Below are 72,089 nucleotides of genomic sequence, written 5' to 3'. Positions count from 1 at the left end.
GGAGCAGCCTGGGATAGTGGAAGGCGTCCCTGCCCATGGCAGGGGTGGCACCAGGTGATCTTTAAGGTCCCTTCCAGCCCAAACCATTCCAGGATTCATGGAGGCACTCCCTGCTGACTCCACAGGGCTCTTCCTAAATCAACCCAGCCATACAGAAGGAGAACTGGAAACCCAATCAGGCCTAACCCCAAAATCCAATCAAATTACTTGAGCCTAACTCAGAAGCTGACAAGTGGCAAGAATGAAATGAAAATTATAGTCCAATTTTTGTTTTGTGTGGTTTTTTTTTTTGGAGAGCTATTTGCAGTTCAGGTGCTGATGCAAATGAGTCAGGATTCCTTTTGTCCCCCCCCCCCCCCGGAATGCACTGCACTGAATACCTACTGAAAGGCACATTTTAAATAATACAAGAGGCAGGAGGAGGTTTGGAGGTTTGGCCATCACTAATGCAAAGCAACCCAGCACCACCTCTCATTGTTTTGGTGGTATTTGCATGACGGGAAAAAAAAGCCCTGTAAGCACAGAGTTGATGTGAGTGATTGCTGAGCACATTTTAATAATTAATTCCACAAATAAGTGAAGTCTATTTTAATTTCACCTTAGACAGCATTGCTGTCTCAGTGAAGGAAACTGCCAACTCTTCTGTTACTGTACCCAACACCGACACTTTGGAAACATTACAGAAACAGCAGGAATGTAATGAAAAATATATACAGTGCTGAAACTTCTGAGCTACCCAAAGTGCTCCTCAAGATCCTGCAGATAATCTTTAGGGAATAATCCAAACAGCTCTGTTGTATAAAGTTACATTAAATGACTGAACATCATGCTGTGATTGAAAAGTCATGCCCAAAAATGCTGATCAGTTTGATTGGACACAGATTTGGTTCCAGTGCCTTGAAAGGCCTGTAAAGAACAGCTCAGTAAAGAAAAATAGGATGACTAAAGCCAGCAAAGTGATCACACTTGCATGTTTCAAACAGCAATGTAATGGAATTATTTATCTGTGAAGGAACTGCCAAGAGGATCGGGGGAAAAAAGAGTTTGGAAACCTCTGTTTTCCTTCTGCTCAGATAAAGCTGTTTTGTCCTGTATTTTGACTTCTCAGAAGTTCGATAAAGGCCTTTGGCATCATGGCTAAAACCACAACACTGCTTTGCAAAGCCCTAAGTGTCCACATTTTGGTCAAGAAGAATTTCATGCCCACAGGGCAGCTGAGGGGGACAAGTGAATGTTTCTACATTTTCCCAGCTTCTTCCTAAAAAGAGTTTGAAACTCATAATTTCCAGACATAGGCTGTTTTCTCATTTGGAGGGGTATGATTTTTTTTTTACCTCCTTTCTTCCAAAGCAAATGGATTTCATGTTGGGAATTGCACATATCTGGGGGAGAAGCTTCTTCACCAGTGCAAGTCCTACTTCCGGAGGGGAGGGAATCCACTTTTGGAAGAAATTAAAGCATTTTCACCAGTATGATTGAAATGTTATTTTTCTGGTACCTGAGAATTCATGGCCCTATTCCAGTTGCAAAAGAAGAATCTCTGTGGACATGCCACCCATGAGCTTTTCTTATGAGAGAAAAGCTGCATTTCTTTACAATATCTTTGCATTTTGAGCCAAAAGGATTTAGAAACTGATTTATTATTATTGTGTCAGGTACAGATCTTATTCCTGCCACTCTGAAATGTTACATTTTAAATACTCAGATTGTACTGGGGACTCTTGTCCTTTTTCTGAGATAAGACCTTTGGCATTTCTCTGAGATCAAGCCACACAAGCAGAAGACGTTATAAATGTGTTACTGAGCTGTTCCAGCCTAAAATATATTCTGCAAATACATCTCCTTGTTCTGTAAATAAGGTTACTGCACATAATCCCACAGGTTCCAGCATTATATGTACATAATAAAGCTGCAGATCTTATTCAGTTTCCACGTATTTTGCGAGGAGAGCTATGGCATATTCTCAAGGGCCAAATATTTCATTCAAAGGCAAGGAGATATTATCATACTCTGAATAGATATAGTAGTTAGTTTGTACAGCATCTCATAAAAGGGTAATTTGCAGACTTGAAGGAAAAAAAGGAGCTGCTTTAAGGAACACAGGGAATATTTATGTAGCTACACAAATTACTTGGTTGAGTATTATTCTAGAGACTTATTTTAGAGACTGAAATTACTCCTTACAATGGAACTTTTTCCACTATTATTATTATCTCTTGCACTTAAAGATATTAAATCCTTGCCTTGAAGTTTGGTTCTTGAACAGGCAATTATGATTAAAGCACTTCATCTTCTTGGCCCCTTAATTCATCACAGCAACTAGCGAAATTCCACACAAAGTCTGGAATAAACAGAGCTGGCCCAGGCAAGCTCAGTGCAGCACAGCAAATCCAACCACAGGGTGAGCACATCCTTGTTTTCCTTCCAGTGACAACATTCCTGCTGCTTAAATATTCATTCTTTGATCTCAAGCAAAACCTGATTCATCTGCTATTTGCAAGATAATCTGGAAAATGAAGTGATTTTCCCATTTTTCAAACCAATTGTGAAAATAAATTTAATCATTAATGTGAAGGAAACAAGTTTTCCTCACTCTTAGTTCAAATTGCTCAGGGTGGTGTTTTCATTCCTTCTCTGATTCCCTGTCTCTCAGAAGAGCACAGAACATGTTATCCCAAAGGTTAGAACATTGGAAAACTTGAATTGGAGCTCAGTGAATACAAGATTGAAATGCTGCTGCTCGCACAGGGAGGCAGAGGGGCTGTAGGACTCGGTATTAATATGTTCTCTTTAATAATCAAGTTAATGAAGACCATTGCTCCAGACAAGGAGTGCCTATCACAGTTGTATCTTATCTATCTTCCATACATTTAGTCAATATACAATGATGCTGAACATATCTGGGCAAACATAGCTAATTCTTTACCCTGAAAGCTAATCAATAATATTTCCTTTAGCAGGTCTCAGTTAACTCTTGGAAACAAGGGGTTGGCAACACCTAACTGGTGCTTCCCCCATGTCCAACATCTGGGGGTTCTAAATCCATTTTAAAATTGTTGCTGAGCCTTGTGGTGACACCTCTGTATCATGCAAAAACTCAAGAGTTATTCTGAAGATATTATTGGAAAGATTTTTTTCTCTGCATGAGGCATTTTAGAAGATTGGGATGACCCAAAATGGTTTTTGATCAGCCTCCAGCATCTCAAGACCCAGGAGGCAGCAGGATCAGTCCAGCCAGGACTGCAGCAAAGAAAATGCCCAAAATGTTCAGCCTCCAGGGCAGGCAGGAAGAGACTGTCCAAAAACACCCCAAATTTTCATGGGAGAGAGGATTGGGAATCTGCGTCCCGGGCTGCAAAGCCTCTCTGAACATAGAGATGAAGCACCCCCAAAAATGAGGTGGTGTCATTGTTTTCTCTGTGCCACAGCACCCGTGGGATGCTGGAGAACACAACCTGGGGAAGTGGCTGGACTGAAACCCAGCAAACTAAAGCTGCCTTCACACTTTCCCCCTCACTGCTGATGTGATGGCACAAACAGGAATTCAGGACAGACCAGGATTTCAACTGAAATTCTTCTGTGAAGGACATGAAACAATCCCATCAATTGATAATGACTGGAGCACGACCATGAAATAATGACCACCTCCTAGGGAAAACAGGGATGACAGAAGTAACAACTAGTAGAGAATGAAATAGAAGGAATATATTCATGGATAAACGAGAGCTGCGGCTGGAGCCTTTGAGCTGAGCTCACGTCCCTGGGCATGCTTTGATCACCAGCATCCCAGCTCTGGGAGTCTTTGCTCTGTCTCTTTTTAATGCCACGTTTCTTTCTCAGCTTTTTCCTCACTGAGGGAGATCATGAGTTTTTGGTCAATGATCCTTTCAGCACAGCAGAGAGCCCCAGCTCATCCCAGCAAGCAGCAGAGGACCCGTGGCAGGACATGCTGGTGGTGGCCAGGACACGGACAATCCTCCACTCCTGTTCCCCAGTTTATTGCTCCAAAATGTACCAGTTCCACAGGCAATGACACAGAGATGCTGCAGGACTGACATTCCTTAGAGATCACTTCCTGAGGATCAATACACCCTGTGAAATAATTATATTTTATTCGTTTTTCTGGGTTGTAATTCTCCATAAGGATAAATAGAACCCCAGACAAACAAAACTAACAAAAATGGGTTGCATGATCAAAGTTCCATATAAAGTTCCTGATAATTTCCTCCCAAGTCACTCAAGTGGAAACCAGAGCTCCTAAATAAAATTACAGCTCCGTGGAAGTCACAGCCATTTGCCTACCAAGGTATTTTAGCACAAACACCATTGAAAGACAACCTGACAACACTCAAAATACAGACATATTACAGTAATGGAGACTTCACTAGAAACCCTATACAAAGTGCTTTCCATATGTTTCACAAAAAGTGGGATGTGTCCTCACTGATCCTGGGTTTGCTCAGTTGTGGAAATCACATTTGCAAATATTAAAAGTGTTAAAGGTATATTTTATCTTTTTTAGGACTTGGAAACTGAGGAAAATCTGTCAGCTGAGCAGTGAATAATTCTTTTGTCCACAGTAACCCAAAGTAACCATTATTTGACAAAGCACTCTCCCAAAAATAAGCCTGAATGTTGCTGGTCTCATTGGGAAATGCTGCATTTGCAAAGGCACTGACTTTTGGCAGTGGTTTCTCTAGTGATAAGAACACAGAAACACTCATTAAAAATCCAAGCAAACAAACCAACCACTGTTAGATAATTAAAAGAATGCTTGTTTTCTTAATTTTAACACTAAAGAGCTACAGAGCACACTAAGAAAAGCATTAAAATAAGATTTGTAGGGTGGTGAGTACTCAGAAAAAGAAAAAAGGTGTTTGTTAATGGATTTGGATTAAAAAGTGATGTTATCCTGCCAGTTGTATCCCACTGAGTTGGATCCTGTGGATTAAAAGTTAACTTAGAAATCTTACTCAGCTCCACCCAAATCAACAGAATTCAATTTACTCTCTGGTGGAATATTGATAATCAGACTCATCAACTTGAAATGAGCAGAAATTGGTTTACCAGGAAGGAGGAGGAGCCAAACCAGACTCCCAAATAGGTGCTAATCCTGGGAATCCTCCTCAGAGAAATTTTATATGTGAAAGAACCCAACAAATCTTATAATAATCCTACTGTGTATAAAGTGAGGAAGCTTCAAAGGACTATTTCCCTGGAGAGGGGGAAAACTGGAATTTCGAAGGGAGGGAAAGAAAGAGTCAGAGGTGAGTCTGACAAAGTGAATTTTTGGGAACAAATATATTCTAGAAGCTGCAGCAAATGCAAGCCCAGCACAGCAGGGGAGAGAGGAAATCGTTTGGCAAAGTCTTCAGGAGCCACTCCCACTTTCAGGCATCCACATTCCAACCTGATTGTCTGCTGCTCCCAGGGACTTCCACCTCACAAAGTGGTTTTTCCTCCTAGCTAGGTCTAGGAAATAAATATTGGCCTAGTTTGTGGGAAATAGCAATATCAAATTTCACCTGCCGAGGAATGAAATGAAAGGCTAAAAACAACCTGGGGGGGAACAGGAAAATGGAGTGGGAAAGTTGTACTGCAAACATTGTAACCTGGAATTTTCCCCTAGTGAATGATTTGATGGACTTCATTTAGATTTCATCTGCCAAAAGATGGATTTAAATTCCAAACAGAAGTTGTCATTAAAACCCTGAAAAGCAGCTCTTCACTTAAGTACAAAGTCAAATTACACTTCAAAATGATAGGGTTTTATCAGGGAAATTGGCCAAAAGCATCTTTATTCCCACACCGCCATTTTATTTCCACATCTCCTTAACTCCTGATGTTTCCCACTTTCCTGGTGAGAAATCAGGGTGGGAGTACCCAGGACCTAAGTGCTCTGCAGTCTCCAGAAGCCCTTCCACACTCAGCTCCCACAGAACTCTCGGATTTTAATGTTCCCTTTTTCATAAAGGCAGTGGCAGTTTCTTTTGAAACACAAATAATTTACAAATCCAACATTAACGTGCAAATTGCATTGGTAATGCACAACCCAAGTCCCCAAAGTCCAACAGCATTTTCATTCAGAAGATCCAACAACCAATTAAAGGGGAAAAGCAGGGAGATGTTGTTGTTGCTAGTTTTGTCAATTAAATAAGAAATGAATCTGGAAAAATATAGAGACAATACAAGATTTTGATGGCTGTTTAAAATCAGGAAGCTTCTGCGATTTTGAAGAGAGTTAAATAAAACCTTTCCTCTGTGGCTTGAGCAGACTCCACTTTTATATGGTGGATTGCAAAGTCTTCCATCATTCTGGTGAATTTTCCCTGAATTCCCTCAATTTCCAAGTGTCCTCATGAACTGCAGACACGAAACCAGGCCAGCAGCATCCCCACGTGGAGACCTCCGTGGCAGTGAGAGATTCTCCCCAGCCCTGCTCAGTATTCTCCTGCTGCTGCTCGGGATAAGATCTCCTCTGCTGCCTGTACCAGCTCCGTTCATTATTCCTGGATAGATGACCTTACATTTGGTGCTATCAAACACTTATTGATTGAACGCTCATCTGACAGCCTCGTAATTACTCAGGGCAGCCCATTTACCCTCTTTAAATAATGGCAGCACACGAGCTTTCTTTCAGCCTATTGAAACTTCCCCTGCAAGCCAGGACTTATTAAAAATAAACATTAACGATCCGAAGAGTAGCTCTTAAAAATTTTAGGTGCCAGTTAGCCAGACTCGCTGATTTAAAGGAGTCTGATGAGAGAAGCTGCTGTTTAACTGCCTCTTAATCACTGCTGGGAGATAAATTATTCCCTCCTGTGAGGAGGCAGCAGCATCACCCTCCTCCCTCCAAGGGAGAGGACAGAGGCAGCAGCAGCCCTGGATCCTCCTGAAAATGGTCTGGTGCAACTGTCCAGCTTCTGCTCACTCCTATCACTTTTAAAGGACATTAAGAACTAGGTTTAAACTCGCTGGTCATGCTCTTTTTTCATGCTCTTTCTTCTCAGTCTTACCCAGCTCCTCACTTCCATTCCCTGCCATGTGCTCCTGATCACCCCACTTGCCATTTACGGAGTATTTTGCCAGGGACAGGAGAGGGGTGGAGGACTTAGGGGAGCTGGATAGTTTTCCTCAATGGGGAGCTGGATAGTTTTCCTCATTGGGGAACTGGATCTTTTGGAGAACAGCAAACAAATTGTGATTTTTTTTTTTCCCCATTAGCATAAACCAGGCACAATCAAACCGAGCAGCCACTAATTTTCTGTGCATTGATCAATGACTTTCTTGCTGTGGAGATGGGATCTAATCTAGAGCTCCTTCCTGCTGGATGTGATGCACCTTGAATTAGGAAAATTTCAGGAAACACTCAGAATCTGCCATCAGCTGCTGCAGACCTTCTGTGTTAGCTTCCCAGAGAAAAGGACCCAGAAATTCCTCTCCCAGTCCCTCCCTAAGCCCAGCTCCTTCCACCCTGCAAAACCAGAGTGAAGAACATCCTGTGGGGTTTATTTCCCAGCAGCCATGGCCCCATCCTGTATTCCAGCTGTTAGAAGCTGACCTGGAATGCTGATGGCTCATTTGTATTAATTGCCTGGGACTGACAAGGGCACTGCAGGCTGCTCCCAGTGCCATTTCCCTGTTCCTGCTTCCAAAAGGGCACAAAGAGCCACTAATTGTTATATTCAGCACTCTCTCTCTTTCCTGCAAGCAATACCAATTTAATTAAATTTAGATGGTTTTAAGTCACCAGCTACAACTCCTCTCATCTGTTTATACAGGTCACTAGAATTGATGAATCTCCATTTCATTGCTGACATCTTCTTTTAAGTGGTCCCTTATTCCCCTCCTGATCTTTTAAAGCTGTTTTCTACCCTTCCTGCCCAGCTGAGACTGGTTGAAATAGAGGTTCTCTCTTTCCCTAGGAGGCAGGGCAGCAATCCATAAACCCCGAATCCCACTGTGTGCCATCACTGCCAGGGGATTTTCCTTAACACTTTGAGCATGAAGTGTCTTTGAAGAGAAAATTTGAATATTTCCCCTTTTTTACCCATTTAAATCCACTAGAGCCATTCACAGCTAAAACCAAAGCCTGGCACTGCTGGTGATGCCCCAGCATGGCAAAAACTCAAACAACAGCAGAGAATTCTGCTGCTTTGAGCCCCAAACCAGACAGAATAGACCCATGGGCAGCTGTGCCTTCCTGGGCCACCAAGAGCCCTCTGGTTCCAGGCCTCCAGCACCAACGTTAAAGCTCATCCTGTTCTCTCTGATTTTCCCAGGGCAGCCAGGACCACACACTTTTACAATTCAGAAGCCTGAAAATCAGAGTAAAGGAGCTTAAAAGCTGCTCCAGGTCTGTGCCTTCCCAGCAGCTGTACCCTGTGTTAGCTCAGCTCTCTGCCCAAACGCTCAGTCCTCGTCCCAGGCTCCCATCCCTTCTGAACCTGCCTTTTCTTTGCCTCTGGGAGCAGAGTTCCTGCAGCCCTCCCATCTGCACTGCTCCCAGCACCGGCCCTTCAAAGCAGAGCAGGCTGGCTTTGAAGGCTGGAAGGAATAAAAACGAAACAATTTTCAACTGCACCAGCCTGAAGGAGGGAGGAAGAAGCTGAGTGGCTCAAGTCCATCCCCAAAGCCTGAGCTCAGGGAGCCGCTGGTGGTTGCTGTGCTGCCAAAGGCTCCAGCCTTGGACAGTGAGGGATTGCCTGGGCTGCTCTGGAAGTGGAGGGTGGCCTTGAAGGTTCCACACACTGAGGAAGCTCCTTGCACAGCTGGGGCTGCCCCTGGATCCCTGGCAGTGCCCAAGGCCAGGTTGGACACTGGGGCTTGGAGCAGCCTGGGACAGTGGAAGGTGTCCCTGCCCATGGCAGGCTGGGAATGAGATGAGCTTTAAGGTCCCTTCCAACCCAAACCATTCTGGGATTGCACTGCCACCACCTGAGACCTCAGTATCTCCTTCTGTCTTGCAATTAACAGGAACAACATTTTCTTGGGTTGTTTTGACATATTTTTCATAGGATTATATGTTGGGTTTGTTTTGTTTTGTTTTTTTCCCTGGCATGAGGGAGAAAATACCAGCAGCACATAAATCACCTTTATCTGAAGGTTTTAAAGTGTTTTTGCAAAGGAAAGGGTCTCTGGCCCCTTTTTCCTCACCTGTGCAGGGAGATTGCCTTCAGAGTGCCCCATTAGCTCTGGAGATGTGTTTGATATGGAGCAGACTGATTATCCCACTGCTCCATGTGTGCTCAGTCAGAGACAGAACTCAAAGCAGCCAAAAGGCAAATCTGGCCCAGTTTCTCCTCTTTCCCTCTGGGGAGAATTCAATCAAGAATTGATTAATGCTTGAATTCTCATCAAGAATTAATAAGTTCCTGATGTGGTGAAAATGAATAGTCTCAGGGAAGCAGCTAAGCTTGTTGTTCTGTACAGAGGAAAAGAAAAAAATTCCATATATTTGGCAACTCTGATGCAGTGGTGAAGTTACAGAGAGGGGGAATTCTCAATTCCCTGACTCCCTATGATATTTTAATAATGTGATGAATGGATTGACTGAAGGCCAGCTCTCAGAGATGCCTTGGGCTGCTTCCACCTCTTCTCTCAAGCTTAGGTGCAATTCTTACACTCCACACAAACTCAGGATAGGTCCAGGCACATCCCTTCACAGCCTCAGTAGGGATCAAGTCCCAGCAAACTGGGAACACTGGGACCTTCCAAGTGTCTTAAATTTCGTACCTTTCAGGAGCTTTTGCGTTTTACTGGGATGTTTTCTGCTCTGGGATTGAGGGATTTATTTAAAGCCCCTACTCTTGCTGCTCACCCTGCATTTGAAAAGGGATCCTCCAGCCTCAGGTGGGTGAAATTTCCATGTCAGACCTCCTGTCACAGTGGCCTCCCCCCCAAGCTACCTTGGTGGAGGCCCAGTCCCACCAGTACAGGCAGGAGGAGAATACAGACCAACATCCACCTGCCTCAGTATCCAGAAGTGAAGCCATGAGGATACAGAAACTCCAGTGAAATCCCTCCCTTAGCTCATGCACAAGGTGCTGGGCATTGTTAGGAGAGAGGACTTTGGGATACAAGCCCAGGAGAGGAGGCACAGGTAGGTGCTGAAGTTTAGCATTAAAACACAGCTTATTTATGAACAAACTGATGCCGAGCCCTTGCAGCTGAGCACTGCACTCAGGAGCTTTAGCTGCTCTGAACTTCCTAAATTCTCAAGCAGCAGAAGTTCTGAGATTAAAAAAACCTCAATAGATGCTGAAATCCAGTTAAAGCTCAAGAACTGGAGGCAGGAGAGCTGGAGCAGCTGTTACTGAGGTGCAGGGATGCTGTCATGAGTCCAGGAGGGAGCAGCAGGCACAGGGAAATAATCCTCACAGGTGATTTCTTACAGTCAGGATGGCCTCAGATCCTTCCAGAGGACACAGCCAAGGTTAGCAAAGTGATTTTCATGAAGAGACACAGGAACAAGCAAAATCCCTTGCAATTATCTCCACACTTTTCCTGGAAGAGCCACTCTGCCCATGGCAGCATCTGCCCCTTCCCCTGGTGGAACCACAGCAACCCTCCTCTGCTCCAGCTGGAGAGGAACAGAAAGGATTTGGGATAATAAACAGCAAGCTGGAATGCCAGGCGAATGCCGAAATATGAAATTCCAGACTGCATTTGTTTATGTTTGCTCTTATGGAAAGAGTTATCCCTATGATGGTGACCATCAGGAATGAAAAATCCAAGTGTGACTCTCCTTGACATCCCCAACTGCACTGCTCCCACCACAGCCTGGAGGGATGGGATTGCACAGCTTAACTGAGGGGCACCTCACCATGAGGATTAAAACTAAGGTAGAACTGAGTAAAATCTCATTGCAAGGCAAGAATTAAACTCCAGATCACATCTGTCTCGTGCAGGGGAAGGGTTTTTTCTGTTTAATCCTATTTTGCTGCTCGTCTTAGGGTGGGAACCAGAAAAGAGGTTTGTTTTATTTCATACATTTTCTTCTATCCCTGTACAGACATTCATTTGTATGTGCAAGAGTAGCACAAAAATATATTACCCCAAAACCCTGATGGATGAATTTCCACAGGGAAAATGTGCAAGGGAATTCTGCGGTGCAAACAGGGGGAAAAGGAAGGAAAGGCAGGCTTTAGACCCCTGGAGTTGGGATTATTTCCCCTCCCTCCATGACAAGATCACCCTGATGTTATTCCACCTCCAACAAATTCCCTGGGCAGGGAGTTAATAAATAATAAGAGAGAAAACCCACACTTAATTTAGGCCCTTGTTGACATTCATTCTGTTTCACTTAATGAGTAAAATCAGGCCAGAAGTTGTTGTCTAAATCCATGGCCCTGCTCTTGTTTTACACAGAGTGAGGAACAAATCAATCTCCATCTCCACGTCATGGCTGTGGATGACAAGAACAGTATTTCTGTTTTTCCATTTTCCCAAATCCAGTCCTGGTCATTTTGTGTGGAAAACTTAAAACAACAATCCTAGAAAATGTATGTTCTTCTCTCTGCCCTCCTCATATTTGAATATACAGACACAACAGAGCCTCTAGAACCTCTACCCAAATCCTCTACTTTCTTTTTCCCCCTGGAAAGATCCAGCTCCAAAGGGAACAGCCCAGGTGGGGAGCACTGGTGATGTAGAAGCTCAACACCACCACCACTGAAAAGCCATTCCCTTGGCCCCCAAACAGTGTCCCTAAAATGTAAAAACTAAGAAAAAGCACGAAGTCAATCACTTCTCATCAAAACCCTCCTCAATGTATCCATAGACTGAATAAAATGAGTCTCAGCAGGCAATAACAGTGATAAAGGTAAGAAATATTTAGTGACATCTTTTTTATACTTCATTTGACTGGCTGGAGAGCTAAAACACCTTTAAAAAAAAAAAAGAAGAAAGAAAACCTCATGATGCTTTAAGACTAATTGAACCAATAATCAAAGGCTGTCTCTAATTCCTGGACCAGAAGGTCAATTACAGAAATAAATCTGACAGCAGATAGATGGGAACAGTGTGCAATTACCAGTTAAAGACTTGATAATTATGGCAAGAATTAGTCTGCATTTTCAACAGCACCAAAATCCATCCATTCTTAGCAGTTATTATCTTGATTAGAAGAAGAAATGGGTTCAGCTCTGTCTCGTCAGGCTGACAGAAAGCTTCAGGTACAATGGGAGCTGATAAGTGGCTGATGAAACAAGGAAGTTTCCTTAACCACAAACTTCAATGGCAGATGTGAGAAAAAAATAATGTTTGGCAAGGAGAGATTTAGACAAAATTTAAACAAAATAGAAATGTGTGTTTCTATGAGGTTTGCCAAAATTAGTCCAAATGTGGGCTTTTCAAATACTTAATGTTCAATTTTGAAAGGCAGGGTCAATGACAGAGTCACAATCCTGAATATTTAAAGAATTAGCACATTCTTCTTCCACTCCCCCATGGCTTTATGTAGTCAAAAAGAAGATGTTTCGTAATTATTTCTTTTTAAAAAGTGTGATCTGCAATGTAAAATTCTCAATAAATCAGACTAAACCTGATGACCTGCATTCCTTGAGGTAGACCGTACTTATATATTTTCCTTTTTGAAACAATCTGAAAGCACAACAGTTGGATTCTTCCTCTTTTTCCTCATTCTGGGACTCCAGGAGCTGGGAAGTTCAGAAAAGTTGGATTCAGGTAAAGCCAGGGAGATGCTGCTGCCCTGGGAGAGTGGAAACCTGGGCAGGAGAGCAGCTGAGCCCAGCAGAGGAAAACACCACCAGAAAAAACCCTCAGAAAAAATGGATAAAACCTGGCAGCTAAGAGGCCTTGGGACAGGAAATAATCTGCAGCCTTGGAGTCATAAAAAATGCAACAAAAAAAGTGAAGAGCTTTTGGTTTTTCAGTAAATATTTTCCAAGAAGCAAATCAATAAGTTTTAAGTTCTCAACAACTGATGGTTGTGGGGAATGAAACAAATGAAATATTTCCAGGAGACAATTGCCTCCTCAACTCATCCTGATGAGGCAACAGTGAGAGCAAGTGGCTTTAGCAGCTTCCATGATGTTCCTCCATCTCTCAGTGCCATATTCCAGAGCTATTCCCACTCCACTTGTCACTGCCACTTACTTCCACACCCCTCTGCTGACACTCCTCTTTGCAGCAACTATTTTTCCTCAAGAACTCTTTTTTTTTTTAAATTAGGTGAATTGCTGTGTCAAGCGATCTGATTTCGCTGCACTTTATGTAAATTTATTTACTTAGTGGCCTCTGGGCTCCATGCTGAGCTTGGAAAATGTACTTTTCAAAATTATAAATAATTAACCAGAGTTCCTGCTCCACTGGAAGTTGTTACTCCACTCACATTTTAAATAGTCCAGGAATATTTTTTTAATGCATGTTTCATATAAATTGCCACTTAAAGGGAAATAAATGCTCAGAACAGTGACTGCCTGAAGTCATAAAGGCTTACACATAGCGAGGTGATTTTTATTAGAAACTGCATTTATGCTTTTAATTATTTAATAAATAATCATAAAAAGGGCTCATTTCAAAATACCAGCAGTCCCCATGTGTCTAGCCACCTGCAGACACACACAGGAGGGAAGAACACCAACAATTCCCAGGTTAAATCCCACACAGGACAAGGCTCAGGAGCATCCCCCCATGAGTAACACACTGGGGAGCTCCTGAACTCCTACCCAGATCTTCTCTACATCACCCAGAGGAGCAAATGGGAACTGCTTTGGACAAATTGGGTTTAAAAAAAAAAAATTGGTTTTTGTTTTTTTTTAAAGGTACCAAGAAGTCTGGCAGCTCCAACACCTCGATCCATGCTAACTTCAAAATCCCAAGTGTACCTGTCAGTGGAACACAGCTTCCATGCCAAAGAGAGGAGGGAGGTTACAGGTGATGAGAAATATGCATAAAGAAGAGAAAGCCTCAACACAGCACGGATATAAAACAGGCTGGAACTTTTCCAAGCCAGGAAGGAAGACTTGAGGGATCAGCACAGATAAATCCTGAGTCAGGAGGGGGAAGAAAACAACAAAGCTTGTGCAGGAGAGGCAAGGATGAGAGACCTGTTCCAGAGGAAACACAGCAGAGCAGCCACATCTTTCAGCCAGGGAAAAATGGGAAAATCCCAGAGCACAGGCTACAAACCAGCCCTGAAACAGCAAACATCCTCAGGAGGGACCACAGCCCCCAGATCTCCTCTTTTAACATTCTCTACCAGGTAAAGCAGCACCAAACCCCTTTTCCCATTGCTGGTTACTCTCACCTGCGTGCCTGGTCCAGCTTTCCATGCAGCTTCCAGCAGCTCCAGCTCCATCCCCAGCCCAGCAAGAAGTGGGAGCCAGGCCTCTCCTCCTGCTCCCCCAGGATGAGCTGTGACACCAGTGCAGAGCTTCCCCATTCCAGAACTGGGGGAAACACTTCTCAGCCATGAAGGTAATTCTATCCCAGATTGGGAAAAGCTGATTTGCAGCAGGATAATTAGTACAGAGGTACCTCCTGTACCTCATTTCCTTCAGGAGGAGCAATGGGGAATGACCCAGTTCTGGTCCTGTGCCAGCCGCAGCTGCCCTTGCTTCCCACTCTCCCACTCCTCCTCACATCCCTGCTTCTCACCTCCATCTCAGAGCTGCCAAAACCATCCATTTTTAGAGTTTTAAGTCAATAAAAGTACTGCAACAAGCTTTGGGACTCCCAGACAAAACCAGGTGGTAAAAACAAAAAAAAACCCCAAACTCAGGGTACTGCTGCCTATTTTCTGGTTTGAGATAATCCTGCCCCAGTGCTCCAAACAAATGGTGAAGAACGTGCTGCAACCCCCAGGCTGCGATGGAGATGCAGCACAAAAGCACAGACTCTACAGGAAAAAAAAAAAATTGAAATGCAGAGTGGTGTTTTTTACAGAAATGGGGTGGGGCAGCTCTTCTGGGTGGGTTTAGCCACATCATGAGGGCTTCAAGAATGGTAAAAAAAACCCCAAGTCGTGTTCAGTGAGGCTTAGGAATGTGCAGAGCTCAGACATTTCAGCAGCGTGAGGCTGCTGGTGTTTCCCTGGGGCTGAGTGACTCCTCTGCATTCCCAGCTGATTAACAGATGCCAAAGTGGAAAAGCAATGACATCTCCTTGTGAGACCGAAAAACGGAGTGAAATGTTTGAACATTAGAAGGAATGCTCTGCCCCCAAAACAGGTCTGATAATGCTAACCTTGTCTCAAAAACAAAATTATCAAGTAAGAGTGTATTCATCCCATATTTCATCCTTAAACTTCTGTGGGATCTGCTCCCACGCACCTGACGGTGGCAGCAGCACCTTCATTCTCACTCCAGTGAAGCACATGATTGTAGGGCTTTCTCCTCCCCATTATGCTCTTGAGAAAAGTGTAAATCTCGTTGTTCCAGGATATGAATTGTAATAAAACCTTCTTGGGATGCCCTTGATGCCTTCCTGAAAGGTGAATGCCTGTTAGCACAGTCCTGCATTCCCACTGAATATATTCAGGAGCTCCTGCGGGTGAAGAATGCATTAAAAAAACTCCTGAAACCTTCCTGCTGAAGCGAAGCAGCTAAAAACAGGTGGCAAAAAGGAGACTTTCTTTCACTAAAGTACAGTGAAATATGCTCTGAATAGCACAGAATGTTTCAATGAAATACACTCAAAACAGCACAAAAGCCACACCAGCATCAAGTGTGGTGCTCAACACACTTGAGCATCAACCAGATCTTTCAGATTCCTGTTAAATACATTAAAAAAACCCGATTTTGCAGCAGTATCAGCTGCCATGGATTTGTCTGCTGGCTTTTAATGAGTCCTCAGTTTGGCTCTTCCAGGTGTCAGGAGGGTGAATTTGTGTTCACCTGCAGAACCCTCCCCATGGACAGAGTAGAATTAACCACAGAACAACAAATATTGGGGATGGGGAGAGAGTAACAAAAGAACTGAGGTGTTTTCCTTGGCAAACAAAGCACATTTGCTAAATTCCTATAAAATGAGAGAGATTTCAGTCTTTAAGCACAAGTGTGGTTTTCCCTAAAAAACAACAACAGAAGGTTTTATAGGGTTTGTGTGTGCCTGGATATTTATAAAATTACCAATATTCTGGTGACCTTTAATGAAGAGGAGTAGGAACTCTGTGTGCTGGGAGGTTTTGTGCTGTTAATAGGGTGAAAAAGGCATGTGAGAGATGCTAACAATACACAGGGTGACAGTTTGGTCCAGGACAGGATCACATGGAATCGATGAGGAATTTGAATTCAGGGTGTTTGCAGGTCAGCTTCATCCTGCTTTGGTGTCATATCTAGAGGGCTGATGGTCCATGGTGCCCAAAACTCCCAGTGAAAGCCAAGGGCAGCTCAGCCTTGGTGTGAAACCAAAAAAACCCCACAGACCACAGCCTAGAGAGGTCTGTGAGTCACAATTAAATCAGATTCCCAGCGAGTAGTGTCAAGTGGAAAAAAAATCAAACAAAACCCCCCAATCAAACAAAAGAGAAACTTGCAGATCACAGCCAAGGCTTTTGAAGATTACATCAAGTCAAACTTTTATTAGCAAAGTTGTATTTCATGTAAAATGAAAATATCTTTTCAAACCATACGTGCACATCTGCGTGGTACAAACAGCAACTACGGTACAACACGTTTCTCTAAACTTTAATCAATGCACACTAACATTTAGCTCCCCAAAAATGTAACGTTGTGATGGTGACACCACATTTGCTTCGATCTTTTTCTCATGAAATTACAAAGTCTCTTGTTTAAAGTCAGAACCATAACAATAAAAAATGAACAGACAGAATGCTTTGGCTCAAACCCGCCGAGGGGCTCCTGCCTGAAAACAGAACAAATCAGTGCAGATCACTTGAGATTTTACATGAGAGATCCAGAGCTGCAATGTAAACATGTCCTGCTACTCCAGTGTGGTTTGTACCTTTTTATTTTGTCATCAACATTGACAGAGGTGCAGCCGAGGGCGTGATCCATTGGCAAACAAAGGCAATTCTCCAGGAAGAATTTCCTTTCTTTCTATCTGTTCTTACAGGTGAGTAAAATAACCTAAATACACCTCTCATCTGCAATATCATGGCTATGAAAAATGATGCTGAGGTTTCATTTCGGAAGCTCAAGGAGCAGTAAATATTTTTCGTACGTTTTCTTTACAAAACATGGAATTACTGTTTAAAAACCCCACCTTGGTTGTTTTTTGTTTTTTTTTTAATATAGGAAGATTGTGCTACTATTTGTTTTCATCTCAAAAAGAATATTGGCCTGAAAATTTTGATGAAAACCTCTCATGCACTGGATTGGAGCCATTCAGTCAATGGAAGCAGTTACCAGGAAAAGAGCTACTCACTGGAATTGGTGTAACGTGGACACAGCAGAACAAATACCAGTCATTAAATGATTTGCTAATTAGATCCATTTAAGATGTGAGTTACAATTTTTAATTTTTTATACATGAACACACAATTTTATCCAGAGGGGGAAAGCCATTTTCTGATTTGATTCCTAATTCTGCTCTTCCTAACATTCCAGCCCCAGCAGGGATTGGATGCCCAGTGCTGTATTTTTACTGGCTGGAATGCAGAGCCATGAGATTGGATCCCCTAATTTTGCCAAAGAAGGAAGCTGGTGCTGTTCCTGGAAGTTCTTGATTGTGTAATTACATTTTTACATATAAATATATATATATATAAATTAGAGAAAAATTAATCCACACCAAATCAGTATTATGCTGCTCTGGGAATTCAAACAGTTCCCTTGGGAGAAAGGACAGAGGGGTTTCTTCCCATTATTTAGGAAGAGCTGATTTTATTTGTTTAATCTCATGCACAATCAAAACTGCACAACTTTGTCAGCAAGAGCCATCCCTCTCTTCTTCCAGAGGCTGCTTAGATCCCCAAACCCGGATCCATGGGGCCAGGGAAATGCCTCCTCCCTGCTGGTTGGAATTACATCCTGGGTCAACTGGGATTTCAAATCTGAAAGTGTCATTTTCCCTCTCACACTTGGACTGAGGCAAAATGTCCTGAGCTGTCAGAACCAAACGGAGCCCAAGCACAGCCATGGCCTGGGATAACTCGTAATTGATAATTCCCTGTTCTGCTCCCATGGCTGGACTTCGTCCTCCCAGCAGGCAGCCTGGAATTCCCTGCTAGGTATTAATTACTGAATTCACCACAGATTTCCAGCAGGTGATTTTAATAAACGCTCCTGGCCAGAGGGAAAAAAAAAAAATCCCCAAAAATCCCAAACAAAGGAGCTCAAAGGATTTAATACTCAGTGCACTATTTCAGAACAGGGTGTGATTTTTGGGGCTGTCCTGTGCCAAAGCTGGACTTTGATGACCTTGTGGGTCCCTTCCAACTCAGGGACAATTGGTGGCACGTTTTATTGAGCTACATGGTCACATTTCCTCTCGCCTGTCACAGACCAAGACAAAACCCCAGCCCAGCTCCTTGCAATGACAAGAAACTCCTCAAGAAAACCTCAGCTTGCTCTGTTCATTTACTTTTGAAAAAAAAAATCTCTAAAAACCATCAATGTCCTGCACTTTCCAGGGTGCCTTTACAGCAGAAAACATCCCAGTGCAAGAGAAAAAGGAATATAAATGACTGGGGAAGAGAAAACAACTCAGGTGAATGAGATTTCCTGGGAGTTTGAGCCACTTGTTTAATATTCATTGGGCATATTCCTCAAAATCCATGTTCAGAAATCCAGGTTCCATCGCACATCTTTTCCTCCCTGTTTGATTTTTAGATCCTGAGGCCTCGTGGAACACCAACATTAAGATTTAGGGCTGTGAATTAAAATTGGAGTGGGAAAAGCGGCGCCAGCAGCATGGCTGAGCAGCACAGCACAAGGATGGCACAATCACCTCGGCAGCAACAGAGCAAGAGCTGCACAGGGGATTTACATCCATCACAGGATCATTTGACACTCACTGATACGGTCTGAAATTTGGGTCTGTTCAACAGAAGCATTTTCTGGGATGAGGGGTCTGCTTTATCTGCAGTGACCCACAGGAAAATAAGATGGGTGTGTGCAGGCACAGCCCCCCCAGCCCAGCGTGAGGGTTTGGGGGAGCCCACCCCAATTTTATTCCCTAATTTTGTTCCTTTTTCAAGCCCACTCCAATTTTATTCCCTAATTTTGTTCCCTTTTCAAAGACCTTTGATCATTGCAGATGATTCCTAAAAGAAATACACTAAAACCAGCCCAAAGCAAGCAGCAGGTTGTCACAAGGCTAATCAGTTCTTAGATTTTATCTGGTTTGGGCTGCAGCAGACACGAGTCAGCAGATAAAGATGCTGCTGGGAAATGTCTCTGTTCATGAGATGCCAATTTTCACATTTCTCTAATTGTGCACTCCCTTCTTTGGAAAATTACTTCCCCCCAGAATTAAATAAAAGACTTTTGGACTTTTTCAGTGTTTGGATTGAACAAAATACAGAAAATATGACTTTATAAAAAGTGAATGATGTGGGTCACTGCCATGGCATGCAATGATTTTTGATTGAGGGCAGATTTCCACTCATTTTATACTCACAGGCACAGCCTGAATGGAGCTTTTGGGGTGGCTCTTTGGGGTTTGCTTTTCCCGAAAAGAGGTTACATGAAAAGCCCTGAAAGCTCCTGTTAAAAACCCCAGAAGAGGCACAGATAAGCAGGAGCATCGAGCAGCAAAGGCTTCCAGAAACTGCCAAGCTCTGAGGAGCAGCCCCAGCCCGAGGGGAGCCCTGTGTGTGATCCACAGCCTTCCCACTGGGAAAAAGCTGCATTTCCCTGGGCTTCACTGTAGCCCTTGCTGGGAACTCAGAACCACGGGAGTAATTCTTGCTTCCTCTCTTCCTTCCATTGAAATCATGGAGCCCGTGAAGGAGCCATTGGGGATATTTGCCTAATTGCTATCAGGATGCCAAACAGCTTTTAGGATCTATTCCTCCTGCAGGAGCTACTTAAAAACCTTTATAATGGAGTGGCAGCCTTTTGGAAGTGCAAGAAGAAACGAAGCCACGTTGATGCTCTACTCAAACAAGCAGATTCAGAAATACAAATGCTATTAAAAAGAGATTCTGGAGATTCCAATACAAAAAGACCAAAAAAATGTGCTGTACAGCTCGGCTGAGTTAGTGTTGGAGAGGCAAAGAACCAGATTTAAACCAGCATTCAGCCAACAAAATAGAAAAGAAACTCTACCATAATATTTTCTCTTTGCTTTTGCCTTTGTTTATTTAACAGTGAATAGGCTGAAAATAAATGAACTCTTGAAAGTCAGGTAGGTCCAGTTTAGGTGATGCTTGAATGGTGTGAGGTTTGGATGATTCCTAAACATACAACTCCATCTGAAAACTAATTCTGCTGGTCCAAATCCATACTGAGAAGCAATTCTAGTCATTCCTACACAGCTATACAGACCCATGCTAGCAACATGTCTCAGTTCAAAATAAAACCAGGCTGCTCTGGACTTGTGTCAATATTAATATCATATGTACAACGTCTCCACGGGATGTTTGCTAGCTCACAAATATACAGATATGAGACAGACACCAAGGAGTTCGCTCAGAAATGCAGCTTGCAGCTGGGGAAAAATGAAAATATTTCGAGTGATGGTGGATGGGAACCCTGTTTTGCCTTGCCACAGGAAAGAGCTGCAGCTTAACTTATTTAAGGAAATAGTGCCAGCTACTGGGCAGCAGCTTCACCCACACTTTGCTGTGGGTGAAGCTGCATCTCTAAATATTGGTAATTAAGTCAGCTGTAACCACTAAAACAGTTTTTTGAGTATCATACACAAAGGGGTTTAATTCTTTAGGAAAAATTATGCAATATATAGAATATATTTCTCTGGTCGTTTCAATTCTCTTTTCCCTCATTGTGTCACTTTGCAGAGTAACCTGTTGGTTTTGTTTGTGCCACAACCTCGAGGTTAAAATCAAGGCCATGAGGGAATTCCACACACAGCCATACAGGGAAAAAATCCTACACAGAGAAACATATTCCAAGCCTAAGGAACACCTGGAGCAGCAGGTAAGGATACAGATGCACCATCAAGAAACTCTGGGTTGCTCAGAGGGTTTACACATCGTGTAAAGAATGATTTTTGTTTTATTGAGAAGGAAACACATAGAAATTAGCATGGAGAAATCATCTTTTAGTGGCAGTGACTCGTTTTTGTATTACCTGGATGTCAGGATTTTTCCTGACTGGCTCAATTGGCAACCTGCTACCGAGCACACGTGGTGACTGTGGAGAGCTACCCAGGATAAATATCACAATTAAACACCAATCATTTTAGGCGTGGAGAGGAAAAGTTGCCGTAGAACTCCCAGTGCTTTCCACTGATCCTTTTTCCTTAGATCCAGAATAAGCTCCAATAAATGAACCATCTTCATTGAACATGCCATGCTCCCCTTCTCCATAATCTACCAGACTATCAGCACTTCCAGTGGCTTTAATGTCCCCGTTAAGTGACTGGAGGCTGCCTTTCAGCGGCTTTTCATCGCTGTCACTACAAAATAAAGAAAGGCCTTTCCAAAAATCCGGCTTTCACTTGCCAGGAGGGAAACTGCCCTTGGGTTGGGAAGGGAAGCAGCAGGAGGGAGGAGTGAGGGACACACGTGGGTGGAACAGTGAGGATGATCTGACCTGTGAGTCCTGCCCTGGTGCACCTGGACTTCCCCACACAGGATTTTGTCATTATTCCAACAATTTTTTTGGTTAACAGGCAATTATCAATACCCATCTATTTGGGTTTTTTTCCCTTTTTGCCTCGGGCAGACAGGACGGACAGAAAGGAAAGGGGAAGGAAAAGGGAATGCTGGAAGGGATTTCAGGGGTCTGTTCCAGCCATCAGGGCTGAGGTAAGTGTTCAGCACCTCACAGAGAGAGACACTTTCCATTTTACAGAACAGTGGACAACATTCAGGGAGTATTTATTTAATTTTCCTTGTGAGCTGGGTGGGTGAAGTGATATCACACCAGTGGGTCACGTGCCACTGCTTTGGGAGCATCTCTTTGAGTTCAAATGACCAATAAAGGTGCTTTCCCCCTTTTTTCTGCTGTTGTTTTATTTTACTGCAGTTTGTCTCACTGGAGTTTGCCTCTGCTAAAGGGGAGGAACCCAAACCAAAGCAGAATGAATGTCTGCATTTGCAGTCTCTGTTCAGTGAAAATTCCAGGAGAAAGGACAGCCCCACCACCAAAATTCAGGGAAAAAGGGGGAATTTTGCTCGCCTTTCCTCCTAATGGCACCACAGACAAGCAACAGGAACAGCCTGAACAGGACATTGGGGGGAACTGGGAAAACATTAAAAGATTACACAAAAAAACTCAATTAGGCCTCTGGATTAGGGACATAATTACTCAGTTACAGCCCTTGCTGCTGATGCCAACTCAGTGTCAAATCTTTGGCAATGTTATCTAAGGAAGGACAGAGGAATGAACCTGAAATTCGCTTCTTCAGGATGGACTCAATTTGTGCATAATCAACACAGAAAAAAATTGCTACTTTTCTGCACAGGGCATTTGTCCTCAGAAAAAAAAAAAAAAGACAAGTTTGGATTTTAGGGGGAAAGGAGGGGGTCAAAGTTATTAACCTCAGGGCTTTCTTACCTTTCTAAATATTTGTCCCATTAGAAAGCATTAAAAATTAAATAAAGATGAAATTATGCAGAAAAAAAAAAGCCCTACTCCAGTACAAATAATGTAGTATATATAAATGGGATTTCAACAGCAATTTTGTGCCCTTAAGGCCAGCATCACCAGTTCTCCAGCATGGTTCTTGTAATTATGTCCTTTCCTTCATATCACAATTACATATTGCTTTAAGTTTTAGTTATTTTAAAGCAGCCAAAGTAATTATTTCAATTCTCCTACAGAGATTTCTGTAGTGAGGTTTGTTTGGGTTTTTGGTGTTTTTCACCATATTTCAAACTTTTCTTTGTTTTCTTCCCCAAAATGACCGTTCCCCATTATTACATGATTTGGGTCTGAGTTTCAAAAACCCACTGAAGAATAGAATTCAATCTATTGACTTCAGTGGGCTTTTCAGCAGGACCCCAAACTATCATATATATTTACATTATTCATACAACGCTAATTAAAAAAAAAAAGTGAAAAAAATCATCAATACATCAACATTTCCTTATATCCATTTCCTTGGATGGATTGAAATATACTGGATATACCTTGATATTCCTACTCTTATCCACTCCTATGAGGTTTGCTTTGAAAATGAAAAACAGCATTAATTGCATGCCATAAAATGTCCCAAATAATGATGGCATTTGGAAAGAAACAAAACCCCAAGAAACACAAAGGCTTGTGAAAGCAGGTCCTATTTACCTATATTCCCCAAAGATTTCATCTTTTATTGATTGAGCTTCAGGATCTGGATGCAAATCTTCTTTTTCTTTCACTGTGCAAATAAAATAAAGGACAGATCTCTGTGTTGTGTTCTGCCATGGATTTTTCTTTTCCCAGGGGTAATGGGAAAACCATCTGCAATCACCTCCAGCCTGGCCTGGAGTTGGCTGGATACAACCTGTGAGCTTCCAAGAGTTTGGGACCATTCCCTAATTTATTAAAAGCAAGTATTTATAGCATCATGGAATGGTTTGGGTTGGAAGGGACCTTAAAGCCCATCCCATCCCACCCCCTGCCATGGGCAGGGACACCTCCCACCGTCCCTGGCTGCTCCAAGCCCCAATGTCCAGCCCAGCCTTGGGCACTGCCAGGGATGAGGCAGCCACCACCTCTCTGGGCGACCAGATTTCTACATCAATACATTCACTTAAATCCTTACTCACTGCTTGGAAAATTACAGAGTTAATTTTTATCAAAATATTCCATTGTTAAGCTGCCTGTGGAAGTTCTGTCCGTGTGTCCAGCAGCAGTTCCCAGGTGGAAGCAGAGCCCTGCCAGCAAGGATCTTGGCCCCACAGCTGGATTAAATGCTGGAATATTCCAGGAGTGCTGGGAAAGGCCTTTGCAGGCTCTCTGAGCAGCACAGAGCACTGCCTCACCCAGAAAGCACAGCTCCACTTACATTCATTAAAATCCCCTCCGTGGATATTTATCAAAAGCTACAAATCCTAATTGGATGTTTGTGCTCGCGGCCTTGCGGCCCCCAGAGAGCAAACTCTGAAGGATGTTGGTCATTAACATGTGAACACAGGGAAAGGACAATAAATCCATTTACCTGAATATTTGCCTCCTTTATTTCTTCTGACAAAGCAAATCGTCAGCAGCAGCAGGGTGAGCAGGGCGATAGCACACATCAGCCCAATGAACCAGCCCTGGGTGGAAATCCCATCGTAAATGCCAGCGTAGGCTTGGGGAGATGGGAGAGGAGGAAAAAGGGAGAAAATTAATCAGAGGGAAAGGGCAGCACCCCACGATAACACCAACACATCACATTCTTTGCTGGATCTTAATGGAATCACTCTATCGCTATTTATGGTGTTAACTTCAATGAGAAGCAGGAATGTGTCCAGAGTGTGACATTTGGGACTGGAGGGGAGTGTGCAGGTGACAAGGCACGACACAGACACTTGGCAAGGTGGCTCTGAGAGAGCAGTTGACTCACAGGATTAGCACCACACAGCAAAGCCGAGCACAGAGTTGTTAAGCCTCTCATGCAAAAGCTGTTTTGCGAAAGAGAGAGAGGTAAAAGTGCCCCCAATACGTGCAAATCACCAAACTGGCCACTTATGGGTTTTATCACAGCTGCCCTCTCAGGTTTGTAAAGGTTTGGGATTGTTCCAGGCTGGTGTAATGAACAGGGCTCAGCCAAGGACCTGGGATGTGTTTGTGCTCCCACGGGATTCAACTGCAAGGGCCAACCTCAACCCCACAGCACGGAACGATGAGTTTGGGACACTCACACTGCACGAGATGGAACCTCGACATCGAATCACACGGCACAACAAACGTTCAGCACCTCGAAGGGCTTTGTGTCTCACCTCTCCCCCTGGTCTCAATTACATCTTCAAAAATGCTATTGTTATCCACCCAGTTCTTAGTCACTAGGCGGATTGTGTACTCAGTGCCAGGCTCAAGGGCCTCGCTGGGCTGAAACTTTGGGGTGGGCTTTAGTGCGTCTGAAATCTTGCTGCTCCCTTTACCTACGGAATGCACACATTCAAGGCATAGGGATTAATGGCATTCATGGAAAAAAAAAGCCTAGGAAATGCACAGCTACAAATAACAGACAAATACAACACGTCATTTTAAACAGTTGGCATCAGGCAATCTGATTTTCCAAAGCAAAACAAAAACCCCGAAACATCCCCTGTTTGATTTTTGTTGTTCCATCAGATGAAATCAACAGCAGACTGGAGTAATGCTGATGTTTAGGAAGGGGTTTGTACATCTCCCAGGATGGAAGCTAATATTGATGGGGGATTATGGATCTGCTCTAACTAATGCGTGCTTAAAAAATTCCAGCTTGCAAACGGGCTTGCTTTGTATGGATAATCTGGGGTTTGATGCTGCTCCCATTGAACTGAACTCAGCAGGGAAGCACAGACAGCTTGTTAGCTGGATATGGAATCTTATATGTCTCCCAGAAAAAATTAACAGCGGGATTTCTACTCGCTGCTCTCCTGACAGTGATTTTCTGTGTCCTTTCAAATTCCACAGTGCCTGCACAAAGCACTGGTTTAGAAACAACTGAACAATTTGCCTGTCAATGGATATTTAGGCATTTAAGTGTTGCTGATGAGTTTAACATTTGATTAGGAGAAGGGGAATTCCAGTAGCTCTGGTTTTGGAACCTTGCTACTTGCAAAAGACCTGTAAGCCCTGAATGCATTCAGATTGTGGGGCATTAAATAAGATTTTTCACAACAGCTCTTGTGGAAATCAGGAACAACGACATTAGAGCAGTTGACAATCACTGCCTGGACATGAACAGCCTGCTCAGCAAATTCAGAACTGTGTGTGACATGGAAGGATCTCTTACAACGTGGGAGTGTCCCTGTCCTCGATGGCAGGAGAAATTTGGGGTGGCTGCACTTAATAAAAATAATTCTTGAATTGTTGTCAGTTGCCTGATTTGCCTGTTTTGTCCACAGCCATCCAAACTACATCTTGAGCACAAAGAATAATCTGGAAACCTCTTGGCCAATTAGCACTGACAGGAGAACAATGATCATTAATACTTCAAGTAGTAAATAAGCAAAGCAAGAAGCTGCTGGAGATTAAGGCTGAGTTGACAGCTGAAGGGAAAACAAGAAAACAGATTAAGATAAATCCAAGCACAGTAAAAGCAGCAGCTCAGGATAAGTTTTTCAAGGCAACTCTCCATGTGTTACAATTAACAGTTAAATTAGCAGACCACTGGGACCCAGAGAGAACACATCCAGATGAAACACTGCTGATACTGAAGCACAGCTCATTAGCATAAATTAATCCATCCATCGGTAATTTTTGCTAAATGAAGTATGTGAAACCCAGCTATAGTTTTTAGTCAAACTGCAAATTAAGCAACAGGATACCACAGGTACATTTTAATTACATGCTCTAAAATCGAGGCATCAGAAAAATGGGAATATTACCCATAAAGGAACAGGAATGAACATGAACCTTCAACCCAGTGTCTGTTAAATACCATATAACACTCGTGTGTGACATGATAACTACATGATCCGAAGTGTTCACATCACCAGCCTCCTCAGGAAGGATTTCTGCTGAATTCCTGGGGAGCAAATCCTAAACCTTGAGCTCCTGGTAGGTGGTTTGTGGTGCATATTCTTAAACCAACTTAACCAGTCCCACTCTGCCTCCTACTCATTCCCAGCTTGTGGCAGCCTCTTCTTTCTGAACCATCAGCTCTTTAGAGAAGCAGAAGAGGGAAGTGAGATGGCTCAAAAAACCCCTTTTTCTGTCCACTTATTGCTCAGCTCTGTCTGATGCTGCAGCTGCCACTGCCCTGGCACATGGAGCAGCTCAGGGCTGGGATGGACATCCTGAGATGAGGATGAGCCCAGCCTGACCTGGCACTGGGGATTTACCAACAGCTCTCCATTTATCATGTCCTAGCCCAAAACAATTTTTTTTCCTTTAAAACTCAGAACAGGTGTCCAGTGCTGGGTGATTATGAGGTTTCTTTCCATGCCATTTCTTCCTGGTCTGTGTGACACACTCGACATGGGCCCTACAGAGGAGAAAGCTTTGCTAACGGGGGCGAGTTTGGTGGCTGGAATAGAAAAAGCACTATGGCCTCCTGAAAAATAAAAGCAAAGACACACAGATAAGGAAAAGCTCCACATTCTGGAAGGCCAGGAACATACTGAAAGCTGCAGGAATTAGCTGCAGAAAATTGAAAGCAGTTGGGTTAGGTTTTTAATCTCCAGTAAGGGAGAAGGAGCATTGGTAATAAAGGCGTATCACCAGCACTTCTCATCTTCCCCCACTATTTATCAGTCCCACCACGGGACTTGCATGAACATTAAACACTGAACTGCAATTTCACAATATTCCTACTGGGCTCCAAGATTTATGAGGAGAACGGAACACACATTTTTTATAGGAGCTTATGGTATATAGGGAAAAACAATAGAAATCACCCCCAAAGACTTTCCAGAGTGTTCTCCAAAAGTTAGCGCATCTGTTAGAAAATATACTTATTAAAAAAACCCCTGGCAGTCTGAGAGCTAAATACTAATTGTGGGCAGCATCTTAATTTATGACCATACCTGTCTAAATACATCTGCTGCAATAAATGCAAAGTTGAACTTTTATTAATTTTACCCTGCTGCCTGGCTATTAAAAATGTATAAATATGCATCACAAGTATCCTTCATTTTCAGGACTTTTTTAGTGCAGCAGGTATTTCATGTTAAATTTGGATTATTTTAGGCTACAGAGATTAGCAAACCTGTAAAGTTTGTTGAAAAGAATTTATAGGTGAGGCGGTGATCGAGAAATTTTCACCAATTTCATTAGATTTTCTTGATTCTGAGCAAATAGGGTTTGCTGCCAACAGCACCAGTGGTTGCATATGGGAAAGGCATTTTATTATTCCTTTTCCACTGTGCCTATGGCAAAAGAGAGCTAAACCCCCATGTCTTGTTCCAAATGGTCCTGAAGGATAGGAGCCTCTCCCTAAGATTTCCCAAAAGCCGTTGGGAATTACATGTCAACGGCCACTGGAATATAATGAAACTGGTAAACTTCTATTTCCTGGCTTCTCTGGAGAATAAACCTACAACTCTGTGGCTTCATGTGGATGAATTTCTCATTAATGCTTGGATTTCTGAACACACAATGATAATTCTCAACATGTAATACGTGTTTGGCAATCCCTGAGCAACGCTGGTGACAAGATGAAAAGGAGCTTTGTGTTAAAGAAGGGCTGCTACATTAAATTAATCTTTTCACTTCTGTAAGAGCATTATTTTGTGTTATGTTTCTGAGGGCTAATGATCTTGGGGAAGTTGACATTTTCAAGGGGAAAATTAATTAGTTTGGAGGTCATTTAAGAAATAGTGCCTGAAAATATGAAGACAGAGATTATAATCATTTTCTAAGAACAACATACCTTCTTCTGTGGAATGAAACCAAGATGAAACCACAGAAATCAAACTATTATTTATTTTTCAATACAATCCAAATTCCCTTTTGCTCAGGTTCTTCATGATTGTCCAGAGTATTTTATCATGAAATAATAAAGATCTTAGGTTGCCTATCAGGGTTTCATATCTGAGTTATTTTCCCTGCACAGATTTGTTTTCAGTGGTGCTACACAAATCCTCTCACATATTAAATAAAGATATTCCCTTTTCTTTCTAATTCCAGACAGTGGTAGCAGGGATAACTGCAAATAAATTAAAGCAACAGCAATGACGGAGATCAAGTAAAAATAACCAAAATGTGAATGAATCCAGAGCTGCCACCTCAACATCTTCACTTTCCTGGCAGAATGCATTGTGAAATTCTGAAATACCCACAGCAAAGGCTGAATTGCAGCAGTGGAAGTTTCCAAAGCCTTAAAATGAACAACAGGAGCTTTATGGGTTTATTATTAAACTGGAACAGAGTGTTATAGAATCACTGAATCAACCCCCAAAGAAACGTGGAGTGCTCCATCACGGAGTTTCATTTCAGAGGGCACCACATTTTATATCTGTCATTTATGTGGGTCATTTGAAATTATCAACTTTGACTTCTGAAATCACTCTCCTCCTTCAAAAAGAGAGATTGTTTTAATTTTGAGCAATTGCCTCAGTCCCCAAACCACAGCTTAAAACCCCAAGAAGGTCAGTGAAAAGCATGATTTTTTTTTCAGCCTATCATGTTTAGGCGAAAAATATCTGAACAATTTAGCCAGCAAATAATGACACAGAACTCCAATGGCACCTCAGTGACAGATGCACTGCCCTAATTTAGGGTGGCTTGAGAAGCACCAAGGAGCACACATAAATCATGGAACCGAACCCTTGCAGCTTTTATTAATTATACTACTCTAGTCTAAGAATATTTCACAAGAATCAGGTGTTGCCACTGCTGAAACAGAGTTTAGGAAAGTAAAGAATGAGAACAAAATGAATGCCAACATCTCATAAACCCTGACAAGGTTATTCCAAGAAGTTACACACTTTCAAGGAGTCAAACACATTATTCTGGTCACCCAATGAAGGCCAGAAAAGGCAACTAATGAGGGGAAATATGGTCAATTCTGAGCTTGGAAAAATAAAAGACCTTTTTCTTTCCTTAATGAGGAATAAATTCTGTATCATGGTGATTAATAATTGCTGCCAGGTGAGTACCTGTAACCTACAGTGAGGCCACAAGAGAGTTGAGGAGTTTTACTGCTTGAGAGAACAAATGGCAGTTTCTGACTGGATCTTGAACTGGGACACAATGGTTTTAAGCACTTTTCAACTGTTTTACCAGTAACTGAAAAGAATTCTGCAACTTAGAAGTCCAACAGCACATGGACCATTTCTCTATTTTACATCAACATTGCTGCAGACTGTTATCTTCGCTAAAAATGATGTGGCCAAGACTCTTTCGCTTATCACATTCTCTTCTCCTTCCCTGGGGTAAGTGCACAGCAATGGTTTCTGATTAATACCAAGGAGCAGCTCCTCAGTATTGTGGAGTTCTCAGACTTGCTGAGCACAGTACATTTTATTTCATTTCAGCTGAAAGATGAGCCATCATGGAGTGCTTGGGATTTTCCTTTAAATCATTGAACATCAGTGTTTCAGCACAGGGTGTAAGTGGCACACAAATGTTCACTCCTGGTCTCTGATAAAATAATCATAAATAATGGAGCAAATGCAGTCAACTTTATGGTTATCTGGATTTTCCATGTCAAACAGCTGCCCCTGATGCTGCTGGCAGTCCCCCATCTTCATGCATGGGCAGAATTTGTTTTTATAATATTACTGAGAACAGATTAGCTGTATCTTCAATTTTCTGTTCATGCCTGAAAGCAACTCACTTATTCCAGCATGGCTTAAGGAGTTGGTGGGTGGGAACAGAAATAGGACTGCACAGCAAAAGGAAACAGACGAGCTCTGCCTTCCTGAAAAACACCACGGCCACATTAAAAAGTCCCATTGACTGCTCTCATGGCAAGGAAAACAAATCCATCCCCCCTAACTACAAAGGAAACGCCAAGCCTGGATTAGTCCCACTAGGTTTGTCCACAATGGGTGGAGCTCCTCCACACCAAAGCAGACTGTGTGAACTTACTGCCTTGGGCCAGCGTCAGCCCCTCCTCGGTGGCCGCCTTCCCGCAGCCCTTGGCCGTGCAGGCCTTGGCGTAGAACTTGTACTTGGTGCTGGGGCTGAGCCCCGCCAGCCGCCAGCTCAGCGTCGAGCGGTTGGTGATGCTCACGTCGCTCACGGGGCCCACCTCGTGCGTCTCGTTGACTGCAAGGGAAGAGCACCTTGGTCAGAGCCAGGAAACGTGTCCTGAGCACCGCCAGGAGGGAGCACTCCGCAGGGAGGGGGAAGGAGGGAGGCTGGATGAGTGTATCTGCCCTTCCTGCCGGTGTTAAAACGGGATTTACGTCCTCCATGTGCATCTCGCGGCGGCTCGGTGAGCTATTACTGCTCTTGAAAAGCTCTCTGATTGCATGTATGCACAGCCTGAGTGGGAGGTAACAACGACTGTCTCCTAGATCATTAAATATCTATGAATTGCTCCTTGCTTCGCTTCCAAACATCTGCAAACTTTTACCAGCAACTTAGAGGGTGGTTGGTGTGCTGTGAGCTGCTCTGGCTCCTCAGAGCTGGCAGCTGAAGGAGGGGTTGTGAAAAAATTGAGGGAGAATCTTATAAATATACAGAAATATCTGAAGGGAGGGGTCAGAAGATGGACCAGGCTCTGCTTGGTGGTACCCAGCAAAGGGCAGAAACTGATGCCCAGGAAGTTCCACCTGGACATCAGGGAGAACTTCCCTGTGTAATGACCGAGCACTGGAACAGGCTGCCCGGGGAGATTGTGGAGTTTTTCCCTCACCAGGGATATTCCAGAGCCACCTGGACACACTCCTGTGCTGTGGGATGACCCAGATGACCCTCGGTGATCCCTTTCCAACCAGAACTAGTCTGTGATTCTGTAAATAGATCCACTCTATTTGCCCGTAATCAGCAAAACCAAAGGGAAGACCCAGACTCCAGGCCCTGTTGGCAAAGGCAGCTGAGCAGTTCTGCTATCAGCAGAGAGAAATGAAAAGTACATGGGTGGGGTTTTTTTTATAAAAAGGGCACAGACTCATCCTTTTCCACCCTCAAAGAACATAAAAAATACACTGAATTATCACCACACCACACAACTGGTGGTGTGGCAGTCTGGGCCAACTCCTGGGTCTTGCCTGACATTGTCTTTGTTTCTCATTTCTTTCCTAGGCAAGAAAGAAAGAAATCCCCTGGTACTTGCTTGTTTTCAGTGGGATTACTCAACACCATGACTCAGGTGGTTCTTTGCATTTCTGCTGAGGCACCTTAGGGGGAGAGAAGCTCCCTGACATAATGTGCAGATCTATATTAATGTGGCTTCACAGAGTGCTCTCATCACAATTCACTTTGTATTAAATGAGTTTCACCTCAGTAAAATGCACCTACGATTTATGGGTCTTTTTAACCACTGCATTAGGTATAATTTGCCAAGACGAAATAATTGAATCAGCCCATAAATGTGGGACAGGGAATGGCAGCAACGGGAGCTTCCCTGGGAGAAGTGCATGGAAAACTTTCAGCTCTGGGAGCTGGCAGCAGCCTGCCCTCTGGCAGCCTCTGTGCACATCACACCAGTGAGTTTTCCTTAACTGCTCCTGCCTCAGTTCTAGACTCAAAGCAAACAAGGCACATACTTATCTGGTACTGCAGAATGTAGCCAGTGAGATGGCCATTGGCTTTCTTGGGAAGTCCCCAGGACAGAGTGACCGAGTCCTGGTCAAAGTTCAGGATCCTGAGAAAACGTGGTTGTTCAGGGACTGGAAGACACAGGGAAGAGCTTTCAGAGGAGTGAACAGGTCTGTCCCTACAAATTCTTGTTAAATGAGGATACAATTTAGCTCAACACCCACAGCTTCCCTTTCAAGTGAAGGGTTCTGTGAATAGCAGAGTTTTTACAATCACCTTAAATAAGGAATCAACTCACCTTGTCACAAGGACAATTTCAATTTATGTCCCTCCATTCCATATTTTCCTCTTGTCTTACCTCCTTCTGGAGTTTCAAACACCACGGGGGAGCTCTCGGGGCCATCTCCTCTGGAGTTGAAAGCCAAAACTGTCAAGCGGAATTCACTGAAGGGCTCCAGGCCAGGAATCATCCCATAGTTCCTGTCTCCTACAAACGTTAGGAAGTGTTTCTCGGGGTGATGCCTCTTCCCATCCAGCATGCTTTTTGTTTTCCACCAGCTGACCTGCGTGGAGATTGGGATTTCTGTAACAAATTATGTTGTATGGGGCTGAGCATGAACATGATCTCTCTCACCTTCCCAAAATTGAGAGATTGCAATCTGGGACTCATGTAATACTTTATTCAACTGTATACAAATATTTATAGAGAAATTTGTAACCTTGTAGCCTCTTAAGTGCCCACGAACTCTGTCCCTTGGTATCCCAAACCAGAAGACTTTGACCAAGGTGCTGTTCACAACCTCCACCGACACGCCCGAAGGAGCAGCATCTGGAACTGTAAAAACAAAAGTCCCAGGTGTTAAAGACTCTTCCAAGAGCCCAGATTCACGCTGTTCACAGCTCCAGGGGTTGGCTTGCCAGCTCCAGCTGTGCCACTTCACGCAGTCTCACTGCAGGCAAGCAAAAAGCCATTCCACCTGCATCCAGTGGGTGGAATGGGCCAATAAACATTATTTTTCCATTGCAGGGTTTTCTGCTGAGGGTTGGGATACATGTGCACTGGGACACATGAATTTCTATACCAGTATTTATGATTTCCTGTTTCAAGCAATGCTTACAGCAGTGAGAAGAATAAAAAAATGATTAACACAGCACTCAAGAAGGCAATCATAAAGGTTTTCTTTATAATCAATTTCATTTTACAACTCAGCTCATTAAACAGTAGGATTTTAATCACTGCATAACACAGAGAGTTATTACAGTGCCTGAAAAAAAGGAGGCCTTGATCCACTGACAACTGAATTGCAAGGAAGATTTTCCACTGGTAGATACAAAATCAGACTCATCACATACAGACAAAGAAAATAAACATGTTGTGGAGTTTCTTTCTTCTTGTTCTCACTATTCACCAGCTCTTCTGCACCAGCAAACCTTCCTGTTCCCACCTCTGGGTGGGCAGTGGGCATTCTCCTGTCTGACCACCACCGAGTCCATTTCCAGCACTGAAACTCCAGCTGGGAGCCCTGGAAAGCCGTGGGACAGAAACCCAGGCTGGAGAAGACAACACGTTCTTCAAAGACTCATGGACAAGGTAACACCAGCACGCACAGGAATGTGGCACTGTCTGTGAATTCACTTAAACACCCAGTGCCTGTGAGTTTGTCCCTAATTGTCGGAATATTTAACTTCTGACAGGGCTGAACTGTTGGGTCAAGCCTCAGAGAACACAAAGATTTTTTTTCCCACCAAGTACGACACGACTGCTACACTTCAGAGACTTCTCATGGACTGTGGCCTTCAAACAAGTACCCAGACTAAACCAACAACTGAGATTAATGAGAGCACAAGTGACCTTTCCAAAAAAACCCCTCACACTCGAGCAGGCTGGCATCCAGGCACCCAGCACAGGTCATGTCCATGCCTCATGGAGCCCCTCAAGCTGAGCACTGGCATTCCAGCAGCTTTGGGCTGCCTAATCCATCACTCCCCACCTGAGAGTTCTGCAGCACAAGAAACCCCCATTTTACAGGAAAGTTCCTGCCACTCACCATCCTCTCCCGAATATCCAATGGTGATGTTTGGTTCTGGGCCAGATCCTAAATTATTCACTGCCTGGACTTTGATCTCGTAGGGCACGAAGGTGGGGACGTTCCTCACGCTCAGGGAGTGTTTCTTCACCAGCTCCTCGTTCCAGTCGGTCTCGACGCCCCGCTGCCTCCAGCTGACTTTGTACTCCAGCCCCGGCCCGTTCCTCTCCATGGGCTTCAGTGGCTGGGAAAAGTTAAAAAAGATCTTGTCTGCCTTTGCTGTAATCACAGAACAGCAGCTGAAGGGAGGGGGATAATTCTGGAATGTGTGTTAGAACACTGGGAGGGAAAAGGGGCAAAAAACCCCAAGCTTTGCCTTTTTGCTGTCATTTTAATTTGAACATGACTGGAATAACAACATCATGACTTCAAGAGAAAGGAGGGTGAAAGGCTTGGATTAAAATCCAGGTTAATTGCTAGGAGCCATATTTCTGCATCCTACACACATCAGGTTTTGTTTTGCCACAGGTTTTCCTGTGTGATGTAACACCACACGCCTTCAGCACAACTAAATTGCATGGTTTGGCATAAGGCCATGTGTGTGCCTTTTAGCAGAGATAAAATTTGCATTTTATCTTAGAATTTTATGTAGCACAGCAAGGTGGGTCATTAAAATTTAGATTTGTTCTAACTACACACCAAATGCTTGAAATTATGCCTGGACATTTAATATGCAACTGCTGGGCCACTCTGCTTTTACCAATCAGCTGGAGAATTCATCCCAGCAGGGCTTCCAGCTAATTAACATGAATTTATAAAATATTAGGAGATGTATAGCAATAGCTTTTCATGAGACATCCTCAAGTTGAGTTTATTTCTCTGAAAATGCACTACATTAATAAATAAAATTAAATAATCACCTACCCTACCAAAAAAGCTGAGGGTTTATTTCAGTCCACTGAAAGAGCTGTGGTGTTTCCCCATCATATAGCCTGCTTTTAATAATGGTTAAATATATGTAAATATGAACTATATAATAGCTGGTTTGTATCCAAGAGGTCTGACAGGAAACACCTTCAAGCACCAGCAGGAAGTGATGCCCCATTGATGCTCCTCATGCATGGGAAGACCTAAATTTGGGGGATCTGCAAAAATTCCCCTGATCTGCTCTGCTCTGAGGACCTTTGGGATGTCTGTGGCAAAGGAATTGGAACTGGGCAACTTTCTCACAGGCACCACCTCCGTGGCACAGATCCCAGGGAATGGGATTTGCAAGAGAAGCTGGAGAAGTAAAAAATTCCTCCTAAAAAATGATTTCTCATATAGAGTTAAATTGTAGAATTGCTTGACTCTTATTTTGATCTCCATTAATGCTGCAAATCCTTGGCTGGAAATCCAGTCACTAAAGCTCAGCTGGTCTCTTAATCCAAAATAGGCAGATTAACATCATTCTGCAGCCTTTGTCTGTCAGAAATAGCATGTGCAGTGCCCAGCAGTTCCTCTGAAAAGCACACAGGAAATGCCAGAAATAAATGAATATCCTGTTTAACAACATTTTAATGATACAACAAGATTCAACAAAGCCTTCCCATCCCATTCTCTCCTTTCAGGCTCAGCTTTCACTTCCACTTTTGCCCTGTCTAAGCCGTGATTATGAACTTTCTGGCGCTCAAAGATGTGTTGGCCATCCCAGTATTTCCCAGTAACTGTACTGGGTACTAAAACTCTGCATTTCATTGATTCATTGAATTTGGAAAAGACCCCCAAGGTCATTGGGTCCAGCCTTTTCTGAGAGGCAGGACTGTCTCCTCTGACCTTGGGCCTGAAATCCCACTCAAATCCAACTCCATGGATCTTGAGGGCCATCTCCTTTTGGATGCAATTATACCCCAAACCATGAGTCCACACTGGGGAAACATTTGTTGTTCTTTGCTGGGAGCAGCAGATCGAGGAGTAAATCTCATGCAAATTGTGTGCAATTCCAGCCTCAACAAAAATCTGCTTCCTTCCACAGTTGTGGATATTTGTGCTAAATGAAGGAATACATAATTCAACTGCTGGCACAGAAGCTCGAGGCTTAAAACCCAGGAAATTCAAAGTCTGGAAGCCATCCTCAAGACTTCCACATAATTCCTTTGATGCACATCACAGGCTTTGGAGGTTTATCCACATTCCTTTAGTTCCTGGTGTAAAAATTCAAGCTCACATTCTCTTGGACAAGGGATCTGTGGCGTTTTTAAACTTCCAGGCTGGAAGGGCAGAAGCCATGAGCCACCCCTCCCCTCCCTGGGCCCAGCTGGTAATTTTAACTGCAGAGCAGGGTAAGACCACAATTACTTGAAGCAGTTTCTTGCATACAAGAAGCAGAGAAGAGCAAATTTTGGGATATTCTCACTATGCTTTACAGGACTTCCATATTTTTTTACATAACCTGTGATGTCAGACATAAGAAACAGTCTTCTGAAACCAAAAATGATACTGAAAATCCAGAATGCATTTCAGTCAAATTCCCCTTTCAGAAGAATAAAGGGTCGTTCCTATAGGATTTGCTAATTGTGCCTTACCTCCCATTTCATCACCATCTCATTGGGCTCGGAAGCTTCGACTCGGATGTTCTCTGGGTTTTTATCTGGAGCTGAAACCACACAGGTGACAGGGTTAGTTTGCACATCCCATTTATTGGCACTTAGTATTTAAGTGCCAAAAAAGGATGTGAAATTCCCCTATTAGTGACAGGCACTTAAACAAAAAGCATTCATGAGATGAATTACTTGGATCAGTAAAGCTGATGGGACCCAAACACGGCGTTTGTGCAGTTTGGATTCCCAACTGCCCCTGTTGGTTGGAGCCACCAGCTAACATGGAACTGTGACTTTTGGATTTGAGAGCACCAGATGTAGGGGGATTAGGAGGGAGAGATTTTTCTCCCTGTGGGGGTAGCAAACAGAAGGTGCATCATTAGAGGGACACACACAGCTGAAAAGCTGAAGGACCTGGAATTGGAGTAAATGGGGGAAAAAAGAGAAAAAATGCCAAGGAATGCAAATGCTGTACTGAACAGTTGGCCTCTGAAATGACTTTCAGGGAGACGTTTTCTGCCCCAGTGAATGCTCTGTAAATGAAGATTTTTGACAAGCTCAGCGCTCTTGAAAGGCTCCCTGTAAACCCAGCCCTTCTCCAGGGACTGCTTGTCCATGGAGGGCTGCAAAGGGTGGAAAATCAGCAGAGTGGGGTGCTGGAGCTGTAGGAAAACCCAGAAGTGTGGACTCTTCCTTTTGGCATCCTCGGGAATTTTATGCAGCACACCAAGTTCGGTCATTAAAATTTAGATTTGTTTTAAGTGCACATCAAATACTCAAAACAACACTTGGACATTTGATGTGCAACTGTGGGCTGCTCTTTTTTACCAGTCACTGAAGAATTCATCCCAGCAGGGTTCCCATCTCATTAATATCTATAATATCAGAACATGGCTTGTCACAAGACATCCTCCAGCTGATATTATCTCTCTGAAAATGCACTGCTTTAGTCAATACAGTCAATTTAAATGGCCACCTGCCTCACCAGAATTGCTGAGGGTTATTCCAGTCCACTGAACCAGCTGGGGGTAATTCCTACTTTTAATAATCCCTGAGGTTGCCACTGAGCAGCGCAAGCGACCCTGATATCTTCACGCCCTCTGGAGCACAGGAGGGCACAGATATTCCCAAAAAACACTGAAAATACTAATATTTGGGAAACCAGAGCCAGGTTTACCAGCTGGAGGGGTTGCATAACGCAGGGATGGTTTGCTGGGCTGGCTCCTGCCCACGGCGTTCACGGACACCACACGGAACTGGTAATTCACATACGGGGCCAGGGACAGCAGGGCCGTGGTGTCATCCCCTGGCACTCTGCTGAGCTCCTGCCACCTCCCCGGCTCCCAGTGGTTCTCTTCAAACTCTATAATTGATTCTGGGCAGGAAAAGAGACAAAAAACAAAGGAAAAAGGATAAAAAACCAACTTAGTGTGAACAGCGTGGGTGGAAATGAACTTACAACAAATGAACGGTCATATAAAGTGATTAAACCTGGCCATCAGCAGGGTTTGTGTCCTGTGACAACCAGGATGTGCCACAGTTCTGAACAGCACCAAAAATTATGCTGAAAACCCCTTCCTACCATTAACAGGGCTGTTGTGGCTGGCCCCAGCTTTCCAGGAGAGTCGTACGCTCCGGTTTTGGTTTTCTGAGAGCTGGAGGTCTTCTGGTGGGTCAGGAACATCTGAGAAATAAAGAAGTGTCAGGAGAACAGCAAGGTGTTTCTGTTTGTCCTGTAATTTTCCAGAGGGTTAGAAGAGCACAGTCAGTGAAGACAGTGGTGAAACACCTGCTGATTTCAAAATGGACAGACTGAGGAAAGTGGGAATTGCTTTGAAAGATCCATTTTCTTACAGAAAGCCAGGCTGAATCTTCTGGTGCTGATTTTTCCCTTGTAAACACAGCATCCTTCTCTGATTTATCTCCCTCTACCCTCACTGCTGTGCTTGCAGCAAGAGATTCTTCTTTCCAGATCAGCCCCAGGATCTATTTAATCATCAATGGTATCGACACTGCTCTGAGCAGGACGTTGTGTCAGCATCACTGGGATTTACCCTGGGACAAACCAGAGTGGGAGAAGGTGACTCAGCTCTGGCAGTTATTGAGCTTGGCCTTTGAGGGTGTGAGTGAAAGGAGAACATTCATTATCCCAGCCATGGCAATCTACATTAATGGGAAACTGGGAAATTCACTCCCTGCCAGCTCAACTAATGCTGCCCCAACTAAACTTTTGGCTGACAATGTCATTTCTTACAGAAAAACCAGTGACTTCCACCACCAAGACCATCCTTGTCACTGTGAAACAAATTCACTGTGTTTGTATTGTTTTTTTTTAAATTACAATACTGATTTTTCATCTCAGGGTACATCAAGAAGTCAAAAAGTTTATATTTGGATTTTTTTTTTCCTTTTCTTTGCATTTCTTTCCCTATTTCTCTGGTACCTGGGGAAAATCGGGAAAGCACAGTTCAATCTACAGGCATTTTGCTGTTCTACCCTTGGAGCATAGCTGGATAACATTAAAGATATTAATTTAAAGATGGTGATTGTGCATCTTACAGATACTCAGCCCTCTACCTGTTCATTGAACACACAACAAAGAATTATTCTAACAGAATATTTATTTTACTCTTAGTTGCCCCTATTCTTATGTCTCCATCTGTACCATATTTAGTTCTTCAGTCATCCCACAAGTCCTTGATTGCCAAAGCCTGAATTTTTCACTTGGAAAATAACAGATGTTATTAATTCACCCAGACCTTTCTCACATATAATAAACAAGGGAAAAGAGCACAAAACTGTTTTTCTTCTTCTGCAAACCACCTTTTTAAAAGGAATAAAGTGCTTTATGAAATTTTCATAAGTGAAGCAACGAAGAGTCTACAAACATTTTGAATTATACAGCACTGAAGGACACAGCACCATAAATAATGCGCACGGCATCTTCCTAATTTACTATTTACTGAAAAATATCACTCCTTTAAAGTGGAAAAACATCTTGAAGGGCAGATTGACTTACTCCTTGCTGCAGTCACTGCCAGCAATAAATAAAAATGTAAAATGAAGCAAAATTAAATGTAATTAAAATGACACAAAGCTGTCAGAGAATCATAAAATCACAGAATGGTTTGGGATGGAAGGAACCTTGAAAATTATCTAATTCCAGGCCCCTGACATGGGCAGGGACACCTTCCACCAGACCAGGCTGGCCAAAACTGTGACCACAAAGCAAAATTTTGGCTGTTGGCTGCTGCCCTTGGGTGCCATGGGTGCAGAGCACTCCACAAGTTCACCCTCTTAATTCCAAGTGGTCCTTCAGGGAGGGATGCAGGTTGTGAGGATGCTCATGCAAGGCCAAGCTTCAGACCATGGCGGGTCAAGGTTCTTCTCTGCTCTTTGGCCCTGGACAATCATTTATGCTCAGGTTCACAGAGATAATGAATCTTTTCAGGTGCTTAACTCTCACTGATCTTCTGAGGAGCTGCACATTCAAATATTGGCCTGATGGCCTTCAAAAAATTGTCCAATTCTTGTGCAAACCTCCAGCAAAGTGGGGTGAAGGATTGACCAAAGACTTCAAGGCAGCAGCAGAGCCATTCTAAATATGCTCTTAAACCTTCCAGCCTGGGCAACTCCTGCAGCCACTGAACTGAGGCAAAAATGCTGCCTCATCTTACTGCAACAAAGATGAAAATAAATCGAGTTTGTGTCAGCATCGCCATTCCTGGAGATAAGGGACAGCACAGCTGAGGTTAAGGAGTGAGAGGCTCTGTGAAATTGGGTTATTGAGGCTCTGTGAAAAGAAGCAAAGAAGCAGAAGTGCTGCAGTGGCAATTCCTGCTGCAAGGAGCTGTTTCCACAGTGGGAAAATCGACCTTACCCAGAACGATGAGCTGCGCCTCGGCCTTGGCAGTGTCCAGGGCAGTGCTGGCCACACACATGTAAACTCCCTGATCCTCCAGGAGCACGCTGGAAATGAACAGGGTATCCCTGTCCAGGACTATCCTGCAGGGCCAAAAAAAAAAGGTAATAAGGATGAGAAAAATTTCTAAGATGAATATGGCACACAGACGTTGTTCTCCAAAAAAACTGTTTGTGAAAGAACTTGGCACAGGACATTTTCATTAAATAAAATAACACTGGGCCTGTTACATTAAAATGTAATTGTGGTTCTGCTCTAAACTGTGCTAAGGACTATTATTTGTGTTTTGTGGCAATTTAGCCTCTGTGGCTGGAGGCTGGCCTGTCAATCCTGCTCTGAAAAGAACCACATGCAGATGCACTGCATGAGTGTCTGGGACATAGGATATTGGCACGTCATTAATGAGACAAATATATGGGGTTTATGATGGAATTTTTTAAAAGGTTGAGGGCAACTGAGCATTCCCAAGGCACTTGTGTCATGTACAAAGCACCAGGGAAGCTGCCATGAATCCAAGGACATGGACTCTGGGGCAGACACGGCATTTCCATGGCGCTGCCTGCCCTCTCTACCAGGGCTCCGCGGGATTTTCAGCCTCTCCAGCAGTTCAGTATTTAGGAAACCATCTCTCTCCTGTGGTAATTAATAAAGACATCTGACTGCCCCCTGTGGGACCCCTCCTATGGAGTAAAGGCTGAGCTCCAACCCCTTGAGACCAATGGAACTCTGGAGGTCAATGGAAACCCAAAAACAGGGCAAAATTCAGCCTGGACCTGGCAAATCCTAAGCTCATATGTAGGAAAAATTCATTGCAGAATCCCTGAAAGCTGTTTCTCATCACTTCAACATTGCAAAGACTTTTTTTTTTTGACCAAATAAGTGCAAACTATAGGAAAATGCTGGTTCCACTGAAGTGGAGAAACAACCTGCACTGGGGTGAGGGCTGTGTTTTTCGGTTGGGCCAAAATTTATGCTATATATAAAATATATATATGTATTATATATATTTATTAATATATAACTTTATGTGCTGCTGTGATGGTGAGAGAGTTAATAAACCCCAAAACCACTTGGCTCAAATCTCACAGTGCTGCATTTATATTTAGCTGTGTATAAAATGCAGATCTCTTGGCACATCACATGAAGAATTCTTTGCAGACATAAATTTGCATTTCAAGCTATTAAGGCTCATGTTTAATGAAACTCCTGCTCCAGCACCACACCAGCTTATTCAGCTGAGATTAAGAACAGCCTTGTTCCTTCCCCACTCACCTGCCACCCTCCGTGCTGTTGACTGGCAGCTCATCTCCATCCTTCCTCCAGGATAATTTAAAACTGTGTTTCAAGTGGGAATCGTACTCAGCCTGGCATTTCAATAAAATTGAATGTGATTTCAGCACTCGGGGGTTCTTCGGAGTAACAACAAGTTTTGTAGCATCTGATTGATCACAGAAAAACACTTTGATTAGGAGAGAGAGGAACTATTACATCAAATTTTCACCAAGCACATAATCTATTCAAATCAACCTCAGGAGCAACAATCATGTCTTTTTTTTTTTTTTTTTTGTTATATATACAAACATTTGAAGTGAAGGATGGTGGGGTTTGAAATAGATATTTGCCAGGATTTAATTTTTTTATCTTGAAACTTTTTTTGATCTTGAAATATTTTGTATCTTGAAACATTTTTCAGTTCGCTCCAAAGCAAAGGGCTCCAGAAAAAAAAAAAAAATTCACCAAAAAAATCCACCAAAAAAAAAGTTACAGGTGAAAATCCTTGTTAGCAGCCTGTCATTAAATGCATGATAGAAAAAAAAGGCTTGAATATGATTTTTATGTCTAACTGCCATTTGAAATAAGCTTTGGTAATGATCCAAGAAAAATTACAAGCTTATTAAAGTCAAGTGAGAAAAAATTATTGCAATCAAGTTTGTTCTTTTAATTGACTGTAATGTGAATGCAGAAACAGATGAATAAGTAAGAAGAAAGCATTAAGCTAAATTTATTTCTGCAGTGAAATGTTGCTCTGTGAGAATTTCATTGTACATTTTCATGTTTATTATCACTGTAAAATTCACAAAGCCAAGGGAGTGGGTGGAAATGGAACACAAAGAGTGGGATTTTTCCTCAAGTTTGTCACAGCAAACCTACATCAGAGAGCACTTTAGAGGACTTTGCTAATTGAGTATTTAAGGGGCTGTTTTATTGGCAAGCCCTAAATCCTAAGTAAATTTGTAGAAAACCCACTAAGTGCCACCTGCGTGCTCAACAGGAGCTGCCCACTTCCATCACCACCCTCCAGGGAAAACCCCTCCTGCCAACCAAGCACAGAAATCCCTTCAAACAGAGCTGCAGCGCAAGGGATGGAGCTAAAATTTAGAAGTAAACACATCTGAGGAATTTTTTTTTTTTGCTCTGTTTACAAATATTTATCAGCAAACAGGCAAAAAAGCCCAGTGCAAAATCCTTAAACCAGCAGCACCCCCAACTTATCCTGCAACGTGCTTGGTGTCCGCTCTGGGAGTTAATCCAGTCTGGGATGTGCCTTCTGATCAACAGATGGGAAGGAGTTTTAGGGAAGGGAGAATCTCACAGCTGAGGGAGAAGCAGGAACACATCTGGATCAACAAGGACCTCACCAAGCCCAGGAGCACAGGGAGGGCTCCCAAGGGTCAGCCAAGAACCTGCCTTGAGTGTAACAGGGCCAGTGGCAAAAAGGAGGGACAATCCTTTCAAGCTAATGGAATTGATGGATGTGCAAATTGCACATTTTTGGTGGCTTGTGCAGCTTCTGCAAGCATCCAGAAGAAAGTGAGCACCATGTGTAAGCATGGAGAAATCCAGCTGTAAATTTGGGACTGTTTTAAAGGCTACATACATATGTGACCTGTCACAATTTCAGGTTGCAATATCCAGAGAATTCCTAAATTTACAGAATAAATCTGCACCCTGGACCGAATATTTACTCGTTACATATTTCCCAAAGAATTGCAGACATCAAACCTTAGCAGTTGTGAATTATTTTTCTGTTCTCAAGCGAGACCTCACCCCTTATATCCAGATTAGCAGTGATTGCTCTTTTCCCCACAGAATTTGCAGCCCAGCAGGCGTAGGATCCCGAATCCTCCTTCTTTGTGTCCCTGATCTCCAGTGTGCCGTTCTTGTTTAACTCATAGCGGAATGCTGAAAGGGGCTCTATGCTGTCATCCTTTGTCCTAAAGATGAGAAAAACAGGTCTGGGTTACTGCAGGAAGTGTTGTTTCAGGATTAGGGGTTATTGCAGGGGAATTTTGGGACTCAGCTTTGCCACTGAGCAATTAAAGTCAGGATTAGTGAGATACTTTATCCACGTGCAGCAAATCATAAAGGGACTTAAGAGTCCTGCACACCAAACCCACAGTGTCTAAAAAGGTCTCTAAAATACTCTTTAATCTACAGCTGCCACCTGCAATTTTATTGCACCTGTCACCTGCTATGACAACCCTGTGATTTCCAACCCTATGGAAGCATGTCCAGGTAAATGTGCTCTGTAATTCACTGCGTTTCCACCTCAATAATAGGTCCAAACTTGAAGAGTTGCCAGCATTAAACTGATGAAGCTGCAGCAGGATCTGGCTATAAACAGCAGGGCTTTGCTTAATTTATAGCCTGGCACTTGTCTCATGCAGGTATTGGGGACTTACAGGAACTCTTTTCTTTCAAACCAGTTCTTCAGAATTCTTAAAAGTGCATTTAAACACAGAAAACGTACATTATATACGGTTCTGTTACAGACTTCTATTCTTAACTCCACAAAATAATAACCAGCAGACTTTTCTAACTTGTGTGAGCCTGTAGGAAATTGTTTCACATGGAAAGAACCCCAATTCCCAGTATCTCACCATCTGATATCTGCTGCAGGTGAGGCAAAGATGTCACAGTGCAGGAAGGCGCTGTAACCCACGACCGTGGCGTAGTTTTCCCCATCTGAGGTCAGTATCAGGGGGGCAATATCTGCAGGAGGGAATGCAAGGTGAGCACACTGCATTTCAGAACTGGGAATGTAAATATCAGCCCTGCATCATCCCCTTTTCCAGCAAGGGTGAAAGGCTGAGGGGTTTAATGAGAATTTCACAGCTGTTTGGAAGAGTTGCACTGAGCAACTGAGCTCTCGTAAGCTTCACTGACAGAGGTAACAGGGATTTACTGCTGGACATGTCAGAAATCGAAACATCCAGGAGAGAAAATAGACCCAGTTCCACTGCCTCCGGAGATGTTTTTTTATTAAATAAATTCCCCTCACTCCCTTTCTTCAAAGAACAGACTGAGCATCACAACTGAAATCAAAGATTAAAACTATACTTAATAATTCAAAACCAGAGGTGTGGTCACAATACAATCCCCAGTGGTTCCACTATGTTTGAATTCAGGTTTTTGAGCCCAACCACAACCATGTTTTTAAAGTATATCAAAGCTCAGGAGTGCCTGTGCTAAGCACATAACACTGCCCATGGTAAAACTTGTTGCATAAATTTGGACAATATTTCTTAAAATCTGGGGCCAGTCCAAAGGAACCATGAGATGGTGACAAGCCCCAGGCTGCTCAGAGGATTCAGCCTGGGGGTGTTGGATGTGATCTCTGGGAGGGGACAGCCTGGGAGACTCACTGAGGACGTTGACGTTGGCACTGGCCAGGATGGTGCCATGCTTGTTGGAGGCCTCACACTGGAACACGGCGCTGTCCTGCAGCTGCAGGTTGGTCAGGCTGATCTCCCTGGTGGAGATTCTCCCTCGGAAGGTCCTGCCTGGAAAACACCAGATTGTGTCAGGAGCTGGAGGAACGCCGTGACTGGGGCGCTCCCAGGCTCTCCTCACTGCTTGGAAGCCAAAGGAAAGGACATCTTGAGGATCAAACCAAGACCTTGCCCAACAGCTGGTGAGTTCCAGGGCTCTGCCTTTGCCAGCAGTCCCGTGGCCTGAGGAAAGTGCTCCAGAGCACCAAATTCCAGTAAATTCCCCAAAGAGACTTTCTAAAATTATAATAATACCAATAATAGTGCTACACCAGTGCTCTCCAGCCACTTGGGCTTACTCAGGAGCACAAAGGAGCCCTCTAGCTGTCCCAGAACCCCAGAAGATGGGAGAGTTACAGGAGAGGCAGAGGCAGCACCTCAAAGGTACCCATGCTCCACACGTGCAGCGTTCATCCCACCCTCTTCTAGATGCCACTTAAATATTACCTTATTTAAGTAAATAAACTTTAATCGTATCTAAAGAGGGGCCAAAACAGGCATCACCCAGTGCGTTAGGACTTGTGGGCCCCCTCCCACCAGGTGCCACACAGGCACATCCCACTGGACACGGCCTGGAGCAGCACACCGGCCCCTGCACGTACCATCGATGGGCATCCCGTTGAGCTTCCACTGGATGCTGGGCTCGGGGTTCCCGATGGCCTCGCACAGCAGCACCAGGTTGGTCCCCACGCTGTAGACCCCACCTTCGGGCTTCTTCAGCCACTGGGGAGGCTCTGGGAAAAGGGACAGGGCAGGGATCAGTCGCAGCCCAGCGTGTGCCTCTGCTGTAGCCGGGATCCTCCAGGAGATGGCAAACGAAGCCAACACTTCCCAGCCGCTCCTCGCAGCCCAGCCCGCGGCTGAGCTGCATTCCTTCTATTCCCGATGTCGGGAAAGGTAAACTCAGCATCGGCACGCACCAATCCTGTCCCCTTCAGGCCTGGTGAGTGTCCGGCAGGCGGAGGAACGGGCGGTGTTTATCCAAGTGGAAAAGGAATGCACGCGGGAGGCGAGAGGCTGGGAAGGAGGGAAAGGGTCGGCGTCTCCACAAGGACCCCCAGAGGTGACTGAGGTTTATCAAATGAGGCGAGACTATTACAGCAAGGCAAACAAGGTGTAAATACCCATCCAGCCCAAATCTTCCTCCCTAAGCACGAACAAGAGGCTCCCACCGCCTTTCCCGGGAGCTGACAGAGCTCCAGGACAGGGCTGATCCACCTGCCCCTCTCCCTGTGCTAGGAACAGCACGATCACCCCGATTTCCTGTTTTTCCATCGTGTATCCAGACCAGAGGCTGATCCGTAACACGTTTAGGAATGGTAGAACATTCTCTCATGGCTGGGGATGAGAGGTTTGGGTGCCCACAGGGTGGTGGTAGAGGAGCAGCCATGTGCGGCTGCGCTCCCCGTGCTCTTCCAGCTCTGGGAAACCTCCTCTGCGGAGCAGCCCAGGAGCATCAGGTACCCAAACATCGTTGGGAAAACACACCCATAATGAGGGAAGGGAGATGAAGGGGAGAAAAAGAGAATTTATCTCATAAATGCTTCATTTACTGACTGAACGCAGGTCCCTGCGCCTTCAGTGGGCAGCCTCAACCCGAAACACAGCCTTGAATTCATCATTTCCCCTTAAAAGGCACCAAACGGTAGAGATTTTAACACCAGACCTGACACTGCCTTTCCTGCAAGTGCTGAACAGCACACTGGGCCTCTTTCCTTACTAGAAAAGGTGAGCTAATGTAGGGAAAAACGTGAGGATTCATTAGTTAATGCTCAGAAAATGCTTTGAAGATTAACAGAGCTGTTGCCTGGTAATACAGCAACAGATGTTATCAGTGAGATATGCTCAACCAAAACATCAGTGCTCACACTCACACAGACATTTAAAAGTGACACCCCTAGAGTGGGATGCACTGCCACACCCAGATCGGCATTCCCACAGGAGAAAACCCAGGAGTGGTTTAATCAACATAGAAAGACTGAAGTCAAATTCAAGCCACTAAAGCTTATTTAAAATCATAAGATCATCCCTTTTCCTTCACACAGCAGAGATTCTCCTACCACCATCCTCACTCAGTGCCCCCTCCTGTCCCACAGTGACATGACCACGTCTGTCCAGCTTCCTGGGATTTGGCTCCATGGAAAAACTCTGCAAACATTTTGGTTTTGCAGATCTTTTTCCTTCTCTCTCATATATATCATGGTTTCATCAGAAAAAGATGAGTCAAAGGCATGGAGGTGAAAAGGTCTCTAGCAGTCCTGATTAAAGGGTTGATTTGGAATTTTTCCTCTAAATCTGCCACAAACTCAGTACCTGAGACAGGATATTCCTTGTTTTGGAGACACCAGGCAAAGGCTGAATAAAAACCACCTGGAATATCCCTTCCTATCTCCACCTGTGCCCACACTCTGGAAATGTGAGCTGATATTTGGTGTCACTGCTTTCCTTTCCCAGCACGGAATTGCTGTGGGTGCTCCAAGGAAGTGATGAGGCTGTGAAGTCAGAGGCAATGAGATTTTGCCAGGTGTGAAATGCAATTTCACAGGAAGGCTGAGGAACCTCTTTCCACATGGCAGAGGTGCTATACCGCTTAAAGTATACAAAATACAACAAAATTTACACGTATTTTTTAGCAACTCCAAAATCCAGGGGTTGGATAATCAAAGAGTTAATCTGGAAGGGCAAATATTTCCCTGCATCATTTATTCTTCCTGGTAAGAGTAATCAATTTGCTGCTTCTGACTGATTTATGTCTTTATGGGAAATACTGACAGATCCAGAAATGAAAGGGATCTAAAATGGGCATCTCCTGCATCCTTCTGGAGCAAAGCAGGATAATCTCCACCTAAAACATCCACTAAGGATCCAAACACTCCCCTCAGCCTCTTCCACGAGTAGAACAAATCTGGGACATCTAACCAGCTTCTCCTGCTGCAGTTCAACTCTCCCATCTTCCATCACCCCCAGGGAACTTTGTGGAGAAACTTCCATTCCTCTGCAGGCTGCTGTACATTCCCCAGATGTATTTTTTCCCCTCAGATACCACGATTTTGAGCTCTGTGACCATCCCTGTGGCCTTCTCCTGACCTATCCTGAAGAAGTGCATGATGTAAACCTACTTACTTTAGGTGAAGCCTTCTCAGTTCTCAGCAGTCTCTTACACCACCACTTTTTTTTATACTTTCCAGGCTGATTTTTGCCTTTTCTGCCAGACTAACACTTCCCAGCGATGCTCTCCGTGCCACACAGTGGATTCTCCGGATGAACCCAACCAGGCATTTCCCAGCCTGTGCTGATGAAGCCAATTAGTGCTGCCTGGTGAGAATTGCTCTGCACTTGTGCTTACTGAAGCCCATCCTTTTTATCCCACACCACGTCCCCAGTTTGTCAAGTGCGTTTCAAATTCTCCTCACATCTTCCCAAGGGCTGGGGATCCATCCCACTCCAGGGCCAGCAGCAGCTGCTGCTGTTACCACCTTGGGCTCTGCATCCCTGTTGGGGCAATTTTCCAGTGAAACAGAAAGTTTGAGCCTGATTAAAACACCCAGTTCTGCTTCTGCCTCCCATTAATTTAATCTCTTTTCTTTTTCTCTGGCTGAGTAATAAAAGTATTATGAGACAGAACTGCAAAGGCCCTTAGCTACTACATCATTACTATAATTAATCATTATATTGTAACAATTATTTCTATTAAACCCCATCTAGGAGCTCAACCAAGATCAAAGTAACTTTAGATCACTGTGATCCTGCAAGGTTTTGAGGTTACATGTACATTTTCTGTTGGGTTTGGTGAACTACAAACCATAACCATATAAACATTTGAAGCCAAAACAATTTGTGGGCTTGCTTTGCTACTTTTTTAAAAATAATCCTCTCTCATTTTAATAACAATAGTGGGGTTTTCGTGTCTGCTCAGGTATTCCAGGCTACATCTCCCCTTGCAAAGAGACATTAAAGTGCTCAAACAGTCAAGCAATTTGCTTGCTGAATATTTTCATATGCTTGGTAATGACTGCCTGAATCTTTGCCCTCAGACTCGGTAGGATTAGCAAGTGGGCTGCATGCAAATATCATTAAAACTGGTGTTTAGAAGGGTGGGGTGTTGGTTTGAGATCCTCAAATACCACAAAGAAGAACAGAAAACGTGGCATAGTGACAGAAAAGCCCTGCTTTACACTCAGCACTCCACTGAGGATGGCTGGAGGTTAATAACAGATAATTTTTTCTTCCATTTTTAATTTTCTTCTCCCTGCATGCATCCTGGGAGAGGAACCTGTCAGGTGTGAGGGAACCCCACGTCAGCACAAGCTCCCTGAAGCCTCCTGAAATTAATGCTCATGGCAGAGCTCAGGATCTGCCCTTGAGTGTGCTCACAGGAGCTCCTGCAAGAATGATGAACGTGTCCATCTGTGATTAATGACAGAGACGTTTGCTGTTCAGAAATTGTAGAAGACAAGAGTGTTTGGGCTCAGTTTTACCTTGATACCTTGGATGTGAGGTGACTCCTGATGGGAAGAATCCCTGCTGGTGACAGGAGCCACCATTAGTTACACACATGGAAAATGGATTTAATAGCAATTGCAAAAGCAATTTTTTACATTGCAATTGCTGGAGTGGGATTATTTCCTTCTTTTCTCTTTTTCTAAGCACTTGTTTGTTAATAAGCAGGAATAACAATTTGCCAGGAAGTTTTCTTTTCTCTGGGGACTGTGGGAGAGGAAGGTCAATATTCTAAACTGCAAAATTAATGTTATTTCTCTGGTATTTTAGTTTCTGCAGCTCCTGCAATTTCTTTGAAGGGATCGATTTTTGCAGCCGAGAAAATCATAGCCAGATTGTTAAAATATTCTGCTACAGCAGAGATGCTCCACACCATCTGGAAGGATTTCTAGGAGTCAGCACTTCCCCTCCATCACAGCTGAGAACTTGCCATGCCCTGGGATCCTCCTCTGCCACACGCCCAGCACAGGAAAGAGGAGTGCAAGGGACATGGTTGGGTCGAGTGAATAGAGATGGTTCATCAGCCACTAGGAGAAAAATCTTTTCCTCAGGTGATGAGCAAATACAGAGCAGAGAGCTCAAAGTGCTCTCTCGCATCAAAAATCTGGTGAGCATGGAGGGATGAAGAGCCCAGATGAAAATGAAGCAGCTGGAAGATTCCAACAGGGTAAAACTGCCCAGGATTTATTTTATTTTTTAAGTGCAGAGCAGAGGTTGGAGCATTTTTCATCAGGGAAATGTTTTCAGCAAGTTTTTCAGCTGGGCCTCAGGATTCACATTTTGGGCAGAGAAAGTGGCAGGGAGAGTTCTTGGCTCTGTAAAGACTCCTCAGAGCTCTGCCTGGATCCTAGGAAAGGGCATCTCCACCTGGTGCACACCTTAGGGTTTGGGCAGAAGGGAGAAAGGAGCCTTGGATACTCAGTGAGGTGACAAAAAGGGTCATATTTCCATTTTTTAAACCACTAAAAATAGTTGAAAGTATTTTTTTTACTTTGTTTCACAAGTCTTTATGATACTTTTCAGGGATTACACAGAAAACACTCTCAGCTCAGGTTGTGCCTATACAGAAATCCCAGCAAAGGGACAGGTGAAGGAGACAAGGGGTGGTACCTTGTCTGCTCACTGAATTTTCACAGCCCTCCCTAAGAACCCACTTTTAGTGGAAACCAAAGCAAAGGACTTGAGCTAAATGCCCCTCTGATCCAGCCCAGTATGGCCATTTTCACAGAGTTTAAGAGCAAAAAGAATAATTAGATCTTTTTGTCTGACATTCAGCTTAGTACAAGACATTTCATCAATATCTCTGCTTGACTCCCTCCCATCTTTTAGATATTGAAGCTGCCCACATATTTATATTGCTCACTGCTTTGTAAGGCCTTCATGGTTCAGGAGGAAAAAAAGCAGCATTATTTATATATTTTTTGTTTGGTTTAGAGGTGCTACTTTGTGCAAACCTTCCCAAATTCAAGAGGCCGGCATAAATTGATGGAATTGCCTGAGTCATATTGATGCCATGATGATTTTTTGCCTTTTCTTTTATACCCCTGTTATACCTTTTTACAACTCCTGTATTCTTAGTGCTTTTTGCCTGCATTCTTGGCCTTGTTTGTTCAGCCAGGAGACTCAACATCTCAGAAGCTTCGTAGCTGGGGATCAGTGTGGCCCAGACCCCAAAGTCCTCTCCAGAACACATTCTGTAAACTGAGATAGAACCATCCAGGGGAAGGTTCCTTGGGCAGGGGGGGCTCACTTGAGCCTCTCATTGGGGAATCTTTGATAGATGTGCTAATTAGTAACACCTATAATGCTATACCAGACATTTTGGGGTGTGCATTGCTGTGTGCATGGAGGTGCACTTGACCTAGATGTGTGCACCTAAGGATCCTTAAAATAAATACCAAGGTAAAATCCCTTTTTCCCTTCTAACCGTGTTTGACTCTTGATTTTAAGACCAGGAAAAGGCATCAATATTAACAAAGAGCCTCTTTCACTTCCCTTTTCCCACCTTTTTGTCCCAAAACAATAATCTTAGTAGAGAGAACTGAGCACCTTCCACGTGCACGTGGAACTCGTGCCAGGCCCTGCCCATGGGGTTGCTGGCCGTGCACTGGTACGTCCCCTCATCAGCCGCTGTCACTTGGTCGATCTTCAGGATCTTCCCAAAATTCTCTGTCTCTGGCTCGTCCTTGGGCATGTTCCCAGTGACCTTTACCCAGCTGAGATGAGGAGTTGGGCTGAGAACAAAGGAAAAAAACAAGATTTTGAGTTGAGTACAAGAAGCTGCTGTGATGCTTCACGTGGCAGAGCTGCTGGAGTTCACGCCTGGGGTTTGGGAGGTGTTTTTTAGAAGATTTTGAGCCCTTTTAAAACTCTGGGGCTACCTAAGGGTTATACCACACAGCTGCCTGCTCCTTGACCTGCAGAACCCCTGGGAGTGGGATTTTCACCAGGCCAAAGCACGAGGCTGCATTCCTTGGATGTGTCTTGGCATGGACAGCAGGAAAGGGGCTGGAGCTCATTCCATCCTCCTCCAAAAGGGCACCTGAGGACAGCCAAGGAGGGCCAGACTTCCTTGCAGGGCCTCCCCCCTGCCTGCCTCTTGGAGGTGGCCAAAATGCTCTTCCCATCCTCAGAAAGCGCCGACAGTGACACAGAACTGGGGACAGACGTCGTCTGCACGTCCCCAGCAGGGCTGGGTGACCCCGACACCGCACAGGACGCTTGGCCACAGTGCGAGAGCTGCTCCCTCCTGTGCCCATCTGTCCCTGTGGCTCAGTGCCCAGGCAGGAGGCACAGAGCCCCAGGTACCCAGAAATTGTGCTGTTCCACCAGCTCTGAGCACAGCCCTGCAAACATCCCATTATTCCCTGCAAGAGCCCTCATCCCGCTCTTGTCCCAAAGCCAGCTCCGTGCTGCACTGAGGCCGTGCCCTCCTGCCACTGCCACTGCTCAGGGTATAAATCTTCAAAAAATGACAGATTGGAAATGTCCTTAATTCCCTGTTTTGCAGCCGGGTGCCCCCGATCTGAGTTCCTTGAAATCCGCTTCTGTGGTCTGTGGGCATTTGGCAGCATGGGTTGGCAGAGATGTAGGCAAAGCTGATCATTTTTCTGCTGAAAATGGGAATTCTAGCAAATAAAAATAACATTTGGTTCTAGATGTTGCATTTTTGAAGGATTTCAATGAAAAGATGTGCTTGGTGATACGGCAAAGAAGTACTTTGTGTTCTTTCAAAAGTGACTACTTAAAAAAAACCCTTTTAGTTAAAAAATTAATTTTTAAACATTTTCTGGAAAAATTTTGAGTGAAACAAAAATACTTCTTTCTTTTCACCTTTTTCCAAAGGGACAGGAAGACTTTTCTGGCTTTCTCTTCTTGTATCTGATATTCATGCTTCCACATCAAAATTCCTATTTGAGTATTTCCAAGGTGATTTCCCTATTAAACCCCCTAAACACCCTCTAAAATCAGAGCTGTGGCTACAGGGAGGTTTGTGGGTTGGCAGATTTGCCTGATGGGGAGTGAATTAGATGAGGAAGTGTTGCAACAGGGAAGCAAAACTCACTGCAGATACCTGGAGTGAGTCCAACAGAGACAAGTAATGCACCTCCTTTCGGGAATGCCAACTCAGCTCCTCGCCAGCTTCCACCAGCAATGCCCTTCAAGCCCATATGGAAAAACAAAATACCCTAAACATGCTCAGGCAGATAAATATCCTGACTTTGGAATTTTATGGAGGGAATTGCAGAGCCTTTAATAGGAATTATCCCCGTGTGAAGCAGAGTCTGCAGCTCCACATCCAGCACGAGGGGCCGGTGATTTAAAGCTCTGCTCCACACAAAGCTCTGTCACAGCCAAACCAGAAGGACTCTGCTCTCACTGGGGGTTTAGTGGATGCACAGATTTTCTGTTTCTCTGGTGGCAGCTCCACTATTGCACTGACAGGCACATGGGAGAAACTGGGAAATTGGAAGAGCAAAGCAGGGCTCGTGTCTGAGTAAGTTGGAGCAGCAGGAAAAGGTCTGAGAAGGGAATCACAGCTTCTTGTGAGGGTGGCACTCAACATTTGTTATTTCCCATTCCTTTCCTTGCTTACCCTTAGTCTGCCCCGTGTTATTTACAACAAGGACAGAATTGTCCCGATTTCCCATCATAAAGCATCTATTTTACCCCTTCCCTATATTAATTCTTTCACTACCTGAAGGGAGTCAGCAAGGTAGAGAGTGATTATTTAAAAGAGCTTGGAGTGACAGGACAAGGGGGAATGTCTTCAGACTAAGAGAAGGTTTGGATGGGATATTAGGAAAAAACTCTTCCCTGTGAGGGTGGTGAGGCCCTGGAACGGGTTGCCCAGAGCAGCTGTAGCTGCCCCATCCCTGGAAGTTTCCAAGGTTTGAGGTTTGCCCTTTGCTGCTGGATTTAGCAGGATCAAACCAATACAGCTGATTCTGGTTCGCTGTACTCCTACAGAGCCATGGGTTTGTTCCTCGATGTTGCAAAATTATTAAAGGATCAGGGGCATGGATCACTGATAGAATTATAGGATCAACAGAAGAACTGTACAAGCAAGAGCCTGCAAGCGAAAGGCCTGTGTGAGAAAAACTGTCTGCATGAGAAAAATCCCTGTGTGAAAAACAGGCCTGGGAACAAGAAGGGAGTTTTGACGCGATGCAGCTGTGCAGATAAGATGTGCTGACCAGGAGAGAAGGAGGCTGAACTCTGAATTCTTTTAATCATAACATGACTGTAGAAGCTTGCCAATGTAAGTCCAATTATGTAGAAGTAGAAATGTGCTTTGATAAGTTTTAAGCCACTTAAGAGTTAACAAGCTGGTATACTATATTAACAAGCTGGTATACTGTATAAGTGCCTCTGGATTGCTAATAAACAGAGCTTGCTTTTATCAACCATATTGGTTTGGACTGCAATTTCTCTCCCTGCTGGAGTCCACGGACCTTTTTTTTTTTTCCCAACACCTCGATATCCTGTCCTTTATGAGGACACCATGGACTGAACGTCCTTTATGGAAATCCTGGATGCTGGGGAATGGACACAGCCAGGCTCCCACTCACACCTGAGCCAGCACCTCCTGCTGTAACCAAGATTGACGGTTCTTCCCTCAATGGCCCAACCATTCCTTAAAGCATGTCTTCTATCACATCACTCAAGAACTTTGCTCCCAAAAACCCGACATCTCACACCTGGAAAACTTTAAATAATTTTGAGCACTGAAGCAAAACTGAATTGGCAAAATTAGAACAGAAACTTTGCAGGTTGTGCACCAAAGCACAGAAGCTGATGCTGACGTTATTTAGTTTCTCAACATCTCAAAAGTAGCACTACTGAAAAAATTTCATTTTTTTTAATAGGACAGTACAAAGAATTCCATACTTACCATGCTATGGTTTTAATTACTTGTTTACAAGCTATAGCTATAACCAATACACCACTGTTGCATGTACTCTGTGCTGTTTTACAGGTACAAAAAGCTCTGCACAGGAGTTCAGTTTAAAACTGTTGCATAATTTGTAACATCCTTTTTTTTTTTTTTTTTGGCTCATTTCTCCCTCCAAAGGTGATTAAGTTTGTGCAGCATTTTCATTACTCACAGCCCTTCAGCAATACACTCGAGGAGCAGGACACCTCCCTTGATGACAGTGACTGATGAGCTACTGCCAGCAGATTCAGGAGGGATCAGCAGTTTGGGTTTCCTCTCCTTGATAAAATTTGCTGAAAGATAAAATAAAAGAGAAGTTAGGTGTGAAAGCTCAGAGCCTTTGCTTATCCTTCAATAATGCCACAAGCATCACTGCTGCCAGAAGGTTTTTTATTTATACACTTTGAGACTAATCCAGGATCTTTTATTTCTCCTGATAACAGTCAGAAGGGAGGTACAGTGATACCAACAGGCAGCAGTGCTGATGAAACCCCTTTTCCTACAGTTTTATATCCTGTTTTCCTAGGACTGGCCCTTCCTATCACCCCTCAGGCAGTCTGATCTCTCAGCTCCTGATCTTTACGTCCACACTACCTTTCTTCTGCATTGGCTCCATCATCTTTTAAACCTGAGGTGAAACCCCACCTTTCCTAACTTGAGCATCCCACAGAATCATCCCTCTTGCTCCAATTATTAAATCTACAGTAATGGAGATAGAATTTGCAAGGAAGACTGCAAAAATAATAAAACAAGATTGACCTGCATTTGATTCCAGCAGCCCATTTGTTCCAGCCTGCCAAACAAGGGCTTTAGGATGAAAAATGCAGGGTTCAGTGGCTGCCCAGTTATCACTATCGTAACAATTAGCACACTAATGAATCAGTCCCCAAATGGTGCTAGTTCTTCAAAAATAGCCAATTATGGATGCGTTGGTAAAAGACCACATAGATCTCTCTGAACCATTTTCTCATTTTTAATTTTAATTTCCCCTTGCTTTGCATCTCTACAAATCTGTGTCACAAGTGCCCTGAGCTGCAGCAGAACACGTTGGTGCCTCTGGACACGCTCAAACATTTCCCATCTGCCCTCCACCTCCTGCTGCCAAAGGCAGCCAGGCCCCCCTTCCCAGCAGGAGTTCAGACATCCCTTCGAGGGAAAAACTGCTTCTGGAGTGGCAGTCACGGTGCACAAGCCCTGCTTGTCCTGCTCCCAGGGCTCAGCTCCGTGGGCAAAGTTGGAGGAGTGATGAGTGCTCTGAGTTATCCATCCCAAAACACTCCAGGATAACCCCCTTTTTCAGAAACCTCAATGCTTGCCTGGCAAAAAAAGCTCCTTGAGGAAGTTAAAATTGAGCATTTAAAAAAAAAAGAGAAACTCTCCAAAGCAATTTAACCAAAGAAATGAAGAGTCAAGAGCTACAGACTCTACATTTCACATATCTGAAACAAAAGGAAGAATTGGGTGGAGAATTGCGGGAATAGCCACCATGCTGCCTGCATGGAGAGCAGGATATTTTCAGGATCTGCTCCACAGAGAGGGGCTCACAAAGCAACAGGAGATGGGAATCCCCAGGATGAGAAGTGCTTTGGTGTGCAGATGACACAGACAGGGCACCACACAGAGAGAACCACCCCCCATCTACACCGAGGTGATGGGGACAGCTGAGACAGGGCACCCAAAGCTCCATAAATCCACACCCTGAGCTCATCCTGGAGCAATGCAGCCCTGGGGTGACACGAATTTGGGGTGTCAAACCCTGGCTGACTCATCCCAGAGTCCTCTTAACAGCCAGGAAAAGATTTGGAGCATCCAGCTCTGGCTCCTGCTCTGAACTGATAACACCAAAACCCCAGGACATCAGCCTCCTTACTCCCACCTCCTTACAAAGCATGAATGCTCCTTTCTCAAGTGAAAAAACAACCTTTTTTATTAAAAACCCCGCAGATTGCTCTCAAAAACTACAAAGATGAGCCAATTGTCCTCCCTGGGCCACTTAAATCCATCCCATCGCAATCAAGAGGCTTTTGTGATGTGTTTTTTAGCAGCTCCCATTTCACCTCAGCCGGTGGAGTCTCAGTTCAAAGGCTAAAAACAGATGCATTCAACTCACCCTTAGTAACAGCAGCGTTAGGTGAGCCTGAGTCATTAGCATGCTTTACTGAAATAAATAAAAATGACAACCAAACAAACATGCAGGGTTGAGACAGAATCAAAAGAAACCACAAATCAACCAAAACAAAACCATGCCCCTCCCCACCCCCCAATTTCTGCCCCAAAAGAAAGGAAGAATGAAAAATATAAAGGAAAGCAACAGATGAGCAACAGAGCTTTGAAAATACAATGAGAATGCCTTAAAGTTATGTGTTACTCTGCAAAATACCCCATGGGTGATATAATCAGCATTTCATCCTCACTATCTACAGTAATAAAAATCACTAACTCCTAAGTATCCACTAAAGAGAAATGCTATAAAATTTATCCATTCTCTTGTTTTTTATTGCTTTTTTTCCCCTACCTATTTATTTTTAATGCAGTCCCTCACCATGCCCTTGGCACAGAGTGGAGTGGGCAATGTCAAGCTGAATTTACAGAACCCTTTCAGTTCATGCCTCTCATTTTTTCCTGGCCCAAGTCCTGTGGCTTTGCTGACAAGGTGGACACATTGAAGTGGGGTTTTGGGCCACTTCCAGGGCTACCAGCAGCCAAAACCCATCTCGTTTTTCTCTAATCTCTGTGTGCATGCGTGGGGGAGGGAACCCATTTGAAAAGCCATGAAGATGGTTTTAATTTGGATTTTTTTCTCACAATTATTACCCCAAGATATGATCTAAGCAAGCACTGAGACACACAATGCCACTTTTAATCCTATATCTTCTTATCCCAGCAAGAAAACTCTCAAAAATCACATATTAAATATGAGGGTTTCATTCACAAAGACAAAATTCTCCTTGGCTTTCTGGGCTGCGTAGGCCCGAAAGATCAGAATTTTTAATGAACAACAGAAATCTTCAATTCCCTACACATCATTTCATCGAGGGACTGGAAAACACCTCTTGTGCCACCACTGATGCTCCAGGCTGCCTGGAAAAACCCGGGAAGCATCGTCCTTCCAACCTCACTGCTGCAGCTGCACCAAACCAGACCTTGCCCAGGGTGGGGGCAGCCACCAAGTCCTCAAAAGCCAGTGAAGTCCCATTCCTGGGGCGCCTGCTGCACTCAAGAGCAGCAGATTTCCCTAATTCAGCCTTGGCTTTTGCTGTGGGGACAGCAGGAGGAAGGACAGGGCGCTTTTGGGCTCTGACAGCTGCAAGAAGCTTTTCTCAGTGAAACATAGCCCGAAGAACGAGGTTAATAATGCAGGAAATAAACCCAGCACCGTGCCCTTTGTGCAGAGAGGCTCCCCTCAGAGAGCCAGGGCACCCATGTGCACGCACTGCTGCCTGGGGAGCTCAGGAAACAAGAGCCAACAAACAGCTCAGACCCACACTTACACCGGGAAACCCTCAGCGTCATCGGCATTTTCTGCACGATGGTTCTGAGCCTTGGGAAGGCTGCAAAGCAGCAATAGTCACTCCTGCTGTCGCTTTCTTCCACGTTGGCGAAGTAGAGGTCTCCCTTCAGGCTCATGGAGACCCTTTCATCTTGTGGGATGTGCTGCAAATCTGGCAAGGAAAGATAATTGTGAGGTGGGAATGACACGGAGCTGTTTCACCAAAGTGGCTCTGAATGCTCCCCTCATGTGCTTCCTTCCAGATACACCCAGAGAATGAAACTCCAAAAGGAAAGAGGCAGAAAATCCAGCAGAACCGATGGGTTATTTACCAATATTCAGTAGACAAGTGATAAAAGATATTTTTTATATAATAATATATATCTTATAATAATAACTGCTAAGGAAAAATTGATATTAAAACCCCCGAGTTATTTTGCTTCCCAAAAGCCAGAAATTCCTGCAGAACACAAACACTGCAGAATAACAGGACAGAAACCCACAACAAGGAACTAATTATATAAACCTGGTGGATTATTTTTCCTTTACTATCACAAATCAATCATTAATTTATGGAAAGAGAAAAACAATAATGAGAGAAATAACATATTGACAGGTGATCTCCTCCCTCCTGTAACTGCAGGACTCCTCATCACTTACCAATATATACATTTTTTGGTATCTCGTATTTAATGAGATGTTGTGTCAATGCACTCTACAATTTAACTTTGGTTCGTGCAAAGTCACATCTCCATCCTTTGCTTTTCAGTTTTATTCTTCAATATCCAGATATTCCTCCCAAGGACTTGCACAATGACCAATCCCATCCACGATGAACCTGCAATGAAACTGCTCGGGAAGACAAATGCTTCGAGCCCCCTTGTCTGAATTGTGTAAAAAACATTTACTCACCAATATTCATCCAGTAGATATGCAAAGGGGGGATGCCTTTTGGGGGGTTGCAGTGCAGTATCACAGAATCTCCATGCTCCACATCCAGAGGCTCGATTTTTTCTTTGGGGAATTTTGGTACACCTGCACAAAAAAGCAAAGAAATTCCTCTTTTATTGGTACTTTTGAAATTTTGCCTTTTGCTTCCCCCTTGATAGAGTTTTAATGAAATATTTACCTTTACATCATCCTTTGCATTCTCTGCCTTTAATACATATTTTAATTTACAAAGAGGCACAAAGTAATGATGAGTTTTACTCAGAGTAGGAAATTCCTGCATTCTGGGACACTCAGAGCTGGAATCCCTTCATTCACAAAGTTCTTGGACCATCCTGTGCAGAGCCAGGCACCGAATGGCGATGTTCAACACTTGTTTGTGATGTCCTGTGCTTTGCTTTGGCTTTAGTTTAATGCATTGCTTTTCAAACTCTTTCTTTAGCTCCTTTGTGCTGTCTGGAAGGGAAAACTCAAGGCCACAGAGTCCCTAAAGACAAGCCTGGCACAGAGGGCTGTGCACTGATGGGGCCCCAGATGCTCCCAGGAGATCAGAAACCAGCCTGGGAGTGTGGAATGTTCTGGGAAGCCTTGGATAAAACATGGTTCCCAAGGATCCACTGCAAGTCACTGCAGGTGAGGACAGACATCAGGCAGCTGCTCCACCTCGTGCCTGGAGCTGTCCCAGCTCTTCTCCATCTCCAGGATCAGAGGAAGGCTGGTGTGAAGCCTCTGTCCCCTCCTCATGACCTCAGGTGTGGAAGCTCAGCCGTGGATTCCTGCAGGCTCGGGGTGCAGGGACAGGCTTGCCACAAGCTCACACAGGGCTGCACCAGGGCTGCTCTAGCTGGGCTTAAATATAGGTTAAATCATTAATGGATCGATGTTTAATCACCCACAGCACCTGATGCCAGCTTTTTGTTCAAAGCCTGGTCCATGCTTGGCAAACCTGGGCAACCTTGGATTCCCAAAATGCCACTGGAGCTCGTCCGAGAAAATGGGGAGCAGAGCTGGGCTGGAGCCCACCCCAGACCAAGGGAGGCTCAGCTCAGAGGTGATCACAGAGAAACCCCAGCCTGCAAAACGCAACCACTCCTCGAAGGAACTGAGCTAAGGCAGTTTCAGGGCTGACGTCGCCTCCTGCTTTCATTTCAGGCAGGTTCAAACTGGCCGAAGTTTCACTTCAGAGCAGCATCAACCAGCAAAATGAGCAGCAATTAAACAGCAAAGGATGGAGAATGTCCTGGCTGTGCAGAGTCAAACTGGCACAGCAAGCATCACCTTCCTGGTGCCCGAGTCATGACAGGGAGCTCGGGGAGCAGCTCCACAACCTGAGACATCAGTGGTCCAGCAGGGAATCTGGGCACCACAGTGCAGGAGGCAAAGGAGAGGGGGAGAAATGCAGGGACAGGACTCTGAGGACACTTTACACATCTCAGGATTAGTAAACATGAAAAGAAGCAATCACTCCAGTGCTGATTGCCTGAATGCAGACTCTGCAGAGATTTGATCTCCAGGAGGGTTATTAATAAGTTAGGAATTCTTAGGAGAGGCAAAATGCAGCTAATGAGCATCACCCACCTTGTAGGTGAAATTTCAGGTTAGAAAAAAAGAGCTGCATATTCATATCCAGTACATGGAAAATACATCTGCTGACTGCAGAGGTGGAATATTTTCCAGTAGGAAAAAGCCAATTTCTTGATCTAAAGCTTGTTTATTCCCCAAAGCATGTCACTCACAACAAAACTTTAAGTAAGCTGGATCAGGTGAAGGATAAGGGATTTCTGACCAAACCAAAGAGACCAGCAAATGGACTAATATGGGATCACTTATCTAGGGCATTGGCACCCCTTGTTGAAACCCATTTTTTGCCTCATTTAGCACAACCAGATCTGGGTATCCGATATCCCAGCTGGGTGCTGTAACCACGGGGCTTCTCAGTGCATTTCTGTGGCCAGTAATTAACAGGATTATACAGAAATACAGTGAGTCCCACCAGGAAAGTGACAAGTCATGGTGCTGGTGGCATTAGCTGGCAGCACAGACGTTCATCTCCAACACAGAGCCCAGATGTTGGCAGCTGGACTTCACTGGGGGAAGCAGCAATTTGACCCCAAATGTCCTCCACCTCCAACAAGTATTTGCACCACAGGTGATCAGGGCTTTTAGCTCCTTCCATGCTGTTTTTTCTTTTTGCTTAGTTCACCATGGAAAGCATTGGAAAACTTTGATTTTCCTCCTCGTAATGGATAAATTTGAGTGACTTAATCCTTGAAGCTTTGCAGGAGATGAAAACTCTTGATAAATTCCTGAGGCAAACCTTCTGACAAGCACAAGTTTTTTTTGCTGGGGTCCCACTGGTCTCAAAGACTAGAAAAATACCTGCTTCTGAATTCCGATTTACTAAAAATAAAAAGCTTCTGTCACATTAGACTTTGGATTCTGTACATCAATCTTCAGTACATCTATGCAGGCAATATTTTGGATTTTTTTGCAGTGCTCCTATGTTCTAATTAGTGGATATTCCAGAATCAATCACCACTAATTTGTGGCTGATCACAGAAGCTCTCGCAGCTGAGCTAAACTCAGAAGCATTGCACAAAATTAATTGTGCTGTGGAAGTGTTTAATACTGTACAGAGCTCTCAGTGCAGCACATGGCCACTGAAAAATCCAGCTGATGGCTCTGTAGTGACAGCACTAAAAGGGTCACATCAATCTTCCATGAATTCCCCACACAGGGGTGTGACAGAGAATCCAGCACAGCTCTGGGGGAGAACAGTGGGCTTTAGTGGCTCTGAGAAAGGCTGAGGGGCCAGGAGGGCTCTCACCACACAAAAATCCCTTGGTGTGCGTGTGGAACAGCCATGGGGCAGATGGAAACCTGCACTCCCAACTCCTGCTATGGAGAATCTCCTAAAATACCGCCCTGACACCTCTTAAAATACTCCTGGGAAAGGCTTTGCTGACCAAGGTTTTTCTCCTGACAAGGCTGCACTCCAAAAACCAGAATTAAAGTGCTCTGACAGTGTGTGAACCATGGAGATGGAAGATTATCAGTGGCCAGAGTCATTTGTGCAAGGAGCCAGGATCTGCTTAATCCCTGGGGTGACTCAGAGTTTAATGACTGAGCTGTGCTTGAGACCAGGCTGAAGCACCACTGGCAGATTAGGGGGGCTGGGAGAAAATCCAGAAAGGAGCCTGAGTCTCTCTTCCTCATCCCTTCAGAAAATGCAGCTTCTCAACCTAAAGCAAACAGGAGGGAGACCAATACAGTGCAACACAAAGGATTAATTTGAATTTAGAATTCAATTTAATTTGAATTTAGAGATTCAGAAATACAGCAAGCAGAGCTGGGAACCCCAGTCCCCAGCATTGCTCCAGATTTACTCAGGGATCCAGTTAGGACACCTTGTCCTACAGCTCAGTTTTTGTCCTACTGCTGATTACAGTGACTTCACACTAAAATTGCATCAATTATGGCAATTTATTCCAGTTTATGTGAGAATGGAGCACGTTCCAGCTGGTATTTTACATGTTTTGGGGTCAAGTGTGGAGAAATTGAACAAAGGAAAACCATTTCTCCAGGCAACTTGTCCTTGAGATCCCTGTGTCTTGTTTTTATCAATATCAGGTGTAAAATGGGAGTGAATTCAGGATGGTAAATCAGCACTTAGCAAATATATTGTGAAATTATTGTAGAAAAACATCACTGTAACCCAGGTCTGGCTTTATAGCCTTTGCTGTTGTTTCTGCTGGAGATGTCCTGGCATAGAGGAGAGCTCAGCCTGACCCATCATGGGTATTCTCATATTTTTCCTTACAAATAAACCCTTAAAGGATGTAAAAGTGAGACCAAGCAGAAATAGTCAAGGAATTTCTATAACCTCAAAATTTCCAGCTCCTTAGACACTTTAATTAGCATTTAATTATGATTTTTTTATACAGATCTGTATCTTGTACGGCAAACAGCCCAAAATATCAAGGAATCTTAACCACGACTTTCCGTCCCTGATCTTGAGCTGCACTGAGTGAAGCTTGGGAAGCTTCCAGGGCTCATCTCCGTGCCTCAATTGATATTCTGACCCAGGAGCAGGAGCAGTAGTTGAATCTGTGATTTCCATTACATCCTTTGAACTCTTTATGAGATATGATCCTGCTTGTTTATGGATTTTTTAATTGCTGCCTTAAGTTGAAAAAGTTAGCAAAGCCTGGCTGTCAGGAAGAGCGTGGCTGGGAGTCCACTCGCTCCCAAAGGTGTGGAATGGAATCAGTGACAGCTGTTTCTGCATGAATCTCTGTTACCTTTTCAAAATGATGGCCACAGGCAAGGATCAGAGTGAAACCAAGGATTTAGGAGGCCAGAAAAGCTGCCACAGGTAAAGGGTGGCTTAGGAGGCAAGAGGGTTAAATTTCAGTCCCATCACCTGCAAAGACTCGGTAAATTGCTCTCTTTTGTTTTCTCTTCCATAAAGGTTACACCAAAGCCTTCCTGAAACTGGGATGGCCTACTTCATCAGCTCAGTATCTTTTACTGATTTCAGGATATTCACACCTGAGTGTTCGAATATCAACTTAGGTCCTGCTTTCTTTAGGAATTCTTGCACTAACGTCACTGGCAGAGCAAAGCCTGCCACGGGATAATTCTCCATTCAGCCAATATTTCCATCCTCAGGTCTCTGGTCTTCTGGAGCAGCAGCTTTAGAAAAACCGAGCATAAATCTTAACTCAGTCTGTCATGAAGAGTCTTTTACAGCAGAGTTAATTAAAGAAGTTTAAACTGTACTTCTTCTCCTTCCTCTGGCATTGGGCCTGCTCACTAATTCAAGCAGCAGATTCCCGAAATGCTGGAGGAGGGGAGCTGAAGTCTGTGTTCTCACCATTTAAATTCATTTTCATGCTGAATGTATCTTGTAACAATCTGGCCTTTGTTAGAGCTGCAAACACATCGAGATCCTCAGAGCCCATTCTTCCCCTCTCCTTAATGTCATCCTGCATAGGGGAGGTGGGGTATTTTCATTATGTAGGTGAGATTTAATGATCATTTCTGCTGACATTTCTATTGCTTCCCTGGAATGACTACTGTGAGTAAACAGTCTTTTGTTCTCCTTTTCAGCAGCAACCTCACAGACCCAGTCTTCTGCTTCTGCAGTGGAAATGTAATTTATGAAAGAAACTGCCCTGCTCTGCTGGGATTTTCTTCCCTTCCCTGGCACGGTGACTTTGCCAAGGAGCTTTACATCTGACTTGAATACAGCTGGCACAGCTCTGCCACCTCTGCATCATTATCATGAATGCAGGGAGTGATCTCACATGTACCAGTCTCTGCTTCAAAACCTGGGGGTGAATAGAGGTAATTTATCCCCAGCCCCTCTGTGGCAGGGCCTGATTTACAGCGGATCTGTGCACCAGCAGCTCTTTCACTGGGGCACAGTTGTGGAGCATCCAGCACTTTAGAAAATCAAAGGTGCCTTCTACTCCTCTCTGAATCCTGATTTAATTTGCAGCATCTACACTGCACCAGTAAATGAAAGGACTGATGGCAGAAGAGTTCTAATAACAGCAATTGTGCTTTAAAAGATGTGTGAGTTGGGTAAATCCCTCTAATGCATTATCTGTACCATGAATTTATTTGCTGGGTTAAGGACTTTGCATATATTAGCACTAAAATTCCTCTTGCTTTTGAGAACGACCATGTTCACAACCTCTCCATGAATTTGTTGCCATCCACTCCGGCAATATTTGATATCTACTTAAGCTACTCTAGACTGTTTTTCATTAAAAGCAAAAAATCTCTTCCTGAATACAGATTCAATAATCCCAAATACAGACATCAACTCCTTGTTTTCCATTTTAAGCATCTTTTTTAGTTCAGTAGCAATGGAGTATCAGAATATTCCGCTGCTGGAGGTACAAACATGACACTGAGCACTTTAACTCCTCTGAAATGTAATGAGTGTGACATTTTGCTTAAGAGAGGTTGTAGTAACCCCACTGCCCTGGGGAGACTTCAAAATTAAAAACTATGTCCTGCATAAAGTTTAACTGCATGACTCTCCTGTCCCTGCCTGAAACTCCAGCTGCCACCAGCTGCCCTGTCCTACCTGTGCAGCCAACAGCTCAATAAACCTCAACTTGCTGTCCTAAAATCTCGTGCAGCTCTCCTCCACTCTGGAATGCTCTTCCCTTAAAACAACTGCATGGTAGTGGAGGCTAAACCACAGAGCAACACCTGGAATCCTGCTAATTCCTCACCAAACACCAAGTTCTGACATCAGGGATTACTGTGCCCTACACTGCAACATGAAATAGATTTCCCAAGGGGGAAAAAAAACCAAAAAAACAGTCCATAAAACTGGATGGAAGGGAAAGAAGGCATGTCTTTCATGAGGAGCACTCATAAAATACATTTACATGGCATCCTCAGCAGCTCCCTCCCAGGAACTCTCCCAGCCCTTGCAATGTCCTGTTTTCACTGTGGCCACAGCACCATGACTCTCCCAGCCCTGGCTATGCCTTGAATGCTTCTCAGGATTATTTCCTATGCTGAAGACAGGACAAAAATGTTTATTCAGGTTTCTCACAGCCCATTTCATCTGCACTGATCTGCCACAAGTGGGTTTTGTACAAAGCAGCCAGCTCCTGGCACTGTGGGGGTGAGAAGGCTGCGGATATAACTCCTGCCACAAGGATTCCACCTGAGCATGGAGATGTCAGATATTTGGTAACAAAATACCGTAGGAGCTTGGAAATGCAGGATCTAATCTGAAAAAATTCCACTGCACTGCTGCTTCTCTTCTCCATCTCTGCCACTGAACTGCATCATAAAACCTGCTTCAGGTTCTCACCCTGCTCCCAAGTTTCTTGTCCTCCCACTGGGAAGATTCTGCTTCAAATTTTCCTCTCCTAATTTCATATGTTTCAATCCTGAATTTAGGACCAAAATGAGTGTTCATCTCTCAAACTACAAGGATTTAAAGGATTGGTACAGACCAGCTCTATCAGCTCTGGGACATGGTTTAGTGTTGGACCTGGCAGGGCTGGGTTAAGGGCTGGACTCGATCTTAAGAAGTCTTTGCCAACCTTAATGATTCTTTGACTCTATTCATAAATTTCATCCCACTTCTACAAACCTGGTCCTTCATCCCTAATTTCCCCCTCTGCCCTTCCTCTGTGCTAATGGTGGAAGCACAAATTTCTAGGATCAGTAATTTTCCCTGCTTTATTTTAAAGCTTGTTTTCCATTCAGTTCCAGGGCTTTATTATTCTCCCCATCAGTATTTATCCCAAACCCTGAATGCTGCTGACATCAGATTAATGAACTCACATCTGATCAAATCACTTCCCCTGGAGCTTTCAAACATTTGCATCTGTTGCTATTTTACAGTAATAACCTGTGGGAGCTGATAGTGCAGTGGTCTGAAACCTTGCATCCAGATTTGGTTTCTCTCCTCAAAACCAGGAACTAAATTAAATCATTCCAGGGAGAAAATACAACTTTTTCCTTTGAATATTCACTGAACAACAAACAACTCATGTCTTACCATACACCACCTTAGGGACTGGTTCTTTCCCATTTATTTTGAGGAAAGACAGTTCTCATCTTAATAATAAAAATAACAATTATAAATTCAAACCAAAAGTAGAAGCCCTTACTTGGAACAATCAGCTCAATTTCTTCTGACATGGCAGTTCCCAGCATGTTGGATGCAAAGCAGCGATATTTCCCTTGGAAATTGTTGATGATTCCCCGGTTTTGGATCACAAAAGTTCCAGAGTTGTTAGATGTAACTATCCTTGGATCAGATGATAAATCAAATGGTTTTCCATCCTTAGTCCAGTTAAAGCTGAAAAATAATAGAGATGTTATAATGGGCAGGCCCCAGAACAGCATTCTGGTACTAAACCACGGGTGAACGTGGGGCCAAGAGGGTTTTATCAAACAAAAAGGAAAAAGTCCACGTAAGAGGAGAGAGTTGAGTGGCACAGTGAGCACTGTGCTCCTCTGCCTCGTGCTGGCTCTTGGGCACATCTCTCCTTCCACACACTTTGCTTTTGGACAACTGGCTGTGACAAGAGACATGAGCATGGAGCGCAGGGCAAGGACAGCGATGAACAGATCTGGGAACGCCAGGGCCACACGCTGATAGAACCTGGAGGCTTGCAAAGGCTGTGGCTGTGGTGGAATTGCTGCTTTGGAATGGCAAAGATCCACAAGAGCTTCTCCCACCCTCCACCATGGCTGAACCAGAAGAAATGGAGATGATTCCACGGAGTTTCTCCTTGCCATAGAACCATTTGTAGTTTTGATGCTGCTGGGGGGTGATTTTGATGAATGCTGAAGCATTTGTCACATCTTCTGGACCTGCAATTCTCAGAGGGACTGAAATTTTAAACTGATTTAAATCTGAACTGATTTAAAATCAGACAGGTGGAAGTTACACATCAATTTGGTGGAATATGTACCCTTTTTGTTTGGGTTGTTTGTTTTTTTTTTAAGAGCATTGTTTTAAGAGAATAAATTAATGTCAGCAAAACTGTTGTTTTGGCACTTCACCAGTCTTGGCAAAACTGCCTTGCTCCAGGATGGAGGGAATATGGGATCCCTTCACCCAACAGGCACTCTCACATCGTTTAAATACACCAGGAAACTTTTCATTGATGCACTGACCAACAGTGGAACAAAGGGAATTTGTTATCACGCTACAAATCCCCGTTCAGAGCTCAATTAAAAATTACCAAATCATCTTGATATAAATAAAAGAATGCCCTTTTGAAGTTTAAATTGTGTTGCAGAGAAAGAAGGGAAGGATTAAAGAGAAAAAATGATGTAAAAACCAGCTATTAATTTAGCCCAAACACCATTCAGTGGTGAAAGCCTCAGGAGGAGCTTTTACTGTGTTATTATTACACTCTTGTTAATCACATTTTCATTAAAAATCTTCCTCTTTTCCACACTGGTGTAAACTGCATAGAGCTTGTCTTTGGCTATTTATTTCAATAACTCCTTATGTGTCTCTCTGTACCACTGCCACGGCCCTGCTGATGTTAGGAACAGACAAGACATCTGATAAAATGCAAATGTGGGGTTTGAATACACAGTTCCATGTGTTTGGGATTTTTAGGGTTGCTGTGGAAGAGGCAGAGGAGCAGCTGGGCCCCTTAGGTTACCATGACCCAGCTCATCTTTTGCAGCACAACCCCGACAAGATTGTTTTTTAAATCATGAGCTGAATTTGGCACGTGCCACAGAAATGAAACATCCCCCAGCAAGGAAAACCATGTTGATACCTATTCACAGGGCAAGTGGAAGTGATAGAGCAACAAAAGCTGAATGGCCTGAATGGAAAGCCAAACCTTCACCCCGCTGAGGATGATGAGCAGCTTATTGTGCAGCAGCTCCTGACAGCCACAGCAATGTTTGGCAAAGTTAAAAGCAAGCTTGGCTTCTGTTTGCTTCTCCAAGCAGTACTCACGTGGGCTGGGGGTTTCCTCTGGCTTCACATTTAATGGTGAAGTCCTCGTCAAAGGGGTAGGCAACCTGGGTGTGGGATTGCTCCGTGATTGTTGGGAGCTGGGAAACTGAACACAAGGAGGAATCGGGTTAAAAGGCCATTCCAGCCAAACTGAGCTCCCCTTGAGTGGAGAAGGACAATGGCAGGATTGCCTTGTTCCTGCACAAAGTGAGGCTTGCCTTGGGAAAAAGAGGAGCATCACCCCCCTGGCATGGATAATACTGTCTGCTCCCCAAAATGATCACTGTCACTGCCTCAGCAGCCAAGGAAAGGCCTGGCAGAGGGACAGTGCCCACCCTCATTGCCCTCCCAACCCAGCCAGGGCAGAGGGGAGCTGGGACCACGCCAGAGCTAAAGCCGAAGCCCGGCGCTGTGGACTGGCAAATTTATTCCTAGGTGGAGTCAGCACCTGGATTTAAGCCAGACACAGATGCACACACATGGATTAGCAAACTGCTGCCTCCATCCTGGATAAAACCACCCGGAAAAGGCACGGACTGCAAGGCTGGTTTAACACCCACCCCGGGGCGCAGCCACACGGCCACACAAGGAGGCTGCACTAACTTTTCCTTCTTTCTGACGGAATTAAAATGTTGCAAAAGCCACGTGTAACAGGAAGGAGAATGCTCCCTGCAGTGGAGCTGGGGATAATAGGATCATCCCATTGTTATCAACAGCCAGGAAGAGAATTAACAGGCTCTTTGGGTGCTGCTTTAAGTCCCAGGAGCTCAGAGCTGAAGTGAAATGTGGTGCCTTGTCATATCATGTGGTCTCAAAGCTGAACACTTCTAAGCCCACCAGCTTCACTGATCAGAAACAACTCTTTCTATTAAAATATAAAATGCTTCATTAGAGCTAATTAAGGTTTAGGTGGTTCCCTGGGGTAGGTTCATAAAAGCAGTGGATGCCCAGAGAGTTTGTCCTGCACTTTACATCACAGCCCCACTTTGGCTTTATTGAAACTCAAGGAGCCACTGCAGCACCTTCCTGAAAACAAAAACAAAAAAACCTCTACTTTCCAATGCAAATTTGGATAGTTTTACAAAAATATCCTATAAACTGGCTTGGTTGGCTTCCTCTTTTAAGGGCTATTGGCAGGCTCCAGAGTGCTAAGAGCTCATGGCAGACCCACAGGATGCCCTGAAACTGGTCTGTGTCCTACTCTGAGACCTGAAAACAGCCTAAATTTCTTATTCTTTAAGTTTACTTATTTGTTTTTCCTCACAGTAATTCGTAAGCTCCAATATTGTTGAGTTTTGCTTTGTTGGGGCTTTTTTTGCCACCAAAACAACAAAGCAAACTGTCGTTGTCAACCCTCCTGGTCCATTTATGTCTGAAAAATGCAAAGCTCGGGAGGTCTGGGCTGTACTCCAGGCAGAGGGGTCCCCTGGCTTTCCTTGGATTGCTCCCTGTGAGCCTCATCCTGTATTTTACACGTGTCCTGGAAGCTCATGATCCATGTAAAACAAGCAGTTTGAATTCATCCCAGGCGGCGAGGGACGGAGGAGCTGCTCCCCGGAGCAGCCCACGGAGTGTGAAATCCTTCTCTGGGGACCAACATTTGCCCGGAGACATCCACCTGCTCCTTTCCCAGGCTGGAATGGCAGGTTGCACGACACGTAAGGAGGGATAAATGCACATCAAACAAGCTTCAGGGGGATTCAGAGCCAAAATGAGGAATTTAAGTGAAGGCCAAACCCAAACCCTCGGAGCTAAGCGTTGTGTTGGATGGCAAACACCAGATAGATGTTGTTAGACAACTTTACTGCTCCATTTAAGCAGGCCCAAACAGGACAGCTCAGTTCTTTATTGGCCCCAAATTTCCCAAAGGCCACATTGTGGCAAGATTAAATTCCAAATGGAACACAACTGGAAAGGAGGATTTAATATTTTTCCTTCAGGGAGAGCTGTAAAGGAATACCAAACAAAACAGCAAAGTGCACAGCAAATAGCTACAACTCACCTGATAATGGTATTTCAATAGCTGCTGCCAAACTCAATACAAAGAAAAACAGGCATATGGTGATGCCTCTTGTGCTTAATAGCATCTCCATCACTCTTCTGTAAACAAGGAGTCCAAACAGAATGAGAGATACCTTATGCTTCCGCTCACTGTCACTTCAAATCAGGCACAGAGATGTGAAAGTGGGAGTCTAGTGAGGAGAACAAACAGCAATATTAGCCTGCAATACCAACTTGGGTCTGACAAGGTTATAAAATTAAAGCAATGCTTCAGATTTCCAGCTAAATTGCACTAAATGGTCCAATTTCCTCTCCCCCCATACCCTGGCTTCAAGAACAACCCCTGCTAAATTTCTAACAAAATAGTACAGCTCTATTATAGCACAGAAGTATAATTATTTTTTTGTTGTTTGGCAATTAAAAGTAGGGATGGTTTAGAATACGGTGTATTTGTAATCATTCCAGTTCATAAATTTTTCTAATGAGAGTTGTGTAAGTTGGAAAGTAATGTAACAGATCTAATGAGAGAAATTTGGTACACTAATGACCTTGTTCATAAATCTCATCTGTCTTTTATCTTTCATTTATGCTCAAAGAAGGACACAATCTCATTTAGT

The 72,089-nt window shown here is 44.0% G+C and overlaps 1 protein-coding gene across 1 annotated transcript; it reads right to left on the bottom strand.

The window, feature by feature from the left end:
* Nucleotides 1-21,293: 21,293 nt before the first annotated feature.
* Nucleotides 21,294-71,564, bottom strand: CHL1 (cell adhesion molecule L1 like; the record flags this gene model as incomplete). The annotated part of the gene is made up of 26 exons (XM_082289056.1): nt 21,294-21,510; nt 23,346-23,418; nt 24,202-24,333; nt 24,965-25,126; nt 30,708-30,887; nt 32,333-32,455; nt 32,683-32,887; nt 33,044-33,159; nt 34,373-34,595; nt 36,916-36,986; nt 38,108-38,305; nt 38,513-38,614; nt 40,811-40,935; nt 42,125-42,290; nt 43,901-44,067; nt 44,734-44,845; nt 45,499-45,636; nt 46,227-46,358; nt 52,174-52,358; nt 55,734-55,854; nt 57,672-57,719; nt 59,053-59,223; nt 59,964-60,086; nt 67,652-67,842; nt 69,472-69,577; nt 71,474-71,564. The coding sequence occupies 26 exons, from the start codon at nt 71,562-71,564 to the stop codon at nt 21,294-21,296; spliced, it is 3,678 nt and encodes a 1,225-aa protein (XP_082145182.1).
* Between the last annotated feature and the right edge of the window lie 525 nt (nt 71,565-72,089).

Source organism: Coloeus monedula (assembly GCF_965178545.1).
Source record: "Coloeus monedula genome assembly, chromosome: 11".
Taxonomy (NCBI): Eukaryota; Metazoa; Chordata; class Aves; order Passeriformes; family Corvidae; genus Coloeus; species Coloeus monedula.
Note: the sequence above shows the minus strand (reverse complement) of the source record. Positions and strands in the feature narration are given on the sequence as shown.